General features: G+C 39.9%; 6 protein-coding genes, 1 long non-coding RNA gene, 1 other non-coding gene and 1 pseudogene across 10 annotated transcripts; 3 read left to right on the forward strand and 6 right to left on the reverse strand.

Annotated features, from left to right (window-relative positions):
• Positions 1-8,907: 8,907 nt before the first annotated feature.
• On the reverse strand, positions 8,908-10,045 carry LOC112183833 (annotated as a pseudogene).
• Positions 10,046-11,047: 1,002 nt separating this feature from the next.
• On the forward strand, positions 11,048-12,974 carry LOC112190512. The gene is made up of 2 exons (XR_002932436.2): positions 11,048-11,462; positions 11,564-12,974. It is a non-coding gene; the product is annotated as an uncharacterized LOC112190512 (long non-coding RNA).
• A 7,153-nt stretch (positions 12,975-20,127) lies between these two features.
• On the forward strand, positions 20,128-21,265 carry LOC112184377. The gene is made up of 4 exons (XM_024322635.2): positions 20,128-20,424; positions 20,499-20,600; positions 20,754-20,918; positions 21,054-21,265. Exons 1-4 carry the CDS (start codon positions 20,191-20,193, stop codon positions 21,090-21,092), a joined length of 540 nt encoding a protein of 179 aa, XP_024178403.1. The 5' UTR covers positions 20,128-20,190; the 3' UTR covers positions 21,093-21,265.
• A 1,805-nt stretch (positions 21,266-23,070) lies between these two features.
• LOC112184375 (cytochrome P450 81E8) lies at positions 23,071-27,169 on the reverse strand. Its single transcript, XM_024322634.2, has 2 exons — positions 26,278-27,169; positions 23,071-23,675 (listed from the first exon to the last, which is right to left on the reverse strand). Exons 1-2 carry the CDS (start codon positions 27,167-27,169, stop codon positions 23,071-23,073), a joined length of 1,497 nt encoding a protein of 498 aa, XP_024178402.1.
• An 8,135-nt stretch (positions 27,170-35,304) lies between these two features.
• Positions 35,305-38,871, forward strand: LOC112183837. Its single transcript, XM_040513293.1, has 4 exons — positions 35,305-35,845; positions 36,158-36,694; positions 36,830-37,923; positions 38,023-38,871. The coding sequence occupies exons 1-4, from the start codon at positions 35,305-35,307 to the stop codon at positions 38,869-38,871; spliced, it is 3,021 nt and encodes a 1,006-aa protein (XP_040369227.1).
• An 8,654-nt stretch (positions 38,872-47,525) lies between these two features.
• LOC112189489 (protein ALP1-like) lies at positions 47,526-52,158 on the reverse strand. 3 transcript variants are annotated; one of them, XM_040515392.1, is made up of 7 exons: positions 52,099-52,158; positions 50,043-50,384; positions 49,199-49,944; positions 48,538-49,086; positions 48,370-48,426; positions 48,201-48,297; positions 47,526-48,099 (listed from the first exon to the last, which is right to left on the reverse strand). In XM_040515392.1, exons 4-7 carry the CDS (start codon positions 48,742-48,744, stop codon positions 47,591-47,593), a joined length of 870 nt encoding a protein of 289 aa, XP_040371326.1. In that variant the 5' UTR covers positions 48,745-49,086; positions 49,199-49,944; positions 50,043-50,384; positions 52,099-52,158; the 3' UTR covers positions 47,526-47,590. The 3 variants fall into 3 exon arrangements, with proteins under 3 accessions (XP_040371326.1, XP_040371324.1, XP_040371325.1); XM_040515390.1 differs by having other exon boundaries at positions 48,201-48,426; XM_040515391.1 differs by lacking the exons at positions 49,199-49,944; positions 50,043-50,384; positions 52,099-52,158 and having other exon boundaries at positions 48,201-48,426; positions 48,538-49,090.
• Positions 49,324-50,384, reverse strand: LOC121051189 (uncharacterized protein At2g29880-like). The gene is made up of 2 exons (XM_040513294.1): positions 50,043-50,384; positions 49,324-49,944 (listed from the first exon to the last, which is right to left on the reverse strand). The coding sequence occupies exons 1-2, from the start codon at positions 50,382-50,384 to the stop codon at positions 49,324-49,326; spliced, it is 963 nt and encodes a 320-aa protein (XP_040369228.1).
• A 201-nt stretch (positions 52,159-52,359) lies between the features above and the next one.
• Positions 52,360-54,187, reverse strand: LOC112189488 (cytochrome P450 81E8; the record flags this gene model as incomplete). Its single annotated transcript, XM_024328828.2, has 2 exons — positions 52,360-53,071; positions 53,210-54,187. Coding segments are annotated over 2 exons (1,587 nt in total), but the record flags the coding sequence as incomplete, so codon positions are not given.
• Positions 54,188-59,102: 4,915 nt separating this feature from the next.
• Positions 59,103-59,209, reverse strand: LOC112191137. Its single transcript, XR_002932854.1, has one exon. It is a non-coding gene; the product is annotated as a small nucleolar RNA R71 (small nucleolar RNA).
• Positions 59,210-70,712: the final 11,503 nt, after the last annotated feature.

The raw sequence follows: 70,712 nt of genomic DNA on the forward strand, positions 1-70,712 counted from the left end.
GGTGGTCTATTATTATTGCCCCCCAAAATTAAAAACTGATATTAGGGCTTTGAAAGGTCTTTTGTTGTTTTGTGTTTATTTAATAACAATAATCTATTGTTGATTGAAAATGGAGTGTTTTTTGGGTAGTCTATTGGGGGGCAATACACAGATTATTGCCCCCCAATAATTACTTAACTGTGGTTATTTAATCACTGAAATTAAGGCTTTTAAAAGTATTCTGTTGTTTTGAGTTTATTAAAGTGCAATAATCTATGAATGATAGAAAGTGGTGATTTTTTTTTTGTGGTCTATTGGGGACAATAGACAGATTATTACCCCCCCCCTCCAATAATGTCTTCTATTGGGGGTCAGTAATGTTAGAATGTTTGATTTTGAATTTGATTTTGAATGTCTAAAATGATCATTTTGGTTTTGTTTGCATGTAGAATGGCAAGACCAAGATTCAACCTGTTGAGTGACTCCAAAGACGAAGTACACAGTTCAGAGAGTTTAGATTAATTTTCTAAATCGACATTCAACCAAATACTGTAGACTAAAGTAACAGAAATAAAGAAGAGAAAACGACAACAAGTAGAGGAGAGCACATAAGAGGAAGAATCTGATGAAGAAGCAGTTAATGAAGAATCAGAAGGATCAATAAAAGAAGAATCAAAATAATCAGAATCAGAGGACGAACAGACAACAAAGCAGTTTGTAATGAGGACAAGATGACAGCAGAAGAGGAAAACAGTTCAAGATGAAGAGGAAGATTCTGATGAACCAGAGAAGAAGCAGAGGAGAAAAGTTCAACACCTAAAGAGTAAAGGAAAGAAGGAAAAGAAGGAGACAAAAAGCAGAAGGAAAGGAAAAGGGGAAGAAGAAGGAAGTGGTACAAAAGCAAAGATTGACTGCAAGCAGCAGAAATGCACGCTCAGTTCTTTCTAGAGAGTGATAAATGCCCACAAAGAAAGAGTACCAAAAGAAACAAAGGAAATATTTAGGGGTAAAGATTTCAGGGACACGATCGAACCCTTCCTGCAAGACAAGATTACTAAGATACAGCTGCACAAGCATGAAGTGGACCTTGAAATAATAATGAGGCACTTCGACCGAAAGGACAACAAGTTGAAGTTTGGTGATGTTATGCGGGAGATAACAGTAGAGGATTATCACTGCCTTGTTCTACCAACCTGCTGAAGGAGAAGTCTTCAATGTGAACAAGAGGGTCATCAGAGACGAGATGGAACACTCTCCATTATTTGGCAGCCCTTTAAAGAAGCAAGTTGTACTGAGAACAGAGGTGGAAGAAAAACTGGTAAAAGAGTTGACAAGGCCAGCCAAACAGAGAGATGCAAGAAAGATTGCCGTGTTGATGATCATGTATCTTTTCAAAACTTTCTTCTTTAGCTAAATCGGGGCTCAGATTACATGGGATATGGTCATTGTTTGTGAACACATTGAGACCATAAACAACTACAACTGACCAAAGCTGATTCTCGACTTCTTAATGGAAGGGTTGCAGAAGTATAGGAGAGACAGTCTAGCAACAATGAATGGATGTCTGCTTCTCATTTACTATTGGTTCCTCGAGAAGACCAAAGCAAAGAATTGGATCCTGGGAAAGCAGTAGGAAACTCCGAGATTTGTCTGATGGTCGATAAAAGAAATCTTCAACTTGGAGCAGCTTTACAAGAACAAAAACTTGGCGGTGGTAAGGAAAACACAAAAACATTATATACGTGTACATATTTCCTTATTATATCTAACTGACTTATAAATGTAATAAGATCTAATCAAAGCTAGACCGTGGTCTGTGGACCTACGACTAGATGACCTTAAGTTGGATGATGAGGAGCAGGACACCCCAAGCTTTGACAACTGGGTAAGTATAACAAACTGAGTTTGACTCTGTTACATTGATTAAAGAACAAGAAAAAAAGATTTGATGTTTTACTACCCCTCAATAAACTAATTATTACAGGGCAATAGATAGATTGTTGCCCCCCCCCCCCCCATAAAAATAATATCTTGACTGTGGTTCATTTATTGCTGAAATTCGAGATTTGAAAAGTAATCTATTTTTTTTTGTTTTTTTATTAAAGTACAATAGTCTATGAATCATTGAAACGGTAGTTTTTTTTTGTGGTCTATTGGAGGGCAATAATTTTGTCATGTTTTAGCTTTCGATGTTTTTTTTTTACTTTAACAAGTTTTGTTCTATTATTTGCAGGGGCCTTAAGCAAGCCAAAAGGAAGAGAAAGAAAATGAAAGGCTTACGGGGAATATCAAAGAGCTAATAAATGAGATGGAGGCAGTCATCGGAGAGATGAATCCCATTAAAGCAATGGAGGCAAAGTTAAAAAGCCTTGCCAAAGCAAATGATGACCTCAATGCAGAGATCAGGGATCTCTTAGACAAGCTAAAGCTTGCTAACGAGAAGACTAAAAGTCTTGAGAATGAAAAGAAGACATGGGCATAGGAAAAGAGAGCTGACAAGAACCTCATCAGGGCTCTCTACATTAGGCTTGGAAAGGAAAAAGGAGAGAGTCAACCACCACGAAGTCCGGTTCAAATGGTTTAACTTCCGTCCCAACAACAAAAAATGCCCCAAGATGAAGTTGAGGAAGAAATTCCAAACTATGGAGCAAGTATGGGAGACGAACCAGATAGTGCAGCAAATATGGGACATACGACAGAGACGGTGGTAGCAGCATCTCATGACTCTATGCGTCTATCTGAACAAGAAGAAGCAAGCCGAGTACAAGCTCAACAACCAAAATGTACAAAAGTGCAAGCAGAAGGTGGCAATGAAGAAGAGGAAGAAGATCTCGATAACACTGTTAGGATTATTGTAGAAAAAGAAGAGAAGGAAGCAAAAGAAAAGGAAAAAGAGAAAAAGAAGAATGTACAACCAAAATAGAAGAAAACCATCGAGATCCATTAGATAGAAAAGAATGTCAAAATGTACAAGAGGGCTGCCAAGAAGCCTCAAGAATAGGAATGGGAATACAACACTCCTGAAGAAGCAAATGCAGTGATGTTGAAGAAAGTAGCACCTAAGAGAACTAGGATGGTGGACAACAAGATAACAATCAAGGGTGTCAACTGCGAGAAGTCAACTTCGAGAACACTAAGGTCTGAAGTGGCAAAGCACTTTGAAGAGTTCTTCAAAGTTGCAGAGAAAGACACGTAAGTGCATAACCTGATTTCATTTAGTAGAAAAATTCAATTTCTGGTTTACAAACTAATAAGAATCAAATTTTTCTGTTTGCACATATCAGAATATCAGACCAGCAGCTATCTATAATGTCCAGATCACCAAGCATGACCTCAGAGTAATAATCCAAGAGGGGGATATCAAAGCTAATGTAAGTTTTTCAGTTCTATGGTCCATTGAATGTGTTATTGGGGGGGGGGGGGCAATAATATGGTTATTGGGGGGCAATAAACTATAATGTTGTTCACTTATATAGTTCTAATCGAAAATCAAATGACACAATTGCAGGTGACTACCATATACATTGGGATGTTGAAGGCTGATGTTGAAAAGCAAAATGCTCAAGTGGAATTTCTCACTGTAGATGCAGCGGTAAGTAATTGAAACAAAAAAAATGGAGTTTTTTTTTTTTAATCGAAGAAAATGAAGTTTGTATTAGATGTGTCAAATGATACACCACAATACAAGAGGTACAAAAGACCCCAGCAAATAAAGAGGCACAACAGACCCCAGCAAATAGAGGCACGTAGGCCCAGCAAATAAGGCACGTAGGCCCAGCAAAACATAATTAAAGCCTCTAATAGGCTTGGCCCAAATACAATTTGAAAGCCCAAACTTGAAAATGAAAAACCCTAGTACACATGCTAGTAGCCACTAAGGGAAAAGCAGCTCCATCCCAAAAATACCACCGCCGCCACCTCCCTGTCCAAGCTTGAAGAGTATTAGCCACCAAAGCACCATCTTGCTTCCTTCTACACCGGTTGGGACACAACACACAGGGCTCACATATGCCCAAGAAACACCAAGTAACCTAGCAGAGTGTGATTGCGAAAATCCATCCACTCGCTGTTTGGGAGCGAAAATACACCAACGGGTGTAAGTTCGTTTAAAGGTGGTGGAGAACGAACCAAATCCGGAAGCACTAGCAACAAATGCCATCCAAAGAGGACATGGACAATTTCGAGGGTAGATCTGGACTAGAGGAGTAGACAATCGATGACAAAAGGCCATACTTGGGTTGTAGGGATGGAGAATGTAAGGGTTGCAGATGGGGTGAAAGGTGTGAAGATGAGAGCTGTTCTCATTAACATAAAGCCAATAAGAGCATAAAGGTGTGGAGAGGTTGAGAAATGGTAGATGGGTGAAGTAGGTGGAGAAGAGAGAGGAACCAGAAGGTGATTGAAGGGGTGGACAGGATGGACAGGGTGGACAAGAGTGTGCTCCCCCACTCTCAAGCCGGAGATCCGGATCCGGTTGGAGCTAGATCTCGGCAAGAGAGAAGGGGGAGGAGGGTTTCAGATCTACTTTCTGTTACTAGGTTCTAGAGAGAAGGCAGAGCGTCGACTTCGACTAATTGAATATCTACAAGTTAGTTTTGTGTTTATTTAAGAACAGTAATCTGTTGTTGATTGAAAATTGAGTGTTTTTTTTTGTGGTCTATTGGGGGTGCGACAGATTATTGCCCCCCAATAATTTCATAACTGTGGTTCATTAATCATTGGAATTAGGGATTTGAAAAGTCGTCTGCTGTTTTGACTTTATTAAAGATCAGTAATCGTTGTTGATTGAAGATGAAGTGTTGTTGACTTTACTGGGGGGCAGCAGACTGTCTATTGCCCCCCAGTAATTTTTTTTTTTTTTTTTAACAATAAGGGATCAGGCGATATTAGTTCCTCGGAGACAGACAATGTAGGGAACAAGTCCCTCCCTCAATCCCTAAGGAGAAGGGTCTGCCACACTCTGGGAACCCACCTCCCATCCCCCTATTTTTATTAGATGAAAAGAAGCAAATACAAAATAGTTGGGGAGATCAAACCAAAACCCAACCTGAAATAAACAAGGAAGAGGCAAACCCTCTTGCCATAAACAAGCAAAGGAAGAAAAAAAACAAATGAAAAAACAAAAGTACAAATACAAAAGAAACCATCAACAAAACCTATAATAAAACATAGAAGACTGATCTCACCCATAATGACTTTATTGGAGGTCAGTAATAGATTATTTACCCCACAGTTTTCAGTTTTAATTTGAATTAACTTGGTTGTGTTGTCTATACAGTACTATGCAATATCTCAGGAAGAGAAGCTGGAAAAAGGAGAGAACACTAAACCATATGAATGTGGTATAGAAACATTGTTGATTGAACCGTTGTGGTCTGATTTCGGTTTGAAAAAGGTGCTAATACCTATCCACCACAGTTCTAGCAACCATTACACCTTGCTGGTAATTGACAATGAAAAAGATGCTTCATTCACATGAATTCATTATGGACAGCAAGGGATGAATTCACCGATAAGAAAAGTACCACGTAAATGCTCAGAGAGTGGTATGTAATCATTTCACAACACTTGGTTTTTTCATACTATTTTGGATGATTTTCAAGAACTAAACTTTTATTTCTGCAAAAAACAGGTGAAGCACATAAGGAAGTTTATACATGTAGTCAAATTGACCAAGATAAGATTTCCAGATGATAGCCAAGATCCAGAGGTCACAAGAGAGAAATGCAAAGGATAGGACGACAAAGAGAACCTAATTCTAGTAGAAGAAGAAATGACCCAGGAGGAAAAATACACCAGGAACTAGATTTTGCATAACAATATCAGGGAGAAAGACTACGAACTTCAGGAAGATTTTGATTGCCCGTAGAAGAACACATCATCATAAGTACCTCAAACCAAATTGTTTGATGTTGTAGTTATGAAAGATGTTGTGGTTGACTAGATTTCTAAAGCTGCAAAACAAACTGTCTATCTATTGCCCCCCAATAAAGTTAACATGAATTCATTTACTACTTTACAGTGCTGATTGGGGACCTTTTATGCTTCATGGAGAGCATAATAAAAGGGGAGGAACCACGCAAGGAAGCTGGGGACAGGATGAGGAAAAGAATTCTATAGAGAATCATGAATCTTGATGGAGCTTGGAGAAGTGAAGACTGTAAAGTAGGATCTTTACTTTGAAAGTAGGAATTTAACTTTGGGATTCCAAAAGTAGGGATTGCAGATTCTCATATGGAACTGATTTGCCAATTACAATGAAATGACATGATTTGGATGATATGATATACTTCTGTTCCTTCAAATTATTACATGTCGTTTCACAAAGTTGCTTATAGATTCAAGTCCCGCAAATAATCATCTTTATTAGGGGTCATAAAAAGTTTATTGCCCCCAATAATTTTTTCTACAAATGATTAGAAGTAACTTATTTGGTTTTAAATTTGTTTACAAATGAACAGGTATTCTAATTCAATACATGGAGAACTCGGGTTGTCAAATAATCAGGTTTATTGGGGGGTCATAAAAACTTTATTACCTCCCAATAATTTTTCAAAAGATGGTCAGAAGTTACTTAGTTGGGTTTTAAATTAGTTTGCAGAAGTACAGGTATTCAAAATCAATACTTGGTGAACTTAAGTCCCCCAAATAATCAAGTTTATTGAGGGGCAATAATCTGCCTATTGCCCCCCAATAAACCTCTTATAAGCGGTCACTGGAAACTCAATCATATTCAAAATTTAATCCATTTCTTAAAAAGCGACAGAAAATCAAAATAAAAGTTAATATCAATCATCCTCAAGAGAAAAATGTTATAATGGGCTTGAACATAAACAATTATTGTCCTCCAATAAACCTATTACTGCCCCCCCTCCAAAAAAAAAACTGTAAAACCTAACAATCCTTTTCAGAAACATGTACTACTGTTGAACAAGAGGTTTTGTACAGCTCACTTGTTATGACTGCCCATTTTTCCACAACGGCCACATCGAATTAGCTTCTTTTCAACCTCTCCATTAGACTTGAACCGCTTCACCCTAGGCCTCCCGGGTGGCCTCTTTGCAAAAGGAGGTAATATAAAGTCAATAGCAGATTCAGAAGAAGACATATCAACATTGGTTATCGGCCGAGTAGGAAAACTATAGCTCTTCTTGTACATATCAACATGAAAGTACTTATCAATATAATCATATACATTTTCAGAGGCAGCTTGTATTGCGGCAAGGCCATGAGGACAGGGAAAGCAATTGGTTTGCTTTTTCGCACATAAACATGAATGATTGGAAATGTTAACTACATAAGAAAATTCAAATCGAACCTCATAAACACCAGGGCTAGAGTAATGGACACTGAAACGACGGGATTTGTGCATCTCCTCCTTCAACCTATCTTCCATTTTGGGAGTTAAATTTGTGGTCCAACGTTGTGCCTCATCTCTCCTCTCACCCATCTACTCCATTTGTTTAATTCTGGTCTGATCCAACATACAATATACCGACATCAAACGCTCAAGCGCAATCCAAGAATTAAATGATTCAGCAATCCCATTAGCCATAATTCCATAACGGTAGCTAGTATAAAATGCACGGCACCAATTTTTCACAAGAATTTCACTAAGAAAATTGTCAATAATCTCAGCACACGGCCCCCCCCTCTTCTCTAAGCAATCGCAAATTGAATCGATATTCCTTCTTAGTAGAGGAATATGCAAGCTTAAAATAGAATTATCTTTAACCCTATCAAATATTTGCTCTAGTTGGGATTTCTAGGTTACTGATGGAAAAGTAAATCCCCCCTCTTCTTAACCCCTTCTATCAAAACAGAATTATCTTTAACCCTATCAAATATTTGCTCTAGTTGGGATTTCTAGGTTACTGATGGAAAAGTAAATCGAACCAGCTGTTTTGGTTTGGACATAATTTTTTTTCTTAAAATCGCTCAAACAAAACCAGTTACAACACTACAACATAAAATCCGACAGGAATTTGTTTGTCTTAAAATAAAGAAAGCTCTAGCCGTACACATGAACCTTTTTAATTAGGTCGAGCCAGTCATAGCAGTACTGTTATATATTTTGGTGAAATAATGTAAAACTTAATATGATTAACCAAGTTAGTTTCATAAATTTTTCTTTTATCATGGTCATCGTACGTTGAATAAATAGCCTATTGGTACGGTTTGTCAGGAGAAAGAAAACTGGACCAGCTTGACGTCCTATATATATATATATAGTGGTTCGATGGTGGAGAACCGAACGAGACAAGTCGCAAGCTTCAAGGCTCGTTTTGCGGTCATTGATGATTAATTTAAGAATAGTCGGTCTGGTATGGTTGTAACGTCGTGTCTAAGAAATTAATTAGTATTGGTCCGGCACTGAACGGTAGATGAATTTCAATTAGGTCAAGTTTGGTCTGAAAAATGGGTTGGCATTACATTATGTGTTGGGGTCAGTAACTTTTGGGTTTGACAGTAGACTTTAGATTTGGGTCTGTAATTTTTGGTTTGAGGTCAATAATTTTCGGGTCAGAGTAAGAAGATTTCAAATGTTGTGACGACTTGTCAAAAGGTGTGACATTTTCACAAATAACTTCTGGCTGCTCCACTAACTTTTTTTTTCTCTATGTTTAAGAATGGGATCTCTCTTAATAACTTATTACGATGATGATTGTAGACAACAAAATTGCTCAGAATTTGTTTTAGTAAATGCAAATAATATGGACGTCAAAACATCTATCTGCTCTTCAGTTCGGGCCAAAAAAAGAGAAAAAGATAAAGAAACATATGCTAACATAAACTTAATTAAGAGAAATGAGAGATATCAATGTGAAAATTGTTCATGTTTCAAGAGATGATTCAACAATTGTTCAACGTAGAATATAGATATATACAGAGAAAAATTAATATTAATGCTACAGGCTGTTAGACGACTCAAACAGTTTCATCCGCCCTTTGTTCCAGTTGTGTCTTCGCAGCATGAGTCCTCTTGTTGTTCCAGTGGGTGAACGCTGCCCCTACTACACCGAGAAACACCAATGCAGCGAGAATCCCCATGTAGGCATACCTCCACGACTTTGGCGGTTCCAATATATCAAACCTTACTATGCCAAGTACAATTGCAGTGTAACCAAGGGCATAGTGGAACAAATTCCAGAACCGCCTATACTTGTGATCCGGTTTAGGCCGCAAAAGGAACCCAGCTAGCACCTGGACTATGGCAAGACTCATCAGCGTGATGCCTATGCATTTGTGACCCTTGTATTCGATCCTTGAAGACTTGTGACCCAACACAAGTCCGGTGACCGAACCAACAATTCCACCAAGAGAACCCAAGATTTGGCAAGAAACGTGAACACAGAACCATGCTGGACCAAACCCTTTGAAATTCCGAGCCACGATAGCTCCGATTGGCATGACTATACCCCAACTAATGGTGTTCATTATCCCATGGGCGATTTTCATGGTGGATACCGAAGAGTGATGTGTACCGGTTGCTTCGACTTTGCCTGAAAGAAAATCCAAGGTGCCATAGGATTTAAGGTTAGGGCCTGAAATCGAGTGCATACCTAGTGTGTTACCATGCAGAGGTCCTTGTTGCCATAATTGATTCACAGTTGTAACATTGTTTGGGAGCCCTAGGGTGGCAAAGATAAGTCACTTTTCGTAAACCGCGAACTTGGTGTAGATAGGAAAGGAGAGGTTCCCTTGCTCCAAGTGAGTGTCGTAGCTTTTTATAGGCGATGAATAAACAGCCATGGTTCCATCGCTTCTTTAAAAAAGCAACCTAAGGCTTGTGAACCCACCATACCCTTGGAACTAGGGTTTATCGCCCACGCCGCCCATCTTGAATCACCAATTAGGGTTTCTCTGAATGCAAGGTCTACTGTGTTCAGTTTGATGGGAAATGATTCCAGTAAATAGTGGAGTTTAGGACTGGTAGATCATTACATGCTGCAAAGGTTTTGTGGTTAGGGAACTGTTGGGTTGAGCAAGGTTGTGCGGTTAGGGTTGAGAGTGAAGAAGTGAATAAGAGTGAAACAAAGAAGAGTGAATGAACAATCTTAGCCATGGTGCAAAAAGAAGGAAGAAATAAGCAGCCTTCGTGTTCAAGTTTTTGAGAATAGTATCTGTTAATGAAGGGAGTGATCAAGCAGAGATGGAGAAGAAAGAAGTGAGATAAGCCTCCTGTTTTGTGAATCAGGAAAGTAGCAATAGGCCCTTTAAATATAGGTTTCTTTTACCAAACCAATACGGATTAGGATTTCCCTTATTACTTGATGGTTCGATTAACTGATTGGCCCAAATCAATAAAATAAAATAAATCCCAAACAAGTCTCAGATCTAAAGCTACTCTAGTTGCTGCAACTTCCTGTGTCATGTTATATTTGTGAAAAGGAAAGATTGTTTCTTAAAACATACCTAGCAAAAATTCTAGTACATCTAGCAAATTAAAAATCTTGCAATATGGTGAAACGGGTTTCATATTTGACCAAGAACAAGAGAGCCAAAATCCAATAATTAAGAAAGTCTTTTGCAGTCTAAGCCGGCAGAAATTTAGTTAAATAACTTTATATCTAATGATCCACCTAAAAAGACTCATTAGACACAGACACTACAATAATCTTACTGACTCAACCATCAATAGCAATAGGACCGGCTATGGGCTGGGCTAAACCGCTAAAGGTGGCCCTTTGTATAGCCCTCAGGGTATAGCCCTACGGTTATTTTTTCATGGGCTCCGCATTGCTAGTATAAATAAATCATATGAGAAAAAAAATATAGAGATCAACGGCTGAGATTAATTAAAATCTACGCTGATGTCAGCTAGCTATTTCAAAATGTATCCGTTGGTTTTTTTTTTTTTCAAAATGTAACAACACTTTTGAAAAAAAAACAAATATTCCTATAAATAGTCATATCACCTCATGTTCATATATCTAGGGCTGGGCATAAATGACTGAAAACCCGAAAAACCGGAAGGAACCTATCCGGATTGGCCGATTCGGGTCGGATTTTAGTATGAAAATAAGGGCTTTCAGGCCGGTTCGGTCCCTGTAGTCAGTGTGCCGGTTCGGTCCCTGTAGTCAGTGTGCCGGTCCGGTCCCGGTTCTAAACTTTGAAATACATAAAACCCATTGGGCCCGAATTATGCATCATTCTTTAACATTTTTTATTTTTTTATCCATCATTCTCTCTCCTATGTCTCATTATTCCTCACGACTTCACTTTTCTTCTTTCTCTTTCATCTTCCTCTTCCATCAATCATTATGTCTCCCATTTCATTTTGTCTCCTCTTTATCTTATTCTTCTCTTTTTATTCTTTCTTTCCCATCTCCCTCTTCCCTCAGTGGCTTAGTTCGGCAGTTCCTCTCCCTCAATTCCTCTCCCTCAGTTCCTCCACACTTGGTTCATCTTCTCTGTTGGTGGAAGTGCAGTCTCCAAACCCAACCCAGATCGGAAACTAGTTGAGGTTTCAGATTTGAACGGTTAAGTCTCATCTCCTCTCAACTTCTCTTCATGTTCTTCCTTGTCCCTATTCGTCAGTTTAGTTCTTCTTCTAATTCATCTCTTTTTCTTCTTCTTCTAGCTATGGTCTCTGTGGCCAAACCTTTCAATTTGTCTCTTTATCGAGATCTCTTAAAGGCTCTGGCTAGAACCTGAAATTCGGAGCTTTCACATCTCAAAGTCTCTAGATCAAACCAAACCGACGATAACCATCGGCGATGTTCTGATCTTGATCAGTTGATTTTTAATTTTTAATTTTGTAGAAGTTAGATCTGTTGGTGATATTGTTCAGTTGATAACTATGTAAACATGGAACTTTTGGTGGTTTGATTGTTGTTTGCTGCATTTTTGCCCAAAAATGGAGCACTGCTGAAAAATCTGCCAGGAACCGAAAGCCCGGAGAAACCGACCCGTTTGTCACGGTCCGGGTTGAGGCCGGTCTCTATGTCTGTCATGTGCAAACCCGGCCCGAACTTAACTCTGCTAGTCCGGTCCCGGTCCCTGTAAATGTCGTGCCGGTCTGGGACCGTGCCCAGCCCTACTGATATATCACATTCTCTCATATTTTTTTCTACCTCAAAATCTATTTCTCCTATCTGACCTACCCGTCTCTCTGCTAGGGTTTGAGAAACCTCTCCTTTATAACGGCGGCTTCTCCGATTTCCTCTATTGCTCTCCAATAGAGGCTATGGCCTTTCTCTGGCTACTTCTTCTCTCCTTCATTGCTTTGGGTGACGATGTTCCTGTGGTAGTTTCGAGTTTTAGTGGCAATGGTGGATCCGAACTTGATGATTTTGCTTGGTGGGTAGACTGGATGCTGATTGGGTTGAGATGAGGTCCACGTACGTGGTGCTATCCAGATCGGGGCCAAGCGATGGTGGAAAGGATTGGGTTTTTCAGCCCAATCTCATTGAAAGTTCTCTAGCAAAGGCTGGCTGACTCGTAGCAAACTATGCTACTGGGTCTGCTGCTCTATACGGTGGTGTAACGGCTGGAGTTCCTGATTGTTTTAGTTGGACCCAGATTGCTACGTTTTGCTCGGGTTGTAGTCCTTTGATGGCAGTGATGATGGTGGATGGCTCTCGCTCGTCGGAGGAGCCGATTTGCTGGCGCCGGCATGGTGATAGAAGATGAGGTTGTCCATGTTGTGGCAATTGGACGGAGGAAGCTGTTGCGCTCCCATCAATAGGCTGAGCCTAATTTCTGGCATTTTGGGCTAGCTTAGGGCCCGTTGATCCAGGGTGGGCTATCCCTGCTCATCCCAAAGAATGGAGTGGTTGGGCCTTTCGGGCCTTAAACTCGGGTGTAGGGCTTCTGTTTGGGCTCTTGCTTTGGTTTACCTCTTTGGTGTGGGATTGGCTAGATTGGGGCTCTAGGGCCTATAGTACTATCTAAATTTTTCTTCGGTCGCAAACACTAGTGCTCGGTTGAAAACATTTATTAATTAGCTTATGAGCATCTAGTTTTGTTAGAATAATGGTGAGTGGACTTCCTAAAAAATGGGTGTACTCTGGGTTTACGGAGTTCTATTTTCTAGAATAGGATCTTTGTATGTCCTAAAGGACGACTCTTTTTGTCGACCCCATTGGGGTGTGTCGTTTGGTACTGCTTGGTGAATTATAAAATCGGGCTGACTGGCCTATTTCGATTCAAAAATATATATTTTTTCTACCACCTTACTCCCATAGTCCCATATCTAAAAAATAAATAAAATTTTATCACAAAAATAATTATAAAAGTGTATAAATAGTAGTATAATTATAAAATACTATATATTTAAAAAATATAATAAAATAACATGATATTTAAACTTATAGCCCTAAGGGTTGGAAATTGTCAAAATTATAGCTCTTACTATTTTCATGAATAGTGATTATCGGGGCTGAAATTTAGCCCGAGGACTATTTTAGCTCCCTACAGTTGTAGATGGCCTAAAGTACAAATCTTGATTATCATATTCCCCTTTCTAGTCTCAATCAATTAATCCAAAGCTCATTCTCTTCTCTCACTGATTTCTAGGCCTGGGCATAAGTCGGGGCGGGTCGGTTTGAGGCCCAAACCGACTCCGACCCGAATTCATCGGTTTGGCCCATTTTCAGACCGACAACCGAAAGTTCTTGGGCTAGGCCGAAAATTCGGTTGGACCAAATTTCCGGTTCGGCCCGGTTCGGTTGTGGACTGCACCGATTCAGTCTTGGCCCATTTTCAAGGCCCATTTTACGCAAGTGTACAACTGCTTTTCAGCTTTTGTATGGTTCTAGCCCATTTTTCTGGACCATTTTCAAGGCCAATTATTCATCAAAGATTTTACCTGATAAATTCTAAGCATTTTCAACAATTCTAAGCAATCAAACATCCAAACAGGAAACAATTTAAACTTCAAAAGATCAACATGGACTTGTATCTCACTCCATTAGTCCATCACCACTACTTAGTTACATTCCAAACTCCAAAGTCCCAAACTTGAAACAGAACAAAGTTAGATTCCATCATCACTACTTAAGTACTTAGTTACATGCCAAAGTCACATCAGCAAGTGTCTTTTGAAGCAAATAAAATATAAAACAAAAGGAGAGTGTAGCTCCTAAACTTCACCCATCATTGATGACTCCATGCCATGTCTTCCACTCTCCATCAGAGAGTTTCAGCATGAAGGTCATCTACAGCACATGATACCCCTGAATCTACAAGATTTCCCAAATCGGACAGTCATAATTCAACATTTGAATGAACTTCATGTCAACATACAAAGTCAATAAATCAAAGAAATTAAAAGTTACACAAACTAACATAAAAATGTACCTGCTTCCATCTTTTCCAATTCAGTGTACTGCTCCATTTCATCCCTAGTAGGCTCTTTGAACAACGGCTTACTTGTAGCCCTCAACCAGTCATTTGAACAAACAAGGGCCTCGACCATTTTAGGGGTCAAACTTGACCTAAATGGATCCACAATCCGCTTTCCAAGACTGAATGCGCTTTCAGAAGCTACTGTTGATGCAGGTACAGCCAAAACATCTCTCGCAATCTGCGACAGAATTGGAAATCTTGCAGCATTTTCTTTCCACCATTCTAACAGCTGAAAGCTTTGATTTGCAGGGTCTTCGGATGGCTCCAGTAGGTATTTATCAACCTCATTCTTGATCTCGACAACATCCTTTTGCTGCCTAAGCTTCATGAACTCAATCATGCTTGCTGCATAGCTGTCCTCTTCCACAGTACTTGCATCTGCAGCGTCAAACCTAGGCTGAGTTGAAGAGAAAGATGCTTGTGCTGCCTCCAGATCATTTTCTGCATACTCAACAAAGAGCTGCAGAAACATGCTCCTCACTTCATTCACCATCACAGTCACCATGGAAATGTCTTGCTGCAGTTTTGGAAAAAAATATTCCAAGTACAACAGCTTGTACCTAAAAACAAAAAATTGAAAATCAAAATTGCAGCAATGTTCCAGAATGTGCAGAAAACAGAAATTAAGGTGCAGCTTTTTAATACCAAGCAGAAGTACCTTGGATCCAAAACAACAGCTACCAAAAGTATCTTGTTCAACTCCTCAAGCTTCCCCCAATATTTGTCGAACTTTTTCTTCATTGAATTCCTGATGCTCATCATCAATGCATCATCACCTTGTCAAAATAGAAATCATGCAATGTTATATTTAGAAAAAAAAAAGAAAAAAAAAACAAAACTGAGAAGTAAAAAAAAACAGAATTTGTGCAATGATATTTACCTTTAGTACACTTGTCCAACTCTCCAATGATGGTGCACATCCAAAGCAATGGTTGGTTTGCAGTCACAACTTGTGTCCCACTAAACTTAAGTGTTGCCTCGTAAAATATCTTCAAGAACTTGACCAGTCTTGCAGCGTTCTCCTAATCAAGGCCAATTGGAGGTCCAGCTCTCTTCTTCCCACCAACCCTCTCATTGAAATAGGATTCAAACTGTGAATCCTCATCCTCCATCCTAAGAAAAGCTTTTCGATACTTGATTGCTATGTCTAGCATGAAATAAGTCGAGTTCCATCTAGTGCACACATCTAAAGGCACTATTCCCCCCTTATGGTCAATTTTTTCTTGGGCAGCACACTTTCGAAACTTCTCTAGCCTAGCTGGACTTGACCTAATGTACTTTACGCAGTTTCTAATCCCCTCAATTGAAGAATCCAGCTCATCCATCCCATCCTTAACTATTTAGTTAAGGATGTGGCAGCAGCACCTCAAATGTAGAAACTGCCCAGTCAAGGCCAATTCTTTCTAATTTCCGATCTTTTCTCTCATGTAATCTAAAGCCACTTGATTAGGAGAAGCATTATCCACCACAATACAGAAAATTTTCTCTATTCCCCACCCAATTAAACAAGTCTCCACTAGCTGCCCTATTGTTTTGCCCCTATGGTTTGGTATCACACAGAAATTAAGGATTCTTTTGTGCAGAACCCATTCATCATCAATGAAGTGGGCTGTGAGAACCATATAGTTGATATTTTGGACCGAAGTCCAAGTATCAGTTGTTAGGGACACCCTCTGACCATAAGTGGCTAAAATATTTTTGATCCTAGTCTTCTCCTACAGATACAGATCCCATATATCCCTAGCTATTGTCCTGCGGGACAATAGCTTAAACTGTGGCTGCACACTCTTCATGAAATCAATGAATCCCTGCCCCTCAACAAAGCTAAAGGGCAGTTCATCCCTAATTACCATCCTAGCACAAGCTACCCTAGCAACTTCCGGATCAAAAACCCTTACAACTAGCTTCCCCCCATTATCTACCGAATCAAAAACTAGGTTTTTCTGTTTTTTTGCAGGTATATAAAGGGGACACTTCTTACACTGATAAAGCATGTGAGTTCTCATTGAACTCGTGCCATTTGACTTTGTGTGGCAATAGTATGTCTGCGGACAGTAGTTGCATTTTGCCCTCGGCTTCACCAACTTTGAACCGTCAGGATTGAGCAACTGCGTGAAATGCTCCCACGCCATGCTCTTGTTCTTCCTCTTTGTAGAAGACTGAACTAGTGGCTCTAGAGCAGGGGTGGCAGCAGTAGAAGGTGGAACTGTGGCACTGGATGCAGGGAGTTGCAGCATTGGTTCCAATGTTGCTTCCAGTGATCTCAGTCCCGGCTCCTTGATTTGGAATCGACGAATCATCCATCAGCTATCCTGCATCATGAACCCAAAATATTATCAATAACCACATATTATCAACCCAACATATTATCTCACCATCAGTTTCTCATATCTCAATTACCATAAAACCCTTCTGAAACCCAGAGTCTTAAACCCACATCACAAATCAGTTTATCACCCACATCACAAATCAGTTTATCGCAGAAGCACAAATCAACCAAAAAGTATCACCCAATCACATATCATAAAACCGTTTAACAAAAGGCCTAATACAAAACTTTACATCACAGATTACAAACCCACAAACAGTGAAACTTCAAACACTAATCCCAAAACGGCAACATATTAACAATCAAAATATGAACACACACACACACACACAATACTGACAATAGTGTTCGAGATCGGAGATCCCTACATCAAAAAATCAAGACAAAAAATCAAAAAATTTAAATGAAACTTCAAACCCTAATCCCAATACTGACAATAGTGTTCGAGATCAGAGATCTCTACATCAGAAAATCAAGACACAAAATCAAAAAATTTAAATGAAAAGAGAGGGGCCGACCCGATCTGGAAGAGAGGGAGAGTGAACGGCGAGAGCGTCAGAGCGATGTTGATCACTGGAATGAGTGCGGCAGAGTATTTGAGAAACTAAGAGAGAGAGAGAGAGAGAGAGAGAGAGAGAGAGAGACCGAGGCAGAAATGAGGTCACTCGATTAGGTGTATAGGGTTTTCTAAGGTCGAGTGATCTGGTGTGGTGTAGTCTACTCAGCCCGTGTGTTCCACTAGTCATCTGAAGACATGAGTACAAAAATATATAAAAAAATAATTAAAATATATTTATTTAAAAATCGGTTCGGTCCGGTTTAAACTGGTCGGTCCAAGATTCAAAACCGAGCCCGACCCGGTTCACACCCTATTTGGTCCGGTTCTGTCAACTTTCGATCACAAAGTCATCGGTTCGGTTACCGAACCGGAAAACCTGTCCGGTTCGGTCGGTTTTCAGCCTCATTTCGGTTTTTTGTCCACCCCTATTGATTTCTCTCTCTTTCTCTGATCGCTGTCATCTAATTTCTTTGTCTTTTAGTCAAAAACAAATCAAACTCAATTATTTCCTCCTTGTATGCTTCTAAGTCATGCTTGTTCCTCTTGTTAGCTGTGCGCGCTTGTTAATTATTTTGCTTCTGATATGGTTTTTGTTTTATTGGGGTCTTTATTTTTGTTATAAAAATGAATGAAAGCAAAATTTTGTTGATCTAAAAAGCCTCTAGTAGAAACCATATTCTTTTTAGATCAATTCATGGTAGCTTTGAAAAGATAGATATGAAAATCATGCTTGAGAACTTCAATCTACATGAAAAACCGAATCGATAAGGGAACCAAAGTCAAGGCCAGTTAAATCGACTCAGTGGATGTGGAAAGTTTTTTATCGGCTTCAGTGACTGAGATGTTAAAATCGAGTCCACCCCTAATCATAGAGGGTACTTGGCATCCGTTGATAATTGGGTGGGTCAAGATCAATATTGATGGAGCATGGAAGCATGATACAAACAAGGGGTTGTGGAATAATTTTTAGAGATTATGTAATCACCAAATGAAATAATAACTAGATGGTTTTAAGTAGTGAACTAAGTTTTATGATTAAACTACTCAAGAATGAAGAACATATGAATTGCTGATGCAGTGTAAACCTCACAACTGAGGAAATTTCACTGCGTGGCTTTTGACGTAGCCAACACGAGGAACAAATCCAATATGAATCAAATTGTTACAGATCACAAGTCGTGGTATTCAACAGAACCACATTACAAGCAACAACGCTAACTTGTATACAATTTGAATAACCTATACTGCAAACTCAATTCTCTCAAAGTCAGGTGAGATTTACATAATCAATCTTTCCCTTTCACCTTGTATCAAGGATACAATGATCTCAGATACAATGATCTCAAATACAATATAAGAGAAAGGATGCAGTGAAATGAATAAGTTAGTATGAGGGAGAGTTTTTCCAAAAATCAGTTTGTGAAGACTATGCAACACCAAAAACAAAAATACCTAACACCAAAAAAACTCTTCACATAAAATGCAGATTCAAAACCTTTTATAGAGGAGCAAGACTCCCCTCAATCAAATCTTTTCTTAATCACCGAATAAGATAAACATGGAAAGGTTTTTAAAACTATTTTGAATATACAATCAAATCTTTTCTAGCTTTGAACAAAGTCTCAATCGGATATGCATTCAAATAAGATTTTCATATCAATTTAAAAGCAATGCATATCAATTTAGAATCGTGCAAAAAGATATGGATTAAAAAAACATCTTCATTTCAAGATCAGTGAGAGTTAACCTCCTTGATTTTCTCTTCTTGATGCGATTCTGCGATTTCCTTTGAGTCTTCGAAAAAGTAGGAGAAATACTCTCCTAGTGCTTTGCAATTTCTGATTTCCTAGTAGCCTTGGGAAAGTCATGTGTTGAATAGAATAGTCCAATTTACTTACAAATTATAATGGTTGTTTTTAGGGGTGGGCGCGGTGCGGTTCGGTTCGGTTTGAGACCCAAACAACAACTAAACGCTTTTTTTGGTTGACTTATATATCAAATCACAACCGCATTACAAAAGGGCTGAACCGATTATTTCGGTTACATCATTTTTCAGTGTGGTGCGGGTCGGTTTTGGTTTGGAGCGATTTATTAATTTCAACTAGAAAGAGATGGCCAAAATTTGGCTTATTTTTACTTAACAATTTCAATAAGGTATAAATAAATTTTGAATGCATTTAGAGTCCACACAAATCGGCAAATGCAGAAAGACCATAGCAACTTATTACACACACAGATATATATATATATATATATATATAGATAAGCAAACATAATAACTTATTACAAACTGAAAACCTAATCAAAAATGGATTTCTTATATATTGAAAACCAACATTTCCATCAATAGAGAAATAATAAATAAATAAAATATAATTAAAATAAATTCGGTGTGGGTCGGTTTAAATCGGGCAGTTTATGACCCAAAACCGCAACCGAACTGCTTTTATACGGTTTGGTGCGGTGTGATCATAAAATGACATCATTTTAGTTCGGTGCGGTTGCCGAACCGTTTTTCAGTGCTGTTCGGGTCGGTAACTGCATTTTCGGTACAAAATGTCCACCCCTAGTTGTTTTCTAGGAGTTTTTGCTTACAATATTGATATTCTTAAATCTTAACTCCGTGTCGACAGAGATTATGGGGGTTATCAAGATAATTGAGCTAATTTAGATTCATGATTGGAAACATAAATTTAATTTTCAATATACAAGTCACGCAAGAAATTTTTATTTCATTCTTCTAAAAAAAAAAATCATTTGAACCTTATTCCAATTTTTCATTCCATTGTTGCCATCCGGGTAAAATGGGCAAATGGCCGAACTCGCGAGCAATCGGTTTCAACTTTCAGTTCTTTAATTAGCCCACGGTTTTGAGTTGGTGCCTTTACTGCTTTCCTTTATATATAAGACAACATATAACAAAGAGAGCTCCATCAAGAAACGGAAGTGAAAACAAACTATCTAGCAAAACATGGTGGGTCAGTGGACGGTGGCGAAGCCAAGCCGGAGCGACGACGTTTTGGATGCCGACGAACAGCTCAGGATCGCCACCCAGATCAAAGCTCAGTTCGACTCTGCAGCGCCAAAGAGACCCATGAAGCCGAATCGAAGCGAACCCGATTCACCAGCTCCAGCTCTCTCCATCGTTGACCCAACCAACATTCCTGAGCTTCACAAGCTTCGTACTCTTCAGTCTCAATCGCATGTCAGTAACCAATCACCGACTCGTCGTTTTCTTCTTTTTCAGATTCTGTAGTTAATGGAGTTTTGATTTAACAGGTCAGAATCTCAGATGAGGGAGCTAGCATCGTGGTACAAGATGAGTTTGTGGATACCCAATATTACAAGGAACTGAATTCCATTGACAAACAGCATCACATGGTATATATGTTCTAATCAAACTGTCAATTGCCTTCTTTCTTTCTTTCTTTCTTTCTTTCTTTTTTTCTCTGCAAAAAAATATATGTAGTGGTTTCTAGTGAGTTTGATTATGAAGGTTTAATTTGAATCTGGATTTGATCATAATTTGGACAGACTGGGACTGGGTTTATAAGGGTGGAGAGGGAAGAAGAGGGAAATGAAGATGGCTATGATATTCAGTTGAATGGAATTCATGGTGGTTCAAATGGTATGGTGCGGGCTGGTTTCAGAAGCAACCCTGCAACAAATGAATGGATTCCTAAGACTGATGAAGATCTGGTATGGATTTAGAGTGATTGTTATTATCATTGTTAGTGATTGTAATAACAAGAATTAAGCATGTAATACTGAAGGAAGTGGGAATGTTCTGTTTTATTAATTGTTCCATGTTTCTTTGTTCTATATGATCACCAGGTCTTCATTTCCTCAAAGCCAAATCGAAGTGAGAACTGAGAGCTGTTTTTAGATCTGGACAGATCTCGTGTTGTATCAATGTACTTTTCTATAGTTCATATTCATATGTCATAGCTCATTGGCAAAAAGGACCAGATAAGTATGGATTTGAGGGAAGCTTTCACATTTTACTCGTAAAAAATTTGTCTTTGAAGATGAGCACCAAATTCTTTACTGTATTGTGTTCTCATCCATTTCCATTGTAGATAAATTTTAGTAATCGATTAGACTGGGCCAACTGACTCTGCAATGCACCTAACCGATTATTTAAGTCAAAGCTGTCCTAATCAAACGAAGCTGTTTCAAAGAAATTTACTAGTTCACTGTAACTTAATTCTTTACAAACCTTAGACACAAAGATACAAATGATCGATCAAAGACTCAAAAGCGACATAATATTATTTTTCTAAACTGAAATAATTATGCTGTGTGCTCGGTAGGTTTAGTGAGAACAATGTTTAGAATGGGTCGTGCTTTACGCAGCCTCTAATGGCACAGTTTAGTCATATCAATTTTTTCCTCGCTCGCTCTCTCTCGTTCAAAGCATCGACCCTAAAGTCAAGCCCAGCGTTGGGCCAGACCCGCTCCAGGGCAGGCCTTACTTCCAACTCAAAATGCGAAAACTCTTTTATGCGCTAAAAGTGTAAGTAACCAACACTTAATATATGATCTCAACTCTTAATATTTCTTATTTAACTCTTCACCAAAGTAACCAAAAGTTACAATTGATGTTATCCAGCCATCCGTTCATGTTAGTGAAAATACACAATAGTGTTCGAAATCCCTTCGGATCAAAACGGCATAAGCTTGTATGACTCATTCTCGACTTCTTCTAACTTATATCTGAAATATTGTAAAGATTTTGGGTTGTGCTCAAGTAGCCTTTTAAGTGGATCCGTTGCTAATCTGTCTTGTTCCCCCAACTCCCTCGATCAGTTTCTTCTCTATCCAATACCCTCCAACCCAAATCAGAACCGGCAAAAAGTCTGAAGGATTCGCCACCCCACCATACTCCAAAGCCTCCTTCATGATCAGTCTCGTTCCCCTAGTCAGCTGCTGACCAGGGATTGTGTGGTCACTCACCGTCCGATTGAAATCGGAAGGTTGACAGCTCTCACCACAAATCTCATCACTTAGCTGTCAATCGTCCGATTGAACGGTGAGTGACCACACAATCCCTGGTCAGCAGCTGACCAGGGGAACATTTTCGCCTTCATGATATCCTTAAATTGCCTAGCCTCTCTGTCATCCGACATGTGGTCTCTGTTGTACCTCTTCCCGGCCACCATCATCCGTTGAAAATCTCCTACTATTACACTAGGTTTCAACTTTTTTTTTTTTTTATCAAGAAGGAACTTCATTCATAATGAACTTCTTACAATGATTTTGGGGCAACAACCTGCCAGAGGCTACCAACCGGAAGCTCAAAAGCAAGATTGACCACACTAGACTCCAAACTGGAAATCTATACTGACTAACTTATGGAGCCATAAAGGCCCCGACTCCAAACAAAGTAAAGGACGACTAACTTTTAAAGCCTCTTTTGCCAAACAGTGAGCAATCTTGTTGCATTTCCGTCTCACAAATTGGCTACTACAAATGGATAAGGACTGAACTGAACTTTTCACTTCATCAATGATATGGCCTTCTAGACTGAGGTCCTCCGAACTTTCTGAGGTTTCAACTTTAGTGTCACATCTTTACCAAAAAAAACTTTAGTGTCACATCCAATATCTTTATTAGTAAAAGCAAAATTTAAAATTGTTACGGTGAGCTCGCTATATATAAATGGAAGAATGTCGAGATGTTTATTTTGTTGGAATACTTATATTTCTTTACAAACCTCACAAAGATTGGAATTATTCAAAGACGTGCATAAAAGGTTACATCTAATTAAGCCTCTTCAAATACAGTACTCCCCTTCTCTAGCTAACCTACTTGTTCAAATAGTTTGACACTCTGATGTTTTACCTATAGCTTAAATAAGAATTCTGTTTACAATGGGACGTGCTCTACACATAGCCTCCAATGGCACAGCTCTAGGCATGGTGACTCCTTTGCCTTCGGTCATATCAACATTTTTATCATCTACTCTCTCCCATTCAAAGCATTGAATCAACGACCCTAAAGTTAGGCCTACCACACGTTGGGCTAGACTCATTCCAGGGCAAGCCCTTCTTCCTAGTCCAAATGGCATGAGTTTGTATGAGTCATGCTCGCCATTTTTGAACCTCTCGGGCTTAAAGCTTTCCGGATCATCCCACAACTCAGCATCTCTATGTATTGCCCACGCATTAACCATTACCATTGTGTCACGAGGCGCATCGAATCCCCCGATCGTGCAATCATCGGACGATAAATGCTGCACCAAAAGCGGCGGCGGATAAAGCCGAAGGATTTCAGAAATAATGCTCTGTAGGTAAGGCAATTTGGAGACATCGGGTTCGTCTACTAAGTGATCCAAGCCGAGATGAGAGTCCAATTCGGCTCTAGCATCTTTCAACACATGAGGATGGTTAAGAAGATTTGACATAATCCATTCCAGTGTCACCGCTGATGTATCGGTTCCCGCCTGTAGTAATACTCAATGTTTTAAAACGCTGAGGCGTAGGGCGAGGCATTTTTCGGTGAGCCTCAAGAAGGCGTTCGCCTTGAGGCGTAAGGCGTAAGCCTTACGTAACAAAGACTTATATTCATGTAATCATGACTCTTATATATACCACATTAAGAGAGCAACCAAAAGAACATTATTAGATGAAAACATTTTAATGAGAGCTTCCTTTTGCTTATATAAACTTTGAAGAGAGAGAAAAGATGTGGCAAACTTTGTAACCGCCGGACGAATAATCTCCTTGTTCTCGGTGAATTTTCTCATAATAGAAAGAACTTGTGTGTGCCCATAAATAAACTCCACAATTTGCTTAGCTCTTTGAATGGTAGTTTAAAAGCCCTTCAATTTGCTTATATCCTCCAACATCAAGTCAATGCAATGTGTCGCACATGGAGTCCACCACAATTTGCTTCTATGCTTCATAAGTTCCTTTCCCGCCCACTTATAATTAGCAGTGTCGGTAACTATTTGGACCACATTCTCCTCCCCTACCTCCTCCACAACACTATCCAAATAATTGAGCATCAACTCCCCATTTTTAATTGTATCCGATGCATCAACCGATTTCAAGAACCATGTACCTCTAGGGCTATTTACTAAAAAATTTAGTATAACCCTACTTTTGCCATCCGTCCAACCATCCGACATAATTGTGCATCCATAATGGATCTAATCTTTTTTGTACTCTAACATCATTTTTTGAACATCTACAACTTCTTCCTTCAACATCCAAGTCCTTAGCTCATGACTAGTTGGAGGTTGAAAACCGGGGCCGTTCTTGGAAACTTGCTCCAATGCCGCAAAACAATAAGGATTATTTGCCACATTAAATGCTATGGCACTAGTATAGAACAACCTCCCAATCGCCCTACACACATTACGTCTTTCTTCTTTCTTGAATGAAGAATTCAATGTAGCTTGCCGAGCTTTTGAGGAGACAAACTTGTCCATCGGTCCTCTTGACTTCGGTTGACTCGTAGAACCACCACAAGTGGAGTTTGAGCACTACCACTCTCACTTGCAGTCACATTTTCCACTGCTTGAACATGTGCATCTTCTTCTTCTAGTGGCTCCAATCCCCCTATCTCCCTATGCACCGTAATCCTTGCTTGTTTCTCTTCTTCATTTCTTTGAAGTGCTAAAGTGCACCAATCCTTCACATTTGGTGGGACTTTTCGACAAGCTTTGATTCCTTTATGGGTGCCAACTAAATGCTGCTTGAATATGAAAATGCCACTGGTATTTTTTTATTATCACAAAACGCACACAAAAAGTACTTCAACTCCCCCGGAATTGGTTTAGTCCATTTCCAAGCATGATCTTTCTTTGTTGTCCCACTAGTTGTAGTACTAGAACTCATTGTTACCTGCATTATAACATAGCATCCTATCAATTACATATAATATACAATTGCTATTACACAAAATCATGCAATCTGCCAAAAATCACAACATGACTATTTCAGGCAGCTATCAATAACTGGTACTGGACTCTACTGGGATTATATAATTGGTATCATACACAAGAGACAATCAATATCTTCCTGCTGCTATCAATAACTGGTATTATATAATTGGTATCAGACACTCAATTAACACAACTATTATAATGACAGCATCTCAATATCTTCCAGCTGCTACTTCAAAAGAGGACCGAGAACATTGACAGTAACCAAACTCAAAACTCAAACTGAATCCAACAAAATCTAAATCAATTCCAATGGGATCACAAAATCTGTAAAATTGACAGTAACCCACAAACAAGAATATCTAAAAGATCAAAATCTGCAAACTATTGCAACCAAATTAATGGGGTTGCTGGACATATATGATTGTCTAGACAGGAAATCGGGAACAACCTGAAATCAGGAAATCGGGAATCATACCTTCAAAAGTTCAAATGGCCTATTGCGAATCCAAGTATCCAACTCCAATACCTTTAAATAACCTACTGCGAATCGACCTCCAATCAAGCTCAAATTGACTGCTGCGAATCGAAATTGAACTCCTAACTTGAACTCTGGGTTAGGGATCGCATTTGCTACCTTTTGGAACAGAGAGGGTTGAAATCAAATCTCATACACTTAATTGCTCTAGGGTCGCGACCTAGAAAGCCTTTAAACCCAATCTGTTTCAAAACGACGTCACTTTTCATTTTTTTCTTCCCGTACGCCTTTAGCACCTTGGAGGACTCCTTTCACGCCTTTAGCGCCTTGGAGGACGCCTCACCAGTGTCGTCACCTAGCCACTGAAACACACTCAATTTCAGGCCAGGAATTCGATTTTTGAGCCTCAGGCGCGCTTTTTAATTCATTGATTGAAACACACTCAATTTCAGGCCAGGAATTTGCTTTTTGAGCCTCAGGGGTGCGCTTTTTAATTCATTGGTAATACCTGAAAATGAGCATCTAGTTAATTAGTAATACTTAAGAAAGAACTGCCAGTGCTGCAATAACAACGTTATCCTGTCTAAAATAGAAACTTCTAAGTAGTATAATATATATATATATATATATATATATATATATCTATATATATATATATATAGATATGTATAACTGATAGATGTATGTACCCACCATTATAAGCCCTTTGATGATTTGATCAGTGTAGTACTCGGGCTGTGATTCTTGCAGAGAAATCAAATGGTCAATCATGGTGTTTCTCTTAACTCCTTTATGCTCATCAATGAGACCTTGAAGAAATGCATCACTCTTCTTCCCCAACTCGGTCATCTTCTTCTCATACCCATTACTCCCAACCCATTTCAAAACCAGGAAGAAATCCGCCGGATTCGACGCGATGCCGTACGTGAAAACCTCAGTCATGATCTCCCTGAACTTTGTGGCCTCCTCTTTGTCCGAGTCATCAATGTCGTCGCCGTAGTACCTCTTCCCCGCCACCATCATCATTATGATGTTGAAGGTAAGCTCATTGAACATGGAATTCATTTCCACCTTGGAGAAATCACCTGAACTCGAGTTCTGAGCCAGCTTGAGGACCAAGTGTTTGACCTCATTTTTTCGAATGGTGGAGAACATGTTGAGGCACTGGGAAGAGAAGATCTCGATGGCAGCAATGCGGCGGAGGTTACGCCAGTGGTCGCCGTAAGGGGCGGAGACCATGGTGGACCAGTTGTAGCCGATGTACTTGCCGAGGAGCCCTCTAGGGCAGTTGACGAGGACGATGTCGTTTTTGGTGAAGCATTCTTCGACGACGGAGGGGGAGGAGACTATGACCACGCGGCGAGAGCAGAAGCAGAGAGGGAAGATGGGGCCGTAGGTTTGGGAGAGGATGTGGAAGGTGCGGTGGACTGGGGGTTTGAGGAGGTGGAGGTGGCCGAGAATTGGAAGTGAAGGGGGGCTTGGTGGGAGGTTGGCGTAACGGCGACGATTCAAGAAGAGGAACTTGAAGGTGAAGAGGATGAAGATCAGTGACAAAGAGGTGTACAACACAATGTCTTCCATTTTTGCTTGGTTTTCTAGGTTGATGTAATATGTGAAGAAGAAGATAGAAAAGTACGTACTTATAAGGACATATACGGGAGAGTACCAGGACGTTGAATTTGAGATTGGGAGAGGTGAACTTACAGCCCGTGCTAATGTTTTACTCTTCTTCTATAGAGTCCATTTTTCAACTTGGATTTTTCTCTATTTTTCAGTAGAAGTTTTCAAATTGTATCTTTATGGCGGCGAGAGCCGAACCAGAGAGGGAAGATGGGGCCGTAGGTTTGGGAGAGGTTGTGGAAGGTGCGGTGGACTGGGGGTTTGAGGAGGTGGAGGTGGCCGAGAATTGGAAGTGAAGGGGGGCTTGGTGGGAGGTTGGTGTAACGGCGACGATTCAAGAAGAGGAACTTGAAAGTGAAGAGGATGAAGATCAGTGACAAAGAGGTGTACAACACAATGTCTTCCATTTTGGTTTGGTTTGCTAGGTTGATGTAATATGTGAAGAAGAAGATAGAAAAGTACGTACTTATAAGGACATATACGGGAGAGTACCGGGACGTTGATTTTGAGATTGGGAGAGGTGAACTTACAGCCTGTGCTAATGTTTTACTCTTCTTCTATACAGTCCATTTTTCAACTTGAATTTTTCTCTATTTTTCGGTATAAGTTTTCAGATTGTATATTTTTCAACTTGGATTTTTCTCTATTTTTCGGTAGAAGTTTTCAGATTGTATTTTTTTCAACTTGGGTTTTTCTCTATTTTTCTGTAGGAGTTTTCAAATTGTATCTTTATGGAAAAAGTGACGAGTACGTTAAAACACATTAGGCGTGCACAAGTGGGTATATGCATGAAAGTAACAAGGATTGGACATTTGCCTTTTGGGTTCATGTTTGTGATTGTGATTGTGATTGTGATTGTTTAGATTTGTTAATTAGTGTCATAGATGTTGTATTAAGCTTATTTACATGTTATGTTTACCAAATTATTCAACAGATTTATACTCACATATTTAATACCTTCACATGTCTCAAATCTAATACGTACATACTAATGAAGGGAGATGATATTATCTTCCAAAAAAAAAAACCCTAGGGCAGTTCTATGTGTGCAGCCACCAAACCAGACAAACAACGCGACCTCCGTCGCCATTTCTTTGATCCCAAACCCGTCAACATGTCCAACATTGATGTTGTAACGTCATCCTTTGCTGCATCACTTGTGCTTGCTAGCACTAATGTGGTGGATGTCTCACGAGCCTCGAATGGAATCTAGAGATGAGCCAAGCAATCCTTTCTGTTGGCACGTCCTTTAGTGAAGAAACTGGCCTCTTTGAAACATTTTTTCTGGCGAGTATGGGTCCTTGATAAGGATTTCAAGATTCAAGAGAGGGCTCCAAATCGTTTTGTCCTGGCATTTGATTTGCGTAAGGACCGTAACAAGGTTTTGAAGGGTGGACCATGGCGATTTAATTAGGCTCCGGTTGTGCTTCAGGAGTATGATGGCATCAAGGCTATTGAATAGGTTGATCTGACTGTCCTTTTCTTCTGGGTTCGAATTAGCAACATGCCGCCATTGTTTGAGGAGCTTGACATGATCAGAAATATCACTTCGGTGGCTGGTAAGTACCTTGAATTGGATGATAAACTCTTTGCAAATACGGGCAAGGTTAGGGTTCATGTGGCACATGACATTTCGAAACCTTTTTTCCTCAAGAAAACCCTAAAACTGGCGCCTGGGGTTGAGGTTGAGATTTCGTATTTTTTTGAAAATCTGGTGGGCAAGTGTGATCATTGTAATCTGATTTACCATGAGGGAGACCATTGCCCTTTGCTTGGTAGCCATGCTACAACAGGTACAAGACGTGGAGTTGGAGAACAGAGGAAGGAATTTGTTGGTCCTTCTTTAGGGTTTGCTGCTAACACTTTTGTAGATGGAACCTTTCATTTTCAAGGTGTGCAAACACCTATTCTGCCATCTATCTTCAGGTCTCTATTCCAACCCAAGGAAGCATCTACAGCACGTAAGCTTATCATACTACGTAACAGAGCCCTAAATCCCACATTGATAGAGAAGGAAGTGCACCAACCCTTGGCGTTGGCAGTGATTGTAGCTCCAGACCTGGAGGTACCTGTTTGGACCCAAAATGAGCATTTTGGCCTGACAAGGCATGTGTTGGAGAAATTGAGCCAATGTCAGTGGCTCAAGCTATATATTGTCGACAAGTTCGAAATATATTATTTAGAGGCTAAATAAAGCCTACTATGGAGAATTATGCGAGCTGTAAGAAAAGGAAATGATGGAAGCATGGAAATGAAAAGTCAACTTTAGCACATTTTCTCACTTCGGCTAGGAGAAACCGAGCTAAACAAGGAAAGAGGGGCGGAAGACTAACCAAACAAGATCCAAATAAGTTGAAACTTTCCAGATTAATACTAGACATCTCAAGGATAATTTCTTATGAAGAGTACAAGATCTAGTTTCAAGTGGAAAGCCTTCAAACAATCAGCCCAATTTTCTACATAAGCAAAACTGGAAAATTGGACCTGTAAGAGGTCCAGCAGCGTTTCTGGCCCAACCACTAAACCAAAAGCTCTGAAATTTTACCAGGATGATCTACACTCATAGTGGAACATTTGTTATGAAGAAGTCACGGTCAAAATCTGAATTCTTGTTGGAGATATAATTGAAGGAATAAAGGAGCCGAAAGTGCTTCCTTATCTCCAAAATTCATCATTCCTTGTCTCCAATTATGCTTCTTTATCTCTTTATCTCCAAAATTCATCATTTCTTGTCTCCAATTAATGCTCCACTATCATTTGTTTAATGCCAGCTGCTTTGGCATGGTAGCCTATAAATAGAGGTTACAAATTCATCACAAGACACATTCACAACATCAAAACATCTCTAAGATGATCTAAGTTCTCTCTAGAGCAACCTCTCTAAGAGCAACTCCTCTCCTTCTCTTTCTCTTACCGGTGATCACACTCCTAGTCCTAGTCTTCTCAGAAGCCGACTTTCAGTGCCACCAAACCCTCTGTCAACGTACTTCGGTCCTAGTCTCCTCGGCAACCGACGGTAGTGCCGCGACCACAACGGTTATAGAACCAGCCAAGCAAGGGTAACGCCCTAGCAACCCAGCCAAGCTAAAGTCACGCTTTAGCAAGTTCTCCTCACTTCCTAGTGGTTCTCGCTCTGCTCGATCTACAACATCGAGTATCGATTGTGATTTTCAAGAAGCTCAGCAAAAGTCCTTACCACGAGGCACAAAGAATCCCACGACGAGGTTGGTGCTCTCCTCGTCCACAATCGCTTGAAAGAAGTCAGGTCAAGGGACACCCCCGACGACCGCACCCGAACGGTGCTGGCACGCCCGCGCAAGAAAAGAGACTGTTGACCAGCTGCAACAAAATTGGAGCCAAACATTTTGGCACACCCGGTGGGACATACTGTGAGCTGTAAATCACACCACTATTAAGAAATTGAGGTTAGTAAGGGGTTGTGAATCATAACGGAATAGGTGAAGTCTCTTTTGTTAATATTGACCTAAACTCCTTATTGGTGCCTAGTTCAGGTCCCTTAAGGTTAAGGGCGGTTTTTATTAACACTTGTTGAACTGTCTTCACACTTATGATCTTTCTCATCTCAGTAAGTATAGCCTATGTGAAATGGTGTCTAGAAACGGGACAACGTTCATAACAGGTTATTGAATCCAGAAGTGCGTGCAAATGGGCCTAAACCACTATGTGGGAGTAGTTCATGCCAAAATGGATTCTGCCTCTTTTGTTCGCCCTCCCCCATCTGGCCATTTCAGTAAGGTTGCCCAAAGGATTTGAAAGAAAGTTTGTGTCTAGGCGACTATACTTGGACCGCAAGTCTAAACCTTGATTCACAAAGTCTTATTGAATTTAGCTACTTATACAATACAGCATACTGCCAGATATTCACCATTGGGAAGTCAGACGATAACCCTTACCAAAAGGTTTACGTCAACTGCCTGAAACATAAGACCCCCAGTTACAGACCGCACACGCGTGCAGACTGTCGTGGTCTTTCAGAACAATTAGTAATTCAAAGATTTTCTCTCCACACGCCATCAACAGAGATGACGACCGAACAAGGAGAAGATCAACATCCCGCTACTGAGGGCGAGGCAGTTCTCACCGTCCAGCCTAATGAGGCCGGAAAAGCGTTTGATACCACCAGGGTGACTGAGGACGAGGTGAGAGCGGATATTTTTGTACCCATCCCTATCCCAGAAAACGCCAGCCTGGAAGCGCAACTTAACATCATGCGAAAAAACAATAGTACATTCTGGGCAAAGACGGCTAAAAGATTCGAGGAGCAGCGACGGATGTCTAACAATCTGATAACGAAAGTCAGGCTGGAGATGGAGCGCAATACGGAGCTGTTGCAAGGGAATACAGATCGCACGGCACGACAATCCCAGGAGCAACATGAACAGCTCGTGACCTTGATAAATGCCCAAGCTGCGCAGACTAAGGTCGTTCTCACAGAAGTCGCGGCTATTCGCAGTGAGGGATCCAATACCGCGATCCAAGTTGCCATGCAAAAAACTGAGATGGATCAGGCAAGAGATGTCCTGAATAAGGTGTTAGGGGACCCCAATGCTATTCTAGGGTCCCTCGGCCAGCCTACAGGGTCAGGTAAGTACATACCACCAAATGCTCGAGAAAAAGCAAGCGGCGGCAGTACAGCCACATCCGCTACTGCTGTATCAGTCAGAGGTAAAGAAACTACTCTGGCAACTAGTGGGAAGAACAACGCCGCGTCATCAGTCACGCAAGGGACCAGGACTTTGAAAATCAATGAAGGGGCCTCTGTTGGTCATAGTTTGTTTCCCCAATATGATAGCGACGGAGTTGAATACGTGCACCACGATCCACCTCCAGCAAGTCATTATGGTATCGACCGGGTTGAAAGTCCAGCGAAGGTCACCGCAGCCACAAAGGGTCAGCCAGCAGTGGGTTTTACGTCGCAGACGTCAACCCGACACAAAACGACCCATGGAGGCGGCATATCTTTGGTTAATCAGGCTTCACAGGCGCCACCGCCGATCTGGCCAGTTGATGATACAGTGGTTCACCCACCTCCTCCTGATCCAAGATATATAAGGAGAGAAGAGGTAGAAGCAATGATCAGGCCGCGAACCAGAGGCCTAACCTGGAGGAGGCTTACCAAGGGCCCTTCCCACCGCATATTACGCAGACACCTTATCCTAGGGGATATAAGAACATTACGTTCTCTACTTTCTCGGGAGAGGAAGTCGAAAATGCCGCGGCCCATTTGGTTAGGTTTCGAGTACAGTGTGGCCAGTACCAGAACGACGACAATCTGAAGTGTAACATCTTTGCTACTTCTTTATCGGGGTCTGCCTTCACCTGGTTCACAAAGCTGCAACCGGGATCAGTTGCGAGTTGGCCCACGATGGAGAAGCTGTTCAAGGAAACCTTCGGGACTATCGAGCCGGAAGTAGATCTGGCTTCACTCACTCAGATGGCTCAGCAGCCAACTGAATCCGCTGTCATGTACCTTCAGCGTTTTCAGATCCAGAAAGGAAAGTTGAACGTGATTCTGCCAGAGAAAGAACTGGTGAAATTGGCAATCAAAGGCTTAGAGCCACACCAACGCAAAAAACAGCATGGAAGTATGTTCAATTCCATGGGGGAACTGATCACAGAAGTAGGAAGTTTCGAGCACTTACTCAGGGAGATGGACGCTTTGAAAAATGCCTCGAAGGGGACATACATCCCAGGGAAACACCGAATAGTGGCTGCACTCAGCCATCAATCCAGTTCCTTTGATCCTTACTACAAGAGTGAGGAATCTAGTACAGCAGAGGCTAATGAGTCTGAAGAAGATGAGATAGCTGCCCTGGAACTCACCGGGAAAAAGGCTTCAACGCTAAAGCAACTGAAACTGTGCAAAGAGCCGGTGAAGCTCAAGTCGTTGGTTTTCACCAAACCAGAGTTCGCAAGTTATACTTACGACGCGAACAAAGCGCATGAAATCTTGGATGAAATGATCGCCGCAAAGATGGTGAAAACCGACTTCGGCCCATTTCCCAAACCAGAGCAGCTAAGGGGGAAGAAATACTGTAAACTCCATAATATGTGGAATCATAATACAGCCGATTGTGTTAAGCTGAAGGATCAGATCCAAATCTGGTTAAATAACGGTAGTTTGCAAGTAGAGGCACCGAAAACAGCAGCAGCGTTGGTGGACCTAGATCCCTTCCCAGATACCGGCATCAACATGGTGGACGTGGCATGGGGTGAAAAAGATCAGCAGAATAGTCCAGACCATGCGGCTAAGGATTTGAAAAGGATTGGAGACAAAGTCATGAAGCGGGAATCCAAGACTCGTTTACCCATCGTCCTATGCTCGCGGTGCAAGGAAGAATGTGACACTCAAGCCCTAGATGAGGAAACATACCAGACTGTTCGCTTTGGATCTCTACCGCCAATACGGTTAGTATCATCCTCTAGAAACTTCCAACCATGCAGCCCAAGAGTATACAGTGGTTCAGAAACTCTTTCTCCAAGGGACTCAAACTTATTCAAAAAGTTGAAAACCGCGAGGGAAGAAGAGCAAGTAGATAAGCGGCAAGGGGTTTTAACTAGACCTTACATTCCGCCAGTGTCAACGTCCTCCATCAAAGAAGGGAGATGGTATACACAGAAGAAGGGCAAGGCGGTGGAGATGAGCTCTTCAAGGAAAAGAAAACTCCAGCGGAAGTTTGGAGAAGCAAAGCAAACCTTGGAAGCACTAGATCAAGGATTGATCAAACCATCGCAATTACTGAAACCTCCAGAAGAGTATCAGAGACAATTGGAGGCACTGGCCTCCAAGAGATTCGTTTCCCCGCAACTTCAGAAACAGCAGCCCAAAGTATGGCACAAAGAGCAAAAGCCACGTGCCCCCAAGAGCAGCGCTCAGGAGAAGTCCTTAGTTCTCGCGAAGCAAGAACCGCCACTAGCTCATAAAGTCAATGTTTGGAGGAGAGTATCTCGTGAAGGAAGAAATAACGAGCCTTCCGTCTTTGACAGGCTGGGGGCAAAGACAATAGGTCCGCAATTGTGCAGAAAGTTCAAAGCTTGGTGGTCGCTCTCCCAGAGGAAGTGCCAGCGGCAAAACAAATTTTAGAATCACTAAACCATGTTCCCATGGTACAGGAGCACGAACAAACCAAGGTGATGATCCCTGCAGAGGAATCATTGTTTGCTTTCATGGTTAAACGGTTCAACGCCGATATCCCAGCAGATGAACCCAAGCTCAATCTTGATGATGACATGGACGAAACAGAAATGGTGGATACCTCTTGCAATATGGTTTATGTGCTCCCTGCTAAGTATGCCTTACCAGTCGCTGCGCAGGAATGTGTAGAAACTGACGCGATTGGAGAACAGCAGTTGCAGATCACTTCAGCCGCAACAACGCAGGTGAAAGAAGCAGTGTTCCTTGAGACTAAAGATGCTAACAATAAGGGTTTCTTCATGAGCTTCACAAGACCCACACCCGCCATGGTGCAACACATGCGACCTTTGTATATCACAGCAGAAATGAATGGGACTAAGGTCAGCAAGATAATGGTTGATACCGGCGCGGCTGTGAATGTCATTACTACCAGAACCATGCATCTACTAGGGATCAAGAAAGAAAAGATCCAATCCACTTCCCTTACGCTAAAGAACTTCGCAGGGACTGTGACCAAAACATTGGGTTTGATTTTCCTACGAGTCAAGGTGGGTCCAGCAGAGGGGGTTTACGCTTTCTTTGTTACAGATTGTTATGCGGCATATAGCGCAATTATGGGCCGCGACTGGATCCACAGGAGTTATTGTGTCCCATCCACCCTTCATCAGGAGCTGATCATATGGGACAGAGTCGCGGACAAGGCAGAAATTGTTAAAGCAGACCCGCGACCTTTTAAGGTGTCCGCCAACTACTTGGACGCAAGGTATTACCTAGAACCAATCTCTCCTTTACAAGTCATTGGTATTGATGATAAGGGCCGCCCCACAGGGGTGACGACCTCTGAATTGGCACAATGGGGGCTCGCGGTCACAAAAAACGACCTCGAAAGGCCTGGATATGCGGTGCCGTCTCCAAGTGCTAATTAATGGATCACGAACTCATGGAGGAAGACGTAGAGGCCTTCCATTCTTTGTATGAGAGGCTATCCTTATACTTGGTGGAAACAGATGCCTATGATCGAGTCTCGACCTTAGAAATTGTTAATGAAGAGTTCACAGACCAAGAAGAGGAGGAAGAAGAGATTCGGCTTGCTCCAGCGGCATTGGATGACACACCTCCGAAGGTTAGGGACCCTACTGAAAAGGTCAATCTGGGAACAACTGATGAGCCTATAGAAGTGGCTATCAGCACTTACTTAGAGCCTAGCGAGAAACAGAGGCTCGTTGAATTATTGCTGGAATTCAAGGATTGCTTTGCGGAAAAATACGAGGACATGCCAGGCCTATCACCAGACTTGGTATGCCACCAACTACCAATGCTGCCTGATAAGAGGCCTGTGAAGCAAGAGCCGCGAAGAATGAACTCGGAGACCCAAGTTCTGGTCAAAGAGGAAGTCGAAAAGATGTACAAGGCGGGCATTATCAGGGTAGCCAAGTACAATAAGTGGTTGTCCAATATAGTGCCTGTTCGCAAGAAGAATGGCAAGATGAGGATCTGCGTAGATTACAGAGACCTTAATTTGGCTACACCTAAAGACGTCTACCCCATGCCTGTTGCGGACATGTTAGTAGACGCAGTTGCAGGGCACGAACTGTTGTCTTTCATGGATGGCACAGCGGGATATCACCAGATTCCAGTCGCGGAGGAAGATAGACACAAGACCGCATTCCGCTGCCCTGGGTTTGCAGGAGTTTTCGAATATGTGGTTATGCCTTTTGGACTGAAGAATGCGGGAGCAACATATCAGAGAGCCATGAACCTGATCTTCCATGACATACTTGGGAAGATCTTAGAGGTTTACATTGATGACGTCGTCGTGAAGTCTAAGAAGAGTGGAGATCACTTCACGGATCTCAGAAAAGTTTTCGAGCGCATGCAGCTACACAAGCTCAAGATGAATCCCGCCATTTGCGTTTTTGGGGTTCAGGCAGGAGATTTCCTGGGATTCATTGTCCATCAAAGAGGCATTGAGGTCCCTGAGGATAAAGCAAACGCGGTCATCAATGCATCTCCCCCGCGAACGAAGAAAGAGTTACAGCGACTACTGGGTAGGATCAACTTTTTGCGACGATTCATTTCTAACTCTTCAGGCAAAATCCATCCATTTTCCCCACTGTTGAAGTTGCAAGGACAGAATGAGTTTGTGTGGGAACCTAAACATCAAGAGGCTTTCGATAAAATCAAGGCCTATCTGGCGAGCCCGCCAGTGCTTGTTCCTCCTAGAACGGGATTTCCATTAAAGTTGTATGTTTCAGCAGCTGAGGCTTCCATTGGTAGCCTCCTCGCTCAGGATGATGCAAATGGTGTTGAACATGCCATCTTTTACCTCAGTAGGACACTCACAGATTGCGAAACAAGGTACACTCCAATGGAAAAGCTGTGTCTTACATTATACTTCTCAGCATGCAAGTTGCGGCATTACATGTTGTCCTTTACTACTTGCATCATTGCTCAAACCGATCTAGTCAAATATATGCTATCGCGACCTATCTTGAGAGGCCGTATTGGCAAGTGGGTGCTCGCCTTATCAGAATTCTCGCTACAGTATGTGCCACAGAAAGCAATAAAGGGGCAAGCCATAGCAGACTTTCTGGCACATCACCCTATGCTGGATGTCCCCGCGGTTAGAGATTTAGAGGTCGCTGCCACAACTTTAGATCGCTCAGATTTAGCGTGCTTGCCAGAGTACCCCGCGCTTTATCAAGCCACAGTCTCATTCCAGCCTTGGGTGTTATATTTTGACGGGTCAAGAACAGATACGTTAGCAGGAGCAGGGGTTGTCTTGGAAAACCCAACCGGCGATCGATTTTCCTACTCTTTCCAGTTGGAGTTCCAGTGTACCAATAACCAAGCAGAGTATGAGGCCCTCATTATAGGCCTAGAAGTACTACTAGAAATGGGAATCGGAGATGTACAAATACTTGGCGATTCTCTCTTGGTTATCAATCAGTTGTGCAATGAGTTCAGATGCAATAGCTTCACGTTGGTTCCTTATTGGAACAGGGCATTAGACTTATTGGACCAGTTTGATAACATACATCTTGAGCACATTCCTCGCGAGCGAAATTTTGCAGCGAACGAGTTGGCCCAGCTGGCAACAGGGGTAACATTGAGATATGGCGTGCGGGAGAGAATCCTTAAAGTCGAGCGTCGCACACTCCCTTCATGGATGACGAGAAGAGATCCTCCAGATGATACCTCAGTCGCGACCCTGGAACCCATTGACGTGGATTGGCGCATCCCTTTGATCGCTTATCTCAAGCAGCCAGATCCCACTGCCGACAGGAAGATTCGTTTTCTTGCACTAAATTACTTTCTTAGAGGTAACGAGTTGCGACGACGCGGCGAAGATGGCATAGACTTCAGATGTGTTTATGGCTGCGAAGCGAAACAACTCATGCGCGAAGTTCATTCCGGCATTTGTGGGGCTCACCAAGCAGGTCCAAAGATGCGATGGTTGCTCAGACGACATGGATATTTTTGGCCCAGTATCTTGAAGGATTGCATCGCATTCGCTAAAGGTTGTTTGGACTGCCAAGCTCATGGGCCGGTCCAGCATGTCCCTAATGTTCCAATGCAACCCATTATTAAGCCTTGGCCTGCAAGAGGATGGGCGCTAGATTTAATTGGGATGATTCACCCACATTCATCACTTCAGCACAAGTTCATCATCGTCGCGACCGATTTCTTTACAAAATGGATCGAAGCAGAACCTTTGAAAGAAGCATATGGTGGTGCGTTGCGACAATTCCTATTTAGGAACATCATATGCAGATTTGGTATCCCAGAAGTTTTTGTTTCGGACCGGGGGGCATCTTTCATGGGTGGTGAAGTTGATAAACTGGCAAAGGAATGGGGAATACAGTTCATCCATTCCAGTCCTTATTATGCTCAGTCTAATGGTCAAGCAGAGGCCAGCAACAAAATCACCATCACTTTGCTGAAGAAAATGTTGGAAGCTAATCCGCGACAATGGCATGAAACCCTTTATGAGACTCTTTGGGCCTACCGCACATCGAAGCGAAATCCCACCGCGACTACACCTTATGCTTTGATGTTTGGCCATGACGCAGTCCTGCCTTTGGAAGTCAACGTCCAATCATTACGAGTCCAAGAGCAACATCATCTCATTGGAGAAGACTACGTTCAGGCTATGTGGCAGGAACATGAAGACCTTAGCGAAAAGCGCTTGGAGGCTTTAGATAGTTTGGTCATGGAAAAGCAACGAGTCGCTCGAGCCTATGACAAGCGAACGAGGGGAAGGAATTACAGCGAAGGAGAGTTGGTTTGGAAAGCAGTTCTCCCGCTTGGCGAAAAATTAGATGGTCGCGGCAAATGGACTCCAAGATGGGAAGGCCCGTACATCATTTATAAAATCTTAGGGAAAGGAGCTTTTCATCTCAAAGACCTGGATGGAGATGTCCATCATAACCCTATCAATGGGAGATACTTGAAGAAATACTTTCTCAATGTCTGGGACTCAGAGGAGTCGGAGACAATTTATTAGCATAAGACATGGGAGACAATTCTAGTGTTCCTACTCTTGCAAAGCCCATTCATGAAGGCCTGTTTTTGAGGCCCATAATCATTTCTTTGCTATGCCTAGCAACACTAGGGGGGCAACACTATACAATAACTAAGCCTATTTAACCCCCAAAAAAAAAAAAAAAAAAAAAAAAAAAAAAAAAAAAGTCATAAATATAACTCTTCGGGGGCAATTCTAAGTGTCCCTACACTCGAGAAACTACTAAGCCGAGTCAGCGGCTCCGGAAACTTTTTTCAGCTTTGCCCTCGCAGGAAAGGCTGAGCTCAAGGGAAATGTAAGAGCCATCACCGTGACCACCACCTCCATCGGAAGTAGTCTTCATGTGGCCAAAGATGTCCTCACCGTGTATGGGAAACAGTGGAAGGGTTTTAATCTCCTGGTGATCTTCTCCTCGTTGTTCCATGATGGATCCACCAACAAGCCCTGATCTTTGCTTGGGCACTTGAACATCCGAAGTGAGCTTCTTCTTCTTCTGCTTCTCCCGAGCCCTTTGGTTCACGAACCAAAAATAGACATTCTTGAACTCGATCCTGCCGTACCATTTCAGCTGGAGACAGATCCTCTGAATCTGCTCTATAGTTGGGGACCTAACTCCCTTGTTGTAGAAAAGCTCATTGAGGATTCTTATATGATCTGTAGTGGGAATCCACCTAGTACGGCTCTCCCTGTGAAGCATGCTAGCACTACTCCCAGCTGCTTGGTTACTTCCTCCATCCTCATTTGGATGCCGGTTTTGTGGTTCCATTGGTGATGGATTGAGAGAATGCGAGAATTGAAGAGTGATGATGATGAGTAATTAAGAAAGATTGCTGTTAGAAATATTCGAGTTGATGAAATGATTTTGGGATTGGAAATTTGGGTTTATAATGTGGAGGAAGATATAGGCATGCAAATGTCCACCCGTGGATGGACGGTCAAAGAGAAGAGTCAGTAAAGCGTGATTAAAGTTGCCCTAAATTTCGGAAAAAAAGATATTATCTTCTCACGGTGGGGAACCGAACGGTCTTCGAGGAGACGGTCTTCGAGGAGGTAACTGTTCCATTTTCAATATTATCTTCTCACGGTGGAGTTTCCCAAGAATTTCGAGTTGGGGCCTATATTTGGGGCCTCGCGAGACACAATTATTGACTGCTCACGGATATTTGAATATCAGGATAAGAAAACAGCATTATATTCATAAAGTGGCTTTGCGGCCAAAAGTAGTACATTTATTACAAAGCCAAAAGTGGCTAGAATACAAAACAGGAATCTGTGGATATCTTTTGAATCTTTGCTCGAGTGGAAGCAGCTATGGAATTCAACGTCGGGTTGAGCCGCGCCATTATCCCAAGGAAAGGCAGACTTTAGGAAGAAAAAGAGGAGTAACGGAGCCCCCGCGCCCCCTTTCCATGGAAGCGGCAGAGGAATACAACATGGGCTTGCCAACGCCAGTATCCATGAGAAGGGGAGACTCCAGTCAGAGAAAATGGAGCCTCCAAGCCCCCTCAATTGGAAGCAGCTATGGAATCCAACGCCGGGTTGAGCCGCGCCATTATCTCCTGGAGGGGCAGAGAGTGAAGGAACCGAATATCAGCTTGAGTCTCTGCACCCCCTCTAGCCTTGGTAACCACCATTAGCTGGACATGAAGTACAGGAACAGCCATTCTGTGGCTTGAACCCATTCCTTCAAAGAGTCCATCCCTTCTCATCCCTCCAAGATTCTATCAAGAAGAGAAAGGGGGAGAAGGAGGTGAGAACCAAAGCCCCTTCCATCTGGAGGGCACAACACGGGCCGGGTCCAGAAGGAAGGAAACAGAGGAGGAAAGACGAACCTCAATTTGGCTTCCCTCCCTTCCCCGATTTGCTCCGCGTGTAAGGATTATGACAACGATGACTCGCACGATCATGGATCTCACACTCGGAGCCCCCTCGTGTTTCTAAACCAATCTGAAACCTGGCATTGTTGTTGCAAAATTCCAGAAAGGCGAAACGAGGGTTTGCCTAAGATTACGCCATAAGGCCTAACCCAGGCTTAAGATTACGCCATAAAGCCTAAAATTTAGAGGCTAAAGGTCATTTCATGAGGGGAAGATTTGTGAAAAAGGAGAAAGAGAAGCAAGGATTGAAAGGCCATTTCTTGAATGTTTCAGAAAATTTGTTGTGAGTATTCTTTGCCCAAAATACAACTATTTAAAGGGACTTCAGGAAAATCTCCACTCTTGGATGGATGGTTAAAGGGTCAAACCGATGTCAGTAAATCGAGATTAGTGATTCCAAATCTCGGGAAAAAAAGGGACTAGTAGCATGTGAGGAGCGGCTTTTGAGGAGCTAGCTATTAAAAGAAGGGATTATTAACATGTGAAGAGACCGACCGGTTTATGAGGGGGCCTACAAAGATTGGCCCGCAAAGCTCAATTTCAAACAAAGTTCCTCCAGGTGGCATTTCGCCGCAATGGCACCAGCTTCGGCCTGAATGGCCCAATCTCTGATACGGGCCAGGTTGTGGCCCATTTTTTCAGAAGCAGCCAAAGGTTCATCGAGTTGAGTTTCTTCTACAACAATCGCATTCTCAATAGAGAGCCAGCAAACAAGGCAGATACTTGCTGCTATACACATGGCAAAGTTACCACTAAAGAAGAAAAGGATCCTCATTCATGATCAAAAGCAGTCTCATTCGCATGGGAGTGGCACGTTAAAGTTCTGATCTCCTACAACCTACCCAAGTTTCACCAATTCACTGCATACCAGACATTAGATACATGAGAGGCAATAAAGTTGATAAAGAAAGCGTCGGTTCATGACAAAGGCAATTCAGATTGTGGTGTTCAAGTTTTATGGCCTATTTAGAGGCCTATATGGAATCAGTCAAGCAATTTCAAGCCAATAAAAGTGGCTTTGGAGCAACGACTTTGAAGCAACGACATTATAAGAGCGGTACTGATTCAAGACCTCTTCAGTCAAGACGAGGACCTTTGACTTCAAGGTCTGGGGGGAAATGTTTGGACCCAAAATGAGCATTTTGGCCTGACAAGGCATGTGTTGGAGAAATTGAGCCAATGTCAGTGGCTCAAGCTATATATTGTCGACAAGTTCGAAATATATTATTTAGAGGCTAAATAAAGCCTACTATGGAGAATTATGCGAGCTGTAAGAAAAGGAAATGATGGAAGCATGGAAATGAAAAGTCAACTTTAGCACATTTTCTCACTTCGGCTAGGAGAAACCGAGCTAAACAAGGAAAGAGGGGCGGAAGACTAACCAAAAAAGATCCAAATAAGTTGAAACTTTCCAGATTAATACTAGACATCTCAAGGATAATTTCTTATGAAGAGTGCAAGATCGAGTTTCAAGTGGAAAGCCTTCAAACAATCAGCCCAATTTTCTACATAAGCAAAACTGGAAAATTGGACCTGTAAGAGGTCCAGCAGCGTTTCTGGCCCAACCACTAAACCAAAATCTCTGAAATTTTACCAGGATGATCTACACTCATAGTGGAACATTTGTTATGAAGAAGTCACGGTCAAAATCTGAATTCTTGTTGGAGATATAATTGAAGGAATAAAGGAGCCGAAAGTGCTTCCTTATCTCCAAAATTCATCATTCCTTGTCTCCAATTATGCTTCTTTATCTCTTTATCTCCAAAATTCATCATTTCTTGTCTCCAATTAATGCTCCACTATCATTTGTTTAATGCCAGCTGCTTTGGCATGGTAGCCTATAAATAGAGGTTACAAATTCATCACAAGACACATTCACAACATCAAAACATCTCTAAGATGATCTAAGTTCTCTCTAGAGCAACCTCTCTAAGAGCAACTCCTCTCCTTCTCTTTCTCTTACCGGTGATCACACTCCTAGTCCTAGTCTTCTCAGAAGCCGACTTTCAGTGCCACCAAACCCTCTGTCAACGTACTTCGGTCCTAGTCTCCTCAGCAGCCGACGGTAGTGTCGCGACCACAACGGTTATAGAACCAGCCAAGCAAGGGTAACGCCCTAGCAACCCAGCCAAGCTAAAGTCACGCTTTAGCAAGTTCTCCTCACTTCCTAGTGGTTCTCGCTCTGCTCGATCTACAACATCGAGTATCGATTGTGATTTTCAAGAAGCTCAGCAAAAGTCCTCACCACGAGGCACAAAGAATCCCACGACGAGGTTGGTGCTCTCCTCGTCCACAATCGCTTGAAAGAAGTCAGGTCAAGGGACACCCCCGACGACCGCACCCGAACGGTGCTGGCACGCCCGCGCAAGAAAAGAGACTGTTGACCAGCTGCAACAAAATTGGAGCCAAATAGTACCAGCTGCTGTACTCAACAATCCAAGTGAATGCATGGAGCTTGAGAAAGAATTAGTGTCTGCAACAGCCCGAAAGCTTCTAAAGATACAGGTATAGCAGCGCCGGTTGAAGAAGGTAACAAAGAGAGTAGGGGCGACAAGAGTACTCCCCCCTTCTCCTGCTAAATCTCCCCAAAAGCTAAAGATTCTGTTGCTGGAGTTATTCAAACCACTTCTGCCTGATATCCAAGCAAAGAAGCAAAAAATGCCTATGTTTACAAGTAAGTTCTCTGCTAGGTTCTTGGGTATGGTTGAAGCTCCTAGAAATATTTTAGTGCCTAAAGATGTCATGCCAACAAGCTCTGGAACAAAGAAGAAAAGAGGAAGGCCTCTGGGATCAAGGAATAAAAATCCCCCAAAGTCAAAGAAGGTTGTGGATGCGCAAGAGACTTGTTTTGCTTATCTCTCCAAACCTCCTAGCCCAACTGTCAAGGGCAAGGAGAAAATTTAGTTTTTGTCTTTTTCTAAACTTTGCCTAATTGCTATGTGTTACTTTTCATAGTTATTAGGCTCGCTTTTAAATAAGTGAGCACTGGTTGTCTAATGGGTGGTGCTAGCATACCACGTCTTAAACTTGTCCTAGGTATGGCAAGAGACGTTATGTATCCGTGCCATTCTGGCTTGAGTTGCATGAATTGATGATTTGGTTCAAAAATTATTCAACAGATTTCATTTATTTGTATTAGAGACTATATGCATTTTTAATTTGTGAGTATTCTTCATCTTTAATACTTTCAGAACAAGAAATTAAAAAAAAAAAAAAAAAAAAAAAGAAGGTAACAAACGAGTAATATTTATCCTCATCCAATATTATTATTAATCTATATTATCATAGTATCTTTCAAAAAAAAAAAAACATAGTAATTCTCAAAAAACCCTAAAGGCCGGTTTCTTCTCCGAGTGCTAGTTTGTGCTCGTCCGGTGGCACCCCTGACGACTGGGCTGGCCTCCGGTAGCGCTGACGTCTTGGAGGCTGCTGCCGAACAGGTTTTCCGATGTATATTGTTCGAGGTCTCATTGGGTGGTTGTTGGATACTCGGTGTACCCGAATGGCTCTAGCATCGTCTTCTGGGGCAGCATCTCTGAGCGGCGGTCGTGGTGACCAGGAGTGGCTGGCCTTGGTGATAGTGGCTTGGATCAACGGCGGCGTGGATGCGGAATCGACGACGGTGAAGATTGTGGGGCGCTGGATCAAGGTTGTGATAATTCGTGGCAGCGTGGTGTGCGAAGATTTTGGGTTGTGGTGTGGCGGTGACTCGCGGTGGCACGGGTCAGGCGAAGCTACTAAGGCTAGTATGAACGACATGGTGTTTGGGAGATGTGGGCCTAGATCGAGCCAAGCTGGATGGGCTCTGAGTGGAGCTCTTCCCTTTTAGGCTCTTGGGTTTAGGAAATTGGGTTGGGCTTCTTGCCTAGGTCCTTCTTATGTTTTACCTTGTCTTTTACAATAAGTTCCTTTTAGGAAACTAATGCACTTTTATGCGCACTCTATGTAACTCTAGCACCTCTGAAGTAGTACCAAAGGAGGATTCACGTTACCTCTACGTATTTAAAGGTTTAATGAGTAGGTCTATTTATATGTACCACTGTGGGTACTACCACTATCTTCTTATCTATCTATGCCCTTAAATGACAGCAGAAGGGTATGTAACGGCCTATTCTGGCTTGTGATGATTATTAATGACAATCATTGATCGATTGATTCAAAAAAAATAAATTAATCTATATCTATATTATTAAGAAAAGAGAGTTTGTCAACCAAATTAGAATTTTTTACCAAAATATGCCTCCTATATTAAAAAACTTTTACACTGAAATATTCGAGAATGACAAAAATACACAATAAAAAAAGCCAATTCACAAAATAAAAGAAATTTAATAAAATAGTAAAAATACAAAAATAAAAATGGTGGATCAGTTTTCTCCAAATTATGTGAACTAAGTGCCCAATAGTTATCCACACTCATAGGGTGTGTTTAACATCTAGTTTTATATAATCACAACTAACAAGACAGTCTATGAAGCAGGGAATCAAGAACCAAGGATGGCCATGTTGAACTTTTTCATAACAAGCATCACCAGCAAACAAATTGTTATATGAGGTCACAAGCTGCCCAATCCTACAGTTTGGTTTGATCGTGTTCCGCAGGATGTAGTTACTGCTTTTAATTTTGATCGGTTAGGTTATGGCTGACTTAGAGACTTCTTGTAATCTTTCTTTTTCTTCTCCAAAAAAAAAAAATGTTATATAAGATCGACGATTGGAGATAAATTTAAAGTGGGGCAATTGATTTTGATCCCTTAGCAAGTCTAGATACGTGGCTTTTTCAAGGTTTAATTGCCACAATTATCCCCCAAAAAAAAGGGTTTAGTTGCTACAAATTAAACTTTTACTAAAAAAAAATTGTTATATAAGATTGAAATTACAGAATGGATATATGTATTTCTCAACTAAAACCACTGATCAATATGTCAACAACTTTAGAAATCAGTCTTAAGAGTGCAGGTCTGTTCGCATCCTAATATAGGATTGCAGTAGAACTTGAGTCCTAATCGAAGATGCAGATGTCTGATGATATTATGATTTATTCAATTTTCCAAACCATCCAAAGTAAAATCATCACACATAACACAAGATCTGTTGACGCAGTAAAAACAACTGTGGGCACTATGCTGGTGAACAATCCACTATATGAATATGAAAGTACATAAAGATCTTACACAACTCATCTACTAGAACCAATCTAGTGGGCAACGGTGTCTCCTCGTCTTTGCTACTTCCAAATCAGCGACCTTGTTCTCCTTTGTCAATCTTGAGATGGCACAACTCTCACCTCAGTTGTCAATCACCTCAAGGCACAAATCATGCATGAACTACTAACACACATGAAGCATAAAACCAAAAAACTTTTTGATAGAAAAAGTTTGAGATTTGATGATCCTTCAGGAGCTAAACAAGGAACAGCTCATGAAGAATTCTCAACAATAATTTTGGCTCAATACTTTATGAGGATGAAATATCAGAAAGCTCTTTATAAACGTAGCAGATATATATTTTCTGTTCTGGTGTACCAACCCTAACAACGTGAAAAACACATATATAAGATATGAATGAACTGGGGTCTCCTAGGGTTTCTGCTACAGAAAGGCTTTTCAAAAGAAGTTTTTATCCATGGATTAAAATCAGACGTTTGAAAGGAAAAGCCCATAAACCAATTTAAGAAAGTTTGAATGCTTTGGATAAAACCTTCTGAAAATTCGCAAATCAGTACATTAGGATTGAAAGGATGGTCGCATCCTACAATAGGATTCAAAAAAAAGTTCAGTCCTAACCACTTGACAAGCATGCACATGTATGCAAAACATACCTGGTTGATGAGAGTTTTGCATGAACCTTGAAGCATTCCATTCTTCTAAGGATCCAAGAGTAGAAAACTATTACATGAAAACATGACTCTTGGTTGTTGCGCTTAGAAAATGTCAATCAAATAAACATTGCACTAACAAAGATCGACGATTTGACATAAATTTAAAGTGGGGCAATTGATTTTGATCCCTTTAGCAAGTCTAGATACATGGCTTTTTCAAGGTTTAATTGCCACAATTATCCCAAAAAAAAAAAAAAAGGGTTAAGTTACTACAAATTAAACTTTTACTGGTTGAAGATCGACTGTCTTACAATTGGTCCTCTTAGTCTTTAATTGATCTATTTTAATGAGACTAAAGTTAATTGATATCTCAATGATTTAAGAAGAAAACAGCGGTAATCAAAAGAAGCAGTTTGAAACAGGGAGTCTCTTGTAACTCTGCACAAACCTTACACAGGTACATGCAAAGATGGAGGAAATGATTGAACAAATCGAATCTGCAAAGGCTGTATCGTCAACACATACTGAACTTGTAGCTTAAGGGGGGTGTATTGTATTTGGATTTGTGTGGAGTTTTTTTAAATGATAGACTTTTTCAAAAGTCCATGGATTCTATAAAAAGTTCATAGACTTTTATTGATTTTTTAAAAACCATTGACTTTTACTGATTTTTAGCACAGATTTTTACTGATTTGTAAAAATCTATAGACTTTATATGAATGACTTATGTAGATTTCACAATACTTATAAAAAAGAAAAACCAAGCTAGTTGATTAGTCAGAGAATAAAATACGATGCCATAGCTATGTTAACTAATGACCATTAGCGTAGGAATCAGAGAAGCTCAAATAATGTCATGAAACAAACATATAAGAAAATAAAGGAAAAGCCTCCAAATATAATCAACCAAACCAAAAGATATCCAAAAAAGAGAAGGGAAAAAAAAACACATTGATGAAGTTTCATGCCAAATAAGCAGACGTCTTTGAAATAATGATATGATTTATTCTTCTCCCTCATTTTCACTTTCTTGATTGTCATTGTTTTCATTGTTGGCATTTGGTTGGGCATCTGTCCACATATGAGTAGCAATACTCATTCTCCATTCATTAGCATTCTCTCTTTGCTGATCTTGGGTTTGAAAATCATCCCATTCAAAATTATCTTCGTGATTGTCTATCGGATCTTCTTCTGGTTCAGGAGGAAATTCATCTGAACGACATTCCTGTCGAAGAAAATTGTGCAGTCCTGCACAAGCCAAAACTAGTTCTGCTTGTGTCTTATATAAAAATGGTGGTGCTGATTTGAAGATTGTGAAACGCGACTTAAATATTCCAAATATTCTCTCAATTACGTTCCTCAAGGAAGCATGGCGAAGATTGAATAACTCAATTGCATTGACAAGATGATTTCCTTCACCACCAAAATCTTTGAGGTGATATCGAGTACCTCGAAATGGAGCTAGGAACCGATGTCGATTTGGGAATCCGCAGTCCCCTAAGTAATATTTACCTAATAATAAAAAACATGTGCAATTAGTATGTTATATATATGTTATATGACATAAATTGTAATAAGTACTCTGAATTTTTTTTATGCACGTAAAACTATACCTGGTGGCACTTTGAGTCCATTTCGTCTAGAAATCGCATCATTCAACACTTTTGAATCATGAGCGGAACCCTCCCATCCACTAATCACATATATGAACTGTAAATCAAAGTTACAAGCTGCTAATACATTTTGTGATATCTTCCCATGGCGATTTCGATATCTGCTTACCTCACGTCCAACTACCGTTGCAGGAATATGCGTGCCATCTATAGCTCCGACACAATCCTAAAATAATGAAAAAAGATATCAATAGCTGAAAAGAAAAAATGAAATAATATCTTCATTACTGTACAATGAAATAAATAATTAACCATCCATAAAAGTTGCATTGCTTACCTTAAAGTAAGGATAGAACCTTGTACTTTCTCTTATGTTAGGTGGTATGGATTCAGGTTTAGCCATAAACTGTGGTGCTATTGTATTCAAGGCCTTCAAGACTTTGTTGAAACTTCTGCTAACAGCAAAATGAGATCGCTCAAATATCAGCCGAGCTTCACTGTATCGATTATTTTGGCCGACAACTAGTAAAAAGGTTGCAAGCATTTATTCAACACAAATGTGTCTTGTATCCCGTAAAGGTGTTTTCGCTTTTAGGATGCTACATAATTTTCGAAACACGTCAGGATACATTCTATACACATCTCTAAAGATTTGAGGGTCTCTGTCCAATATGTTGTGCATATATATGTATCCACTTGATGTCACTGGTCGACGAGTCAGCGGACGTCTAATATGTTCACCACGTATGCTGAACACAAGTTCGTATAACACATAAATCACTGCTTGTATTGCCATTAATAATATCTTAACAGCCTCGTAAAACTGCTCTTCCTCTTCATCAGCTCCATACATGTCCATTTCAGACATTGCTAATAGAGAAAGCACCTAAACATATTTATAAAAAAAATATATCACTATTCATATTAACATTCATTCAAAAGCAAATCAAAAATCATAAATATTCAAACAAAAAATCAAATTGTAATTCATAACATACCAGTTTAAAATCATTCAAAACAAGCTGCAATTCAAACAAAATAAAATCAAACTCCATAACTTAAAATTAATAATAGAACATAGCCTATTGCTTATTAGGTGTCGCTAGTGGAGATTGACCCACACCTATTGCATTTGTTTATAGGTGATCCAATTATGTCGTTGTTCAGGAGTCATCTTCAAGAAGAAATCTTGCTTTGCTTTAGTATTAAGCAAATCAAGAGCCATAAAGCAAGCCTCATCAGTTAATCCTGGGGTCTCATTCATAGCATCCAAAAGATCACTCTCTCTTGATTCTCTCTTCTCCATTAAGCCACAAATTTTATCAAAACTTGTGACAATTTTACCAATGCCACTTGATAAGTTTTCTAAAACCTCAGCCTGACTAGTTGCCCCCTTTGAGCCGCTATTATTTTCATAGTCAGTCCTACTCCGTTTTCCTTGAGTCCTGCTATGTGGTGGAGCATCTACATTGGTACCTTGGGAGGGTTGTTGTGAAAGAGATGGCGAGTTTTCTTGGTGTGATGACTCATTTTCACTTTGCACGAACATGTTAGTATTTCTATCAAAAACTAATCCATCAATTCCCCAAGGTCCGTTTTCTTCTGCTCCAAATGTAGAGGCATCTGTATCATCACCTAAACTGATTGAGCCCATTCCAGTTGCAGTTCCATTTCCAATTGCAATTTTCAAGTCCTCATAGTCTGGAAAAGTTTCTGACCGAAAGTGCCCATGCGTTGGATGTGACTAGTAGGGAAAAAAAAATACACGTGTCAATATGATGATAACCATTTGAAATAACTATAAATCTAAATTAGAATAAAATGAAAAAGCAATAAGCTCACCTTCAAATAATCTGCCCATACTTCATCATCAGCAGTGAATCTCTTTGTGATCGGATCCCACCCAAATCCAGAACTATGACGCATAAGTTGAGAGTAATTGGTGTATTGTTTCTTAAACCATTTCACTCTACTTTGGTAATGACTAAAACTTATTTCACAACCAAGTTTTTCCTTTAGTTTAGGAAGTAGCTTCGCCTCTACTGTTTGTTTGCTTATCACACCATTAATATCACGCAATCCAAGTTTGGCGCCTTCAACCATAATTTGAAGCAAAACATTGCTCTCTTCAGCATTCCAAGTTTTGTAATCTTTTCTTTTACCATTCCCTTGTGAATCTCCCATCTATACGATTGCGTAAAAGTAATCATACATGCAACTTTTATCAATCAAAACATTATAATTCAGAACAATATAAACATAAGGGAAGTATAGACTGGAAAAAAAAAAAAATTAGAAGCCCAAGGTACATGGCTCCACAAAGAAACAAGAAAGATATTAGACCCCAAATGACAACCCTTCTGTTATCAAGACGCACAACTATCAGGTGTGTATATCAATATAAACATGCACCAATGTCCTGTTTTCATACTCTCCTAAATTGCTTTCTGACACAACAAAATAATAAAGTAAAGAAGAGTTGCTGGTATCCTTCATCAGCTTGAATCTATTCATATTAAGAGCAATGATTTTGGCTACTAGGGATAAGGAATCATTCTGGTAAGAAGCATTACTTCAAAACGTATGCAAGGTTTTTTTTTTTTTTTCTTCTTTTCTTTAAACATCCATTAAGCATACAAAAGGAATCAACTCAGACAATTGGGTGCAGAGACAAAAATAGCAAATTTTGATACATTGTTCATATTGATTATTACCTAGCCAACTTCTCTTTGATTAATTTTTCTTTGTTTCATAATTCATTCAATTACATTTTGATCCACACTTGTTTGTTTTTTATAGCATGCCATACAATATGATTATAAACAGTACTCATAAATTGCACAAATCAGACTCTCATAACCCCAAAACTTGATCACGATCTGTTTCCATGGGAATTTGAAGGAGAAAATAAAAAGAATCTGAATCCTAAAGAAATTGAGGTCCATAAAGATGACAAAACTGAATCAAGGTACCAGACAACTGTCATCATGGCAATTTGCCCAACCAACATGAATCAAAACTCCAGAACAATATTCCTATCTCTCAGCTGACTACAAACTTAGCTGAATTAACTCTTTGAAGATTCAGTGATCCTATTTACTCAACCTACTACTCTGTAATCCCAAAGTAAAATTTCTAACATTAAAGCTCTGCTCAACATACACATAATATTCTCAAAGCATAAAAAAGAACACTAAAATTTTAGAAAAAGAAAATAAATAACCTGACATAATTTTATCAGCCATTGCCGACTTTAGTGGTGGCCAACATTGGCTTCAAATTGAAGGGTTAAAGCAAAATTTGAATGAAAATTAATAACTCTGTATAGATTCACCCAAAGCTTGAACCAAATCGCACCTCTGACATTACTATCATTTTAAGAAAGTTGACATAAGATTGTCAACATAAGTCCCATCTCAATGCAGGGTAAAATCACACACACTATTAGGTATAGAAAAGAAGTTCTGGCATGAAGGAAAAAAAAAAAAACCACCCACCGTTTGGCTAATCTACCCAAACTTAAGAGCCACAAGGGCAAAGCAGTAGCAAAAAAAAGAGAACCATGCCATATAGGACAGCAACAAATACAAAAGAAACAGAAAACCTAGCGAGAAAAACAAAGAAGAAGAAACATACGCAGCAAACAAGTGACGACAATAGCAATAACCGCAATAGTATGCAGGACTATGATCGAACCGTAAAAGCATTAGGCATATACATTATTTGGCTTTGTTTTAGGAGTTGATGATAATATTAGGGTTCCAAGCATCACAATTGAAAAAAAAAAAAAATCAAATTCAACAACAACAATGAACATGTTAGGTATTAGAGGTTGATATCACAAAATAATAGAGAAAAGAAAAAAGAAATCATGAAAGAGAGATGATGGAGGACCAACCTTGAACGCGCAGAGAGAAGAACTTTGACAGACTTTTCCACGCTCAAAATCTTTGCTCTGGTGGCTGGAAAAATATTGGAATTTGGTATTTATACTTAACACTACAAAGTCCATGATTTTCCATGATTTTCTAATTCCGTATGTATGAATGATATTTTGAATACCCCTAAACTTCTATTCATTTTTAAAAGTCCTAATTGAATACCCCTAGACTTTGGTGGAATTCATAAAGATTTTTTAAAATCCTAATTGAATACACCCAGACTTTTATGGACTGTTAAAAGTCTCTATTGAATACACCCAGACTTTTAAATTCCATGGATTTCTTTAAAAGTGCCAGTAATTCCATATACAATACACCCCCCTAAGTGACAAATTTGTTCACAATGGGGCGTGCCTTACACATAGCTTCCAAGGGCACCGCTTTAGGCATGCTGAGTCCTTTCCCTTCTTTCATGTCAATCTCTTTTTCACCAACTCTCTCCCATTCAAAGCATTGAATTAACGACCCCAAAGTCAAGCCTACCACACGTTGAGCCAGACCCGCTCCGGGGCAAGCCCTTCGTCCGAGCCCAAACGACATGAGCTTGTGCGACTCATCACCACCGTTTTCAAACCTCTCAGGCTTAAAGCTTTCGGGATCCTCCCACAGCGCGGGGTCTCTATGTAGAGCCCATGCATTGATCAACACCATTGTGTCGCGTGGCACGTCAAACCCGCCGATGGTGCAGTAATCAGATGAAAGATGCGGCAGTAGAAGTGGGGCAGCAGGGTAGAGTCGGAGAGTCTCGGACACGATGCTTTGTAGGTAAGGCAGTTTTGGGACATCAGGCTCGTCCACTACGCGATCTGGACCGAGATGAGAATCCAATTCCGCTCTAGCCTTCTTCAATACATGCGGGTGGTTAAGAAGACTGGACATAGCCCATTCCAATGTAACTGCTGACGTATCAGTACCCGCCAATAGCAATACCTGAAAATTAATGAACATCTACTTCATGAATATATATGATTGATTAAGAAATTCATTTAGTGCTAAGTTGCTAACACTACCTCTAAGATCAAAACTTTTATTTCTATGCAGTGTAAGATAGAATTTTGTACTAATTACCACTATAATCCCCTTGATGATTTGGTCAGTGTAGTACTCTGGCTGTGACTCTTGCAGAGAAAGCAAATGATCAATCATGGTGTTTCTCTTAATCCCTCTATGGTCATCAATCAAACCTTGAAGAAACGCATCAGTCCTCTTCCCCAACTCCCTCACCTTCTTCTCGTACCCACCAGCTCCAGTCCAATTCAAGATCGGCAAGAAATCCGCCGGATTCGCCGCCCCGCCGTACGCAATAGCCTCCGTCATGATCTCCCTCAACTGCTTGGCCTCCTCTTTGTCCGAGACGTCGACGTCTTCGCCGTAGTACCTCTTCCCCGCCACCATCGTCATTATGATGTTGAAGGTGAGCTCGTTAAACATGGACTTCATTTCCACCTTGGTGAAGTCTCCGGAACTCGAGTTCTGAGCCAGCTTACGGACCAAGTGCTTGACCTCGTCTTTTCTGATGGTGGAGAACATGTTGAGACGCTGGGATGAGAAGATCTCGATGGCGCCGATGCGGCGGAGGTTGCGCCAATGGTCGCCGTACGGGGAGAGGGCGACGGTGGACCAGTTGTAGCCGATGTACTTGCCAAGGAGGAGGCGGGGGCGGTTGGCTAGGACGACGTCGTTTTTGGTGAAGCATTCTTCGACGGCGGAGGGGGAGGAGACTATGACCACGCGGCGGGAGCCGAACCAGAGAGAGAAGATGGGGCCGTAGGTCTGGGAGAGGCGGTGGAAGGTGCGGTGGACTGGAGGTTTGAGGAGGTGGAGGTGGCCGAGGATTGGAAGTGAAGATGGGGTTGGCGGGAGGTTTTTGTAACGGCAGTGTTTGGATTGGAAGAGGAACTTGAAGGTGAAGAGCAGGAAGATGAGTGACAGAGACGTGTAGAACCAGACGTCTTCGGTCTTCCATTGTTGATTATGAGATGTGAAGAAGGTAGGGGGGTGATTATTTATAAGTAAAGATGAGTAATGCGCAAGTAAATAAGACGACAATTAATAGTCTGGGTAGATTTATATTATGACATCATGTGGATGCAGTGTTTTAGGCAGAGGAGTGTTGAGTTTGATATGCATGGACGCGCGGCATGGTTCTTCTTTCAGAGTCGTAAAATGTGTTGTTTTCTTTCGCTCTTCTGAAATTATGGTCATCTTCAACTTGGATATTAATGGCAAAATGAGTAAATGACATTGCACACATTACGTCCGGTATGTATTGCTATTTGTATGTTTTCATCTTACATTTATCTGGTTGGAAGTCGCTCCCAAACGGGCATGGATGAGATAATTTGGCTTCTTGTAGGATTTAGAGTAGGATGTGACGGTTTCGATGGTTTTTAAGTGAAGTGGTCGGTGGATAATTTGGCTTCTTGTAGGATTTAGAGTAGGATGTGACGGTTTCGATGGTTTTGTGGAGAGGGCCTAGCGCCTAATTATTTAGAAGAAAATTAGGTGGGCGTTTATGCGGATTTTTATTTCATTTTAAGTTTATTATAAAATATTTAAATAAGTGTTTATTTTAAACAAAATACTATAATTACCAATGATTGATTGAAAATATAAGAAAGAGAGAATATCACAAATGGTCACTCAACTTTGACATATTCGACACTTTGGTCACTCACCTTTTAAATATATCACTTTGATCACTCAACTTTAATTCTGTTATTCACTTTAGTCACTTTGGTAATTTTTTTCATTAAAAAAAAAATACTTTCCACAATATTAATGATATTTTCGTCCAACCAATTATAAAAAATTGAGAAATCTGTATTAAAATGAGTGGGAGAAGTGATTAAAGTGAGATAAAATGTCCTTTGTGTGACTAAAGTGATTGACAGAGTAATAGTTGAATGACCAAAGTGATATATTTGAAAACTAAGTGACCAAAGTGTCGGATGAGTCACAATTGAGTGACCATTTATGAAATTCTCCCTATGGGAAAAATGTTAAGCATATAATGAATACTTACAAATCAAAAATGGGAGCTTCTATTCATACCTCCAAAATTGGTATTTGTATCTCTCTCTTTTTCTAAATTATAATTGACTTTGTCAACTCATGCAAATTACCAATAAGGACACAAAAGAGGAAAAAAAAAATTTATAATTTTTTTTTTTAACCCCACCCCACTCCTCCCCTTCCATGATGTCAGTGAGGTCTGAAACTGTGACATCCACGATATTGGTTATCCTAGATAACCAACAGCTCACAGCTCACAGCTCACATCTCACAGAAAAAAAAAATTTAAAATAAAATAAAAAATAAAAGGTCTATTCTTATATTTACAAACAGTATGTTTCGATGAGGCAATTCGCAAAATTCTAAGCTGTGCATTGCCTATTATATTGCTGCTTGCGCTTTTTTTCCAACTCGAAACAATTAGTAAATATGTGTCTCTCTCCAAGCTAAGCAGCATTATGTTGGACCGGCTTTGGAACACCATGACCACTTTCAGTACAGGCATCTGTACGTAAATCATAATTAAGTGATAAAAACTTTGTATCCAAAAACTCAGTTTAATTAAAAATTTTGAGAATTGGGAGTAATATCTAAACATCTCAGATAGCAATATACAAACGTGCTTCTATATTCAATTAATTTAATGAAAAATACTGTATTGATTACGAACTGGAGATTTTTTTTTTTTTTTTTTTTTTTTGCAGCTTAATTGTATGAAGTGTAAAATAGGATTGTGAAATCTTCAAAAATTGAATGAGGTCGACTACTGATTTTGGAGGTATGAATAGAACGTAAAAGAAGAAGTTTTTATTGATTTTATTGGACGATGGGCATTGTGGGAAAATTAGGGAGGTATGGATAGCAAATTTGTTATCCATAAAAGTAAGTTTGAGATCTATTAAGTTGGGAGGTCTAAATACCAACTTTGGAGGTATGAATAGAAACTCTCATAAAAAATTAGTTCTTAAGTATTTGATATAAAAAATAAAACTATTCTAAATATTTTTCATAAAACCAACTTGGCTAGGCGCCGCCGAGAATAGTCGAGGCGGGTAGCCATTTTATAATGCCTAGGCAATGCCTAAGCTGCAGCCCAAAGGAATCTACTCTAAGCGGGTGACCATTTTGTTGTGCCTAGGCAATGCTTACGTGGCAGCTGATTACACGCATTTTTATGCATGTAATTATATCCAAAACACTATAAATAAGTTAATACTTGAGCCAATTATAATGTAGTTAATCCAATTTTATTTGTTTTGCAGAAAATAAGCGAAATTACGGAAATTATGAGAAATTGATGCGAAAATGGAGCTAATTGGAGTTCCTGACAAAAGGACAAAATTGTCAATGGGGGTCAACCATGTCAATGCCAATCACGGAAGCAGAATCCAAGTGCCTTATGAAGTATCAGCGGAAGTATATGGAGAAGAGAAAAGGAATGAGAAGAAGAAGAAAAAAAATGAAATAAGAGAATTATGTTAATTAATCATTGATTTGATTAATTAATCTTTAATCAGCAAGATGATTAATCTTTAATCATTAATATGATTAATTAATGTAGTTAAGCTCAGCCCATCACCCTTCACGTTCATGTGCAGCAAGCAATTAAACTTAATTGCTTCAGCCAGTTAAATGCTGCCACGTGACAGTTCCTATCTTTTTTTCCCTCCTCCCACGTGAACAACCGCCCTAGGCTATATATATTCATTTCTCCCCCTTCAGCCGCACAAACCACCAGAAACCCATCACTTCTCTCTCTCCTCTCGGCAAAGCACCCACCCTCCTTCACTATTTTTATTTTTCTTTCCTCACTTCCACCCTCAAATCCTCATCAAATTCTCATAGGATTTTAAGGAGCATCAATATTTGAGATTGGGTAAAAATGAGAAATCATAAATCAAAGCTTGTCATACTTGCTCCATAGCAATTTGTGACTTGTTCTTGTTGTTTCTCACTCCTCTTCACCTTTACCTCTTTAATTGATGTATATTTTTATTGATTTATTGATGGGTTGTGAGTAGTCTATTTTGGAAGCTAGGGTTTGAGCCCTAGTATGAATTTGATGTAATAAATATGTTTTAATTCAATGGTTTTCAATTTCGTGTTTGGCATATGTTCTAATCTATATTATTTGGCTTAGATGCATGATTAGGAGCTTGATTAACTCTTCAATGTGTAGATGAGCATGTCTAGAACAAATTTGGGGACCTAATCACTTCTCTAATTTATAGCTAGGACACTTGTTTAGAACATGGTTAGTTACAATACCAATTTCGATTGCCGTATTGGTTAGCTTGAGAACTTTGATTCTAGGACTCTTCGCCTTTTAGTGCAACTAGAGGCCCTAACAAGGTTCTAGATTGTCCCAATTGAGTTTCTATGACCCTTGATCCGGAGTAGGAATACCTTTTAAGGAATCTAATGACCCATGAGCCTTGAAAAGCCTTGGGTGCGGTTCTTAATGCCATTATGAATTGAATGACCATTGTTGGAGCATATTTATGCATTAAATTTGGCTAGGAGGATACCCTAGTGACCTAATTTTCATTTCTTGATAAGTTTCTATTATCTTTATCTTTAGTTGCAATATTAATTTTCAATTGTCAATTTTATTTTTCGCAATCAAAATCAAATTTCATAAACCATTTTCATTGTCAATACCACTTGGTTGTGAGTTTCCGCATTCACTTGTGGTTCTCTTGACCATTTTAGGCTTGGTTGTTCTGAGCCGGGCATGTAAATAGTTTGGTGCTATTTTTCTAGGTTCTTTGTTAATTGTGAGTGACTTAGTAATCGGCATAACCAAGGATTGGAGTTAGCTTATCAATCCCCGTGGTACGATAATTTAGGGTTCAAATATTTTCCCTTTCTTTGATGATTGTGCCCTTATTGCGCGTAAGTTGCATTTAAGCACACAAATCAAATGGCGCCGTTGCCGGGGATTAAAGTGTAATAGCTTTAATCCCTTGGTTTTCGGTATTTAGGTCACTTGCATTATTTTCTTAGTTTAGTTAATTTTTCTTTGCGTGTTTAGCTTTAAAAAAAAAAAATTTGTAATTATTTGTTTTACTTTATTTTGATTAATTCCTAGTTGTGTGTTTGTTTGTTGAGACTTGTGGTTATTTCTATCGAAGTGACGGGCCTTATATTACTTTGTAGTACATGTAAGACATGAGCATCGATAACGATCATCACTTGGCTTGACTTGTTTGCTAGCTTTTCATTAAGTTTCCTAATTAGTCGTTAGTTTCTTGAGTTGTTAGTTTTCACTTATTCTTAGCTTTGCTTATTTTAGTTTCTTATTTAATTGTTGTCTCACCTTCTCTCATTACCCTTCTTATTTATTGTGAAGCATGAAATTAAATTCAAAGTGCTTATTTTGTGAATTCTTGAGTACTTACCATGTGGTCATATTTTTGCAAGGTGCATGAGTAGTACTTTACTACCTATCAATTTGAGAAGTGGTTGTACTTTGCAAAGACTTTCTAGACAAAGGCCAAAGAATCTTTCATGAACACCTCCAAGGCCAAGAGTACCTCCAAGAGATCACTCACCGAGTCCGATTAGATCACCGGTTAGAGAGATGGCGGAGAGACCTATTCGAGAGTTTTCTAGACCTTCCATGGTTAACACGGCATCATATTTGGTACTTCCGGTTAGAGAGGTGGACTTCGAGATCAAGCCACAACAATTGAGCATCTTGCCTATTTTCCGTAGGACATCATCCGAGAAGGTCATCAACCATATGCAAGACTTTGAGGCAATTGTGAGCACTATGTCAAAGAGTGGACTTCCCGAGGGTGAGTTCAAGATGCGGTTGTTTCCTTTCTTACTTAGAGATGATGCAAATGGATGGTTTTTGAAGCTACAACCGAGGAGTATACGATCATGGGAGGAGTTGACAGACATTTTCTTGGATGCTTACTACCCACCACACAAGACCACTAGCATGAGACATGAGCTCTTACTCTTCACTCAACGTGATCATGAGACCTTTTGGGAGGCATGGGATAGGTACAAGGATATTTGCAATTCATGTGCCCATCATGGCTTGACTAAGTCTATGATGATTGAAGGTTTCTATGGTGGTTTGTTACCACATGAGAGGAGGAGGGTTGATGTTGCCGCACAAGGCTCACTTCATAGTCATGGTCAAACTGAGGCATGAGATATACTTGAGCACTTGGGTCGACAATCGAGGCAATGGGATGATCATGACTCTAGGAGGGAAAGAGTGAGGAAAGATCCATAATATGATACCAAGAGCACTCATGAGACAAGGGTTGCCCAAGAGAGCTCTAGTGCCGATTATAGAAAGCTTGATTTACTTCTTCAAGCTCAAGAGCGTGGTTCATCTACACATCATGTCAAGGCCGCTTCTATGTCTTCATCTCTATGTCTTCTATGTGATTCACCTATACATGCTACTAGTGAATGTCATCTTGCTCCTAATTATCCGGATTTTGTTCAAGAGCAAGTAAAGGCCGTGAATTCTTATGGTGGGCACCCTAGAAATGATCCTTACTCACCTACATACAATCTGGTTTGGAGGAATCACCCTAATTTTTCTTGGAGAGACCAAGGAGGTTCATCTAGTGGGTTTCAAGGTGGAAAGCAAAGCTTTAGAAAGCTTTAGAGGTGGCCAAGGTCAAGACCTATCAAATTTTGCTCATTATGGCAATGCACACCAAGGAAACACTCAAATTTCACAATTTGGTCAACATGGACAGCAAGCGTACGGGCCTAACTCTCAATGCCAATTCACCTCAAGTCAAGGACTTCATGCTCAAAATGCTCCTCCCGGGTTTACTCAAGGTGGTGGCTATGGTCCCAACAAGTTTCAAGGTGTTCCCATTGCCTCACAACCGGAGGAGAAGAAGGGTGCAAGTGATGATGCTCTTTCTTCTATGTCTCAATGCATTACTATATTATCTCAAGGTCAAGCCACCATTCAAAAACAAATGGGACTATTAGAAGTACAAATGAGTCAAATGGCAAAGAAGCTTAGCACACGTCAACAAGGAGTCTTACCTTCACAACCGGAGCCAAACCCAAGAGGAAAACTCCATGAATGCAATGCCGTCACCACTCTACGTTCGGGAAAGGTATATGATAATCATGTTTACATGCTTACATCTTCTAGTCTCCATACAAATACTTTATTTGATGATGATGTTGGTTTGCATTCATATGGGGCCAAGAGGGAAGAAAATGTACCTCTTGGCCATGTTGTTGATGACCAATTGCTTACACATCATGATTCTTTTTATCATAAGGAGGATGGGACCGGAAGGGAAGAAAATGTACCTTCCAGTAAATATGGAGTGGGTGATGTGACTTTGAATACCAAAGGAAGAAATAAGGGGGTGGATAAGGTAGCCGGACGGGAAGAAAATGTACCCTCTGGAGAAGCTATTCTTGATAAAGGTTATGGTTTCTTGTCATTTGAGAATGATGCAAGAAAATATGGTTTGATTGATAGTGGCAAGGAAAGAGCTTTATTGAGAAAGAACACTTCTAGGGATGAGCATGTCTCAGGCCCTAAATTAGATGGTGAGGCCATGAAGGCTAGGGACCCATCTAAGGTCGATGACACCTCTAGGAAGGTTCTTGTTGATACTCATGAGTTAGAGTCATCTACTTTGACTGAAAAAGAGGGGAGAAATAAGGAGGAAGACCTACATGTGCACGGTAGCTCTAGGGATAGGAGTAGTCTGGTCTACTCATCACTAGGCGAGGCCTTGAGGGTTAAGAACCCTAGTGGGACCGTGACTACCCTTAGGGGCACCACTGAGAGTCTCACCTTTGATCCACCTCTTGTCTTAAGCATACTGGAACCTCAACTTCCCTACCCTAATGTGCCAAGAAAGGAAAATGTGAAGAATAGTGGGAAGAAGAAGAAAGTTGGCTTGATGTCTGAAGTGCATGATATTTTGAAGAAGGTCAATGTCAATATACCTTTGATTGAGCTCTTTCGACAAATGCCAGTTTATGCAAAATTTCTAAAGGACTTGTGCACCCATAAGAGGAGGATAAAGAATGATGAGCGGTTCGAGATTTGTGAGGAGGTTAGTGCTATCTTGCAAAGACGGATTCCCCCAAAACTCAAAGATCCGGGGAGCTTCAATATCTCTTGCACTATTGATGAGAAAGTCTTTGATAGAGCTTTGATGGACCTTGGTTCAAGTGTTAACATTATTTCTTTTGAGACTTTCCGGAAACTTGACCTTGGACTTATTAAAGCTACTCATATATTCTTGCAACTTGCGGATCGAAGCATTAAGAGAGCCATGGGTGTTGTTGAAGATGTGTTAATCAAGGTTGATAAGTTCTACTTGCCGGCGGATTTAGTGGTATTAGATATGGATGATGGACCTCATAGTGACAAAGACATACCTATCATTCTTGGTAGACCCTTTATGGAAACCGCTGGAATAAAAATTAATGTTCAAAAGGGCACCATCAAAATGAAGGTATTGAGAGAAAAGGTGTAACTTAAGAGTCTTGAACCCATATATCCTCCGAAAATAGTGAAGAGTGTGCTCTCTATCAATTTAGTGAAGGGTAATGAAGCCAAGAGTGAGCGGATCTTTGGACCTTTGAATCCTTCCGAGCCTACAATCCGTTCACAAGATCATTTCTCACCTATTTGGGGTTATGACCATGAACCACCATTCATGCATGATGATGTAGTTCCTACTTCTACTTTGGAGGCTACTATTGAGCTTGAAAAGCAAACAACCCCTACTCTTGAGACTTATGAGCAACACAAGAAGAAAAGTCCACCATTGAGTGAGACACAAAAGGAGTCCATCAAGAAGTTAAGGGAAGTTTGTGGAGTTGTCAAAAAGAAGGAAAGATCTACGAGGTATGATTTACCTCCACCTCCAAGCTACAAGCTCGCTTCTTCAATTGTTAGATGTTTTGGAAATGATAGTGATCCTAGCACAATTGTTGTGGGTGGTAAGAAGACATCCTTTGAGCCACCTTGAGGGAGAAAAGTGAAGAAGACCGGCTTGGGGTCTTTAAAAACAAGCGCTTCTAGGGAGGCAACCCTAGGTTGTTTTGTATTTACCTTGTTCATTTTGCATCAATAAGGCTATTTAGCCATCTTTTTTGGAGGATGGGAGGTGTATGGAGTTGAAAATGTAAAGGAGAAAGTATGTGGTAGTGTGCAGTTTCTGTCCAGAAATTTCAGTTTAATTTGGGTGACTAAAGTTTCAAATCTACATGCTTTTTTGAGTTGAATTTTTCTGGAGATATTCCTCTATGTGCCTGCTATGTACTACCAAAATTTCAGTCTATTTCAATCACTGGAGCTCTAGTTATTTAGTGGTCAATGCATGGAGGTCAGAACAGAGACAGCTACTGTAGAGTGAATTTGAGAACCTACACCCTCTACATATCAAGATATTTGGAGCCAAAAATTTTCAGGGATGTATCTTCACATGTATTCTATATGCTGGTAAAACAGTTTTTCATTTGAACCTTCCTAGCTTCAGATATTGCATTCCAAGTGACAGAGGTCAGAAACAGGGCACAACAGAAACTGCAGAACAGATCAATGAGTTTGGAGGCCAACGATGTTTGACTTAGATATGATGCTTCAGTGAAATTTTACCTTCAGATAGATTCATGAGTCTACTTTCGTATCCAGTTGGCTCACTCTCTTTGCACCTCTGGAGCTTCAGATATTACAGTTTTGGTGACTGAGGGTCAGCAGAAAACTTCATGACAGATTGGCAGTTTTGACCAGCTATAGTTTTCATCTCAATTGGAGATAGGTGGATCACTTTATATGGATAGAAAGCTCTCTGAGTCTACTTTCCAATTCAATGGGTCTCACTTATTTATCTCTTTCTGAGGTTGAGATATGGGCATTTGAAGATATAAAGGTCATTGCTGGAAGTTTTCTGCACTCACTAGTTTGTGTTCACTCAGGGTGGTTGGACTTCTTGCACTTCAACTCTTCAATGGAGGCCATTATGGGCAGTCGTGAGGTGTGTTGGAGGTGGTTAAGGCCATGTGCTTAATGGAGGACCTTGTCCTTATTCTTTGATGGGCTATTTGTGACGCATTGCTCTTGGACACTACATATTTTTCAATGGAGTTGATCTTTTCACGAGCACCTTGAGCTAGTATGGAGCATACGTAAAGGAAGTCAAGGCCTTGCGCCTTGAGGTTGGTGTCTCATATTAGTCTTCTCCGAAGGTCGTGAGCAATGGAGGTGTCTACAAAGGGGGTTTTCCGTATCTTTTCTCCGCATTTAGATTTTCATTTAGATAGTTAATTTTTGTGCCTTCACCCGGACTTCACTCTCATGCCTAAATCTGACATGGATTTTAGCTTTCAAGCTCACTTTATAACATTGAGGACAATGTTGGTTTTAAGTGTGGGGGTGAGGGCTCAGGTGCCATAAATTTTTTTTTTTTTTTTTAAATTTGTTTTTTTAGATTAGCTTTTTGTAATTATATTTTAGTGGTTAATACATTTTTCCAACCCCCAATGACGAGTCATGGACTTAACTTGTTATGATTGTGAATAGATTAAGCATGATCTAGGATTTTGAATTTGTTTTGTGATTAAAATATGTGATCTATGCTTGACTATATGTGTGCACATAGCCTATGGTTAGGTTGATTCATCATAATTAGAGAAGCATATAAATGATTTGATTGACTTACATGCCCTTATATGTGAGCTTTTGTGCCTATATCTATAGTTTATGCATCGTTCATTCACTTATTCTTTCATGTGTGCACAATTTCATGACATTGCGTATCTAGAACTTGTTGAGACCTCTCGAGGCTACTTTTGGCTTATGACGGGATAGAAATGATTAAGGCATTAGGCATAATACCACCATGGCCAAAGAAGCATGTACCCAAAGATATTTACCACTAGATTGCCACTTTGAGCCTATTTATTTATTTAGCCTTTTTATTCATTTGCACCACAAATCCCTACCTAGCCTAAACACTTTTATCCTACCCTTCCATGGTAGTTGGTGAAGCGATTTGAGAGAATGACTTTATGTTTGAGTGCTTCAAAAGAAAAGAAAAGTCAAAAGTGTGAGGTTACAAAAGAATAAGTGTGGGGGGTGAGTGATTTGTATAGAAAAAAAAGTTCTAAAAAAAAAAAAAAAGAAGAAGAAGAAGTTGTGAAAATAAAAGAAATTTGAAGGAAAAAAGAAAAGAAGAGTAGAAAAGGAAAAAAAAAAGTTGTCTTGAAAAAAATAAAAATAAATAAAGGTTTAACATAGTTTAGTTAGCGGGTTGTACATTGGGATTAGAGTGAGTGATTTAGCATTCGAAAGCAAAAGTCTTAAATCTCTACAAGAGAGAGTTGCTTCATCGACTTCTATGGACTTTGTCTTTCCTTATCCATTATTTCTCTTAACCACTTGCCCTTAGCCCCATTACAACCAAATAAAAGACCTCTTGATCTTGAATGTTGTGGGCTACCCAGCGGAGATGAGATCGAAGAGCAAGCATATGGCGGCGCATGTTGTGAAATTGCTTTTGAGTGAAACACATATAGCCCCTAAACACTTGAGCGGTAATATTTAGTGAACCTATGTGAGTTTAGTGGGTTATGTCGGGTCTTCTATGTGCCTATTTAATTATGGTGGATTGATTTGACGCATGGTCAACACATGCATATACTTGAGCATCTATCACATGTGCATCTTAATCGCCTTACAAATTCAAAAAATTTATTTTGTGCTTACGTCTACTTCGTGGTCATGTACATAATTATTTTTCCGAGGGTTATGGTTGGAAAGGCTAATACCGCAATTTACATATGTTTGAGTTGGTAGATTTTCGGATTATATTTCATTTAGTTTGCTTGAGGACAAACAAAGTTCAAGTGTGGGGATATGATTACACACATTTTTATGCATGTAATTATATCCAAAACACTATAAATAAGCTAATACTTGAGCCAATTATAATGTAGTTAATCCAATTTTATTTGTTTTGCAGAAAATAAGCGGAATTACGGAAATTATGAGAAATTGATGCGAAAATGGAGCTAATTGGAGTTCCCGACAAAGGACAAAATTGTCCATGCGGGTCAACCATGTCAATGCCAATCACGGAAGCGGAATCCAAGTGCCTTATTAAGTATGGGCGGAAGTATATGGAGAAGAGAAAAGGAATGAGAAGAAGAGAAAAAAAATGAAATAAGAGAATTATGTTAATTAATCATTGATTTGATTAATTAATCTTTAATCATTAAGATGATTAATCTTTAATCATTAATATGATTAATTAATGTAGTTAAGCTCAGCCCATCACCCTTCACGTTCATGTGCAGCAAGCAATTAAACTTAATTGCTTCAGCCAGTTAAATGCTGCCACATGGCAGTTCATATTTTTTTTTACTCCTCTCACGTGAACAACCGCCCTAGGCTATATATATATATACTAGGCAAAAGGCCCGCGCGATGCTGCGGGTATACTATTGATATGCTTGAATTTACATTAAAACTATGTTATAGATACATTACATAGCAAAATGAGTGTACATTGTTTAGTTGTCCCAAAAATTTGGTGCCTTTGCCAAATTCCAAATCCAGTATCTTAGCCAGATCTCAAAAAATACAGATGCTAACCAAGTAGTTGTATATGTACATGGTGCAAAAAATGGTTAGGCTTGGCCCAAAAAGGTCTATGCTAGTAGTTAGGATTAACTATTTACAGCATATCTTCGGATAAGTCTTCAAGTGATTCTGTAGAAATGTCATCCCTGCTATAGAAGAAAGTAACATAGGAGTGGTATGTCTTAAATTATGTGATTGATGTAAACATTATAGGAGAAAGTAATAGTGCTCACCTTTTCGCTGGTATTATAGACCAATAGTTGCATATTTGATTTGTGTATGATTTGTACATTAACTAAGCAAGGCTTGCTGATTTGTCTTTGCAGTTATGCTCACACAACATCTTATCATTTCTTATGCGATAATGACATTAAAAGCACAAAGAACACACTACAATCACGTAATATCGCTTCTCAAATGCACAATATCAAGAAAACTTGATTTCAGAAAACAATCCCAAGTAGATAAATTCACCATTACGCTTATCTAGAATATTTACATCTATAAACAATCCACAAAAGAAGACACTAAAATCACATAATATCGCTTCTCAAAACATATCATGAGCTTAGAACAAAAAAACCGTCCACAAACGAATAGCAAATATACAGCTATAAACAGTGTAAACAAATGCTGCAATCAAACCAATGAATGAACATTAATGAGAAGAAGCTACGGATATATATAATAAAGAATATTTTACATTAGAGGTTCAGTACTATATCCAATTGTATCTTGTATGATGCAATACTTGATATAATATAAATATCAAAATGCATACCACATACCTGTAACAATAATAAGGTCTTATTGCTGGATATTATGGTTTATCAGATTGATGTATCTCTGTATCTGCAAAAAAAAAAATTTGTCAAGATAAATTCTCAGCATTCCTCACTTTGAAATTCTGTATATAAAAGAATTTCCATGATCTACTTGTAATTCTTCCTACTTTCAATGTTCACTCACCTTTGACACACAGGAGACTAAGTTACTGTTTGCTTCCTTGTTGTTCCTAACTGATTTGAACTTTTGAAACAGAGGTGAAGCTGCACAAAGTAGCTTTCAAAATGAAATTACTTGAATCACATGTGTATATATATATTTTTTTCATATATAAAACAAATCATAAGAAGTGTTCTCCGGAATAACTCAAATGGCCAAACAAAACAGCAATCAAAGTCACATATGAATCACAAAGCTAGCTTCTTTATAATTGTTATGAACATCAAAGAAAGCAAGAAAGATGAAGATTCAACATAATTCTATCACTAAAGCACCAAAATTTGCAAGTAAACGATGAAGATTCAAAGTCAACCACCCATTTGACTCATACACCCAAACACTAATTTTGGAAAACCTATGCCCATCACATTAGAACGATTTTAGAAACAAACCTATATCATCCAAAGTTATATATCAAACCTATATAAATTAAAATTAACTGTTAAATAGAATTCAAAGAGAGCAAACTGATTTCCAATTCAGACATCAAAATGCCTCACGAAAAGCAAGCAATCCAACAATAACCCAACTCTAAAAACTTCACCCAACACAACCTGCACATAAGGCAATCACAAAATAATATATTAAAAAATACCATCAATCCTCTGCGATAAACTAAAGAACATGATACAAAAAACTGGAATACCTGAATAAGACATGCAAGGGGGAAAAAAGTAATCAAACAATTGAATAAATGAGGATTAAGACATGCAAGTTTTTTCCTTGTTTCGATGGATTAGAGCACCACAATAATATGTGAACCAATGCAAATGGTATCTAATACTATAGGCGATTTGTAACAAATCACGCTTAATTTTTTATTTTATTTTTCATGAGCAGGAATTCAGTTATACAAAGATGAAATCTCACCTATTTCTTTTTGCTAACAGACCTGCAATGCAATAAAAAGAAGGAATAAGGATTTCATACAAAGGAGAATAAATGATGCAATTGACAAAAGAAAAATTAAGTATACAGCTTTTAAGAATAGAAATGCATTATATAATTCGTATCAAACACAAATTATAGCTATGAAGATCACGAATATGCAAGAAAGAGTCTATGAATTCAGTTGAAAGTGTAAGGAAAACCAGTCTGAAGCAGAAACCACCGGTAAGAAGGCAATCATATCAATGAAGCATAACAGTAATCAATATCTCCTCTCTTAGAATTTCCCCCTTCTTAATGTCCACATAATCTTAAAGTAGAAATTAAATTTTAAAATAGAGGTTAGTTAGGATTGTAAACGCTATAGCCTGCATAACATAGGCTTAAATTCTATCAAAGTTATACCAGCTAAAGCTTTTCTGATATCAAGAAAGATCAAAATGTTAACATCCCATCTTGTAGCTGAAAGACCGCATCAAATCAATTATCAGCATTCTCACAAAATATAAAAAAATAAATAAATAAGTATTGGCATAAGCTAAAGAACACTATTGTCTAGCACTCAACTGAATAACCGAACAGAAAAACCTTAGAATGCAAAGTTTCTTGCCGAGCATAGAACTTATCACAGATAAACAATTTCAATCACAAACTCTAATGCATTGCTAATTTGTTGTTTATGAACAGGGCCATTATGAACAGCTATTATCATAAAAAAAATAACTAATATCCAATTGAGAAAAAAGAAAAGTCTACTTCTACAAAGATGAACTCAGATCAGATTCAGGTCAGAATCTGATGTATCATACATATGCCAAAAAAAAAAAAATCAATGAGCAGTTGGACTATATTAAAACCTTGAACATAAATTATCAAATTGACTCAGTCGTCAAGCCAACTTCTCAACAAACCAAGTTTATATTACGTATTCAAACCAAGTTATTAACCAATTAAACTAAGTTTACTTTGGTCAACTTTAATTTGATCAATAAATCTTTTTCCGGTACGTATGCGCCAACTTCCTAGTTTCCATTAGTTCTACCTTAGCCTCTTAAACTCAGTAAAGCTGTTCATCTTAAACAGGTGAAGATTATTGAATGAACTTCATGAAATTTCCCAATCGAAAAAAAAAAAAAACAGAGCCACGGTTCTGAAATTACCCAAAATCAAAAGCTCACCTTCAACCTCCTCCAATCAATCACTCAAACCCCAAACTGGAGCACTAACAATACCCCTACAAAATCCAAACCAAGGTCAATTGAAAACTACTTCGATTGATTCTTGAACAGGAAAAACCAAAACGGTGATGTATGATGGTCGAAAAGCTGAGAGACCCACAAAAAATATATGAAACAAATTCGAAACCATGGCAGAGTACCTGGGATGATCAGTTCACTCAATTTTTGTTCCAATCGAGGATCAATTTCTTCCCGTCTCCCTCTTCTTCTTCTTCTTCTTCCTCCTCCTCCTCTTCTTCTTTTCTTTTCTTCTGTTTCAACAAAATCGCAAAGGAAAAACAGGTTTGGTTAAGTGTAATCAAACAAACACCCTCGATTGGAAATTGAACGAAAACAACCTTGATAGTCTGCAAGAGCCGATGTCGGTGTGGAGATATTATTGGAAACAGATAGTTCCAAAAAGAAGAAGAACCGAGAAGTATAGCCAAACTTCTCAGGCAAACCTTCGCAGAAAAATGAAATCACCACTCTCTCTCGGTCTCTTTCTCGCTCTCTCTGTTTCGACTGTACTTCCTCAGCTCCTCTAGAAATCTACGTGTATTTGACTTATTATAGAACGATGGCATCCCGTAAATCAGAGAAAGATAAGGACAAAAGCGTCACTCCACTTTGTGCACAGTGATGAACAGGAAACCGGGCAACTGAGCTTTAGTATATTGTATAATATATATATATATATATATATATATTCATTTCTTCCCCATCTGCCACACACACCACCAGAAACCCATCACTTCTCTCTCTCCTCTCGGCAAAGCACCCACCCTCCTTCACTATTTTTATTTTTCTTTCCTCACTTCCACCCTCAAATCCTCATCAATTTCTCAAAGGATTTCAAGGAGCATCACTATTTGAGATTGGATAAAAGTGAGAAATCATAAATCAAGGCTTGTCATACTTGCTTCATAGCAATTTGTGACTTGTTCTTGTTGCTTCTCACTCCTCTTCACCTTTACCTCTTTAATTGATGTATATTTTTGTTGATTTATTGATGGGTTGTGAGTAGTCTATTTAGGAAGCTAGGGTTTGAGCCCTAGCATGAATTTGATGTAATAAATATGTTTTAATTCAATGGTTTTCAATTTCGTGTTTGGCATATGTTCTAATCTATATTATTTGGCTTAGATGCATGATTAGGAGTTTGATTAACTCTTCAATGTGTAGATGAGCATGTCTAGAACAAATTAGGGGACCTAATCACTTCTCTAATTTATAGCTAGGACACTTGTTTAGAACATGGTTAGTTATAATACCAATTTCGATTGCCGTATTGGTTAGCTTGAGAATTTTGATTCTAGGACTCCTCGCCTTTTGGTGCAACTAGAGGCCCTAACAAGGCTCTAGATTGTCCCAATTGAGTTTCTACGACCCTTGATCCGGAGTAGGAATACCCTTTAAGGAATCTAATGACCCATGAGCCTTGAAAAGCCTTGGGTGCGGTTCTTAATGCCATTATGAATTGAATGACCATTGTTGGAGCATATTTATGCATTAAATTTGGCTAGGAGGATACCCTAGTGACCTAATTTTCATTTCTTAATAAGTTTCTATTATCTTTATCTTTAGTTGCAATATTAATTTTCAATTGTCAATTTTATTTTTCGCAATCAAAATCAAATTTCATAAACCATTTTCATTGTCAATACCACTTGGTTGTGAGTTTCCGCATTCACTTGTGGTTCTCTTGACCATTTTAGGCTTGGTTGTTCTGAGCCGGGCATGTAAATAGTTTGGTGCTATTTTTCTAGGTTCTTTGTTAATTGTTAGTGACTTAGTAATCGGCATAACCAAGGATTGGAGTTAGCTTATCAATCCCCGT

Source organism: Rosa chinensis, chromosome 2, assembly GCF_002994745.2.
Source record: "Rosa chinensis cultivar Old Blush chromosome 2, RchiOBHm-V2, whole genome shotgun sequence".
NCBI classification, from domain to species: domain Eukaryota; kingdom Viridiplantae; phylum Streptophyta; class Magnoliopsida; order Rosales; family Rosaceae; genus Rosa; species Rosa chinensis.

Excerpts from the sequence above, each read along its gene's own strand:
- LOC112184377 (XM_024322635.2), top strand. The coding sequence starts at position 20,191 with ATGGTGGGTCAGTGGACGGTGGCGAAGCCAAGCCGGAGCGACGACGTT. Across the intron at positions 20,601-20,753 it reads TTGACAAACAGCATCACATG|ACTGGGACTGGGTTTATAAG; the intron begins GTATATATGTTC and ends TAATTTGGACAG. Across the intron at positions 20,919-21,053 it reads CTAAGACTGATGAAGATCTG|GTCTTCATTTCCTCAAAGCC; the intron begins GTATGGATTTAG and ends TATGATCACCAG.
- LOC112184375 (XM_024322634.2), bottom strand. The coding sequence starts at position 27,169 with ATGGAAGACATTGTGTTGTACACCTCTTTGTCACTGATCTTCATCCTC. Across the intron at positions 23,676-26,277 it reads CAAAGGGCTTATAATGGTGG|TATTACTACAGGCGGGAACC; the intron begins GTACATACATCT and ends TAAAACATTGAG.
- LOC112183837 (XM_040513293.1), top strand. The coding sequence starts at position 35,305 with ATGGAGGAAGACGTAGAGGCCTTCCATTCTTTGTATGAGAGGCTATCC. Across the intron at positions 35,846-36,157 it reads GCCTGTTCGCAAGAAGAATG|AGGTTTACATTGATGACGTC; the intron begins GCAAGATGAGGA and ends GGAAGATCTTAG. Across the intron at positions 36,695-36,829 it reads ACATGCCATCTTTTACCTCA|TCAAATATATGCTATCGCGA; the intron begins GTAGGACACTCA and ends AAACCGATCTAG.
- LOC112189489 (XM_040515390.1), bottom strand. The coding sequence starts at position 48,744 with ATGCTTGCAACCTTTTTACTAGTTGTCGGCCAAAATAATCGATACAGT. Across the intron at positions 48,427-48,537 it reads GGTTCTATCCTTACTTTAAG|GATTGTGTCGGAGCTATAGA; the intron begins GTAAGCAATGCA and ends TCATTATTTTAG. Across the intron at positions 48,100-48,200 it reads TGGACTCAAAGTGCCACCAG|GTAAATATTACTTAGGGGAC; the intron begins GTATAGTTTTAC and ends TTTTATTATTAG.
- LOC121051189 (XM_040513294.1), bottom strand. The coding sequence starts at position 50,384 with ATGGGAGATTCACAAGGGAATGGTAAAAGAAAAGATTACAAAACTTGG. Across the intron at positions 49,945-50,042 it reads TATGGGCAGATTATTTGAAG|TCACATCCAACGCATGGGCA; the intron begins GTGAGCTTATTG and ends TTTCCCTACTAG.